Source organism: Carassius auratus, unplaced genomic scaffold (assembly GCF_003368295.1).
Source record: "Carassius auratus strain Wakin unplaced genomic scaffold, ASM336829v1 scaf_tig00214851, whole genome shotgun sequence".
Lineage (NCBI taxonomy): Eukaryota > Metazoa > Chordata > Actinopteri > Cypriniformes > Cyprinidae > Carassius > Carassius auratus.
Window position 1 is genome coordinate 1 of NW_020527828.1, and position 54,460 is coordinate 54,460.

Sequence of the window (54,460 nt, forward strand, 5' to 3'; positions counted from 1 at the left end):
TGTAAGTTATCTCTTCAGAATTATTCTGAAACTGATATTTCAAGGTAAAAAAAAAAAGTATACAGTTGCTTTAACCACCATGCTGTTTAAGTGGCAACTGTATCTAAAGTCTAACCTTAACCTTAAAATTTGAATGGAAGATAGTTATGTTGTACAACAGGAATGTTGATTCAACTGAATGTTGATGCATTTAATTATACAGTGTACACACACACACACACACACACCACACACACACATATAACATATATACATATATATATATATATATATATATAATATACATATATATATTATATATATATATTTATATGTACACTGTATAATATCATATTAATCATATTGATAACCACAGTAATTGGCTTCTAAGCGCCACCTAATGGTCCTTATAAGCAACTGCCTGCAGCTGATTTTTGCATACAAATTCCCTTATTGAAATGGAACACTTAATATTTTATATATTATGTATCTTAGATCCTAAGTGCTACTTCTCTCATTTACTATAAAATCACTGTAAACAAAGAACTGTAAACAAAGAACTGCTCAATAAATATTAAATACATTAAGAATAAAATTAAAATAACAACATACATAAGAAATGTTAATCGGAGAACACTGTCAAAATGGAGAATGACTTACAAAGGCTGGAACATTCATTCCAGCTTGTCAAACATTAAGGCAAGACAGGCATCATGGAGATGAGATGAGTGCTACTGGTGTCATATGATGCTGTTGATCACTGTTGTCTGTGTTTCAGGACTCTCAGTGCTCTAATGTACCAGTTGCAAAAGAAATACAGTTTGTCAAGGATCTCCACATTGGCCTGGTACAAGTTCCAGGCTGTGTTCAAAGGCGACAGGGAAGGGTAAACCAGTTCAGATGGTGCCGTCCCAATCTGTAAGAAAGTTTAGAAGATTTCTGTTTAACAAATTCTTACCTTTTTTCCCTTTAATTAAAAAAAATATATATATTAAAGAGATAAATTTTTTTTTCATACCTCATATTTTTTTTTACCAAAATTTTTATATATATTTTTAATCAATACATATATACTGTATACTGTACTTGTTTTTTTTTTTTTTTTTTGCATTTACCAAAAATATATTTAAAAAAAAAAATTTACTTTCATGCTATTTGAAGTACATTTTATGTTTTGGCATTTGAATGTTTAAATAACTTTTTAAATATCGTTTGATTTCCTCCTGTAGGTGTGTTGAATGGTTCTTAACCTGTTTGAGTGCCAATTGGGTGATGATTTGGATGCGATCATCAAGTTTGTTTGTCTGAAGATAATCAAGCCCCATTTCTTCTTGGTTTTGATGGATCCAGTCAAGATGGAACTTGAAGGATTTGATACCAGAGTACAGCTGTCCTAATGTACTGCTCACCTGTGGGTCAGACGGAGTCAGATGTTACACACAAATCATATCTATCTATCTATCTATCTATCTATCTATCTATCTATCTATCTATCTATCTATCTATCTATCTATCTATCTTTAAAAAAGGGATGTGAAAGGATGTGTGTTCTAACTGTCTGTCTGTCTGTCTTTCATAGACATGGAGAAAAAAAAAAACAGGCATATATGTGGATGTTCTACCTCGAGTGATTTCAGGTCTTCTGTTCTGTAGTTCAGCAAGGGTAGAGATGTGAGTGATTGTTCAAAGTCTGTCATCTCATTCTGTATAGAACAAACAATAAGCTTATTGAGCAAAAATATATTTTATTCTGACATTTAATCCTAAAATGTATTAGAAAAGCATTTACTTAAAGAACTGGTACTTACCCTATCCCTTTCTTGAGATACTAATTTCAGCAGCACGCTCATGTCTTGATACAGCATCTGCAGACCCTGTTTTCCTTGTGGTATATTAGTGGAATGGGCTGTGACGAAGGTGAAGAGCTCAGCACAAGTCATCAAGACGATGAGGGGAAAGGTGGAGTCAGGTGACACTGTCAGCATAAATAAAATAAAAAAATCAGGATTTCTTATTAATGTCATTTGAACAAGCTGCTCTGAGTCAGAAGTGATTCTGTGTAAGTTCCCAGACAGCTGTTTTTACTCCATAAAAACAGAGAGTTCTTCCTTGGTTTGTAATGGTTACACCTGATGGGATGACTTGGAGAAGAGAAAAATTCATCCCAACAGTTTCTAATGTATGACATGCATTTGTATCAGTTCCTGGGATTGTGATCAACTTCCCATTGACTGGACAAAATTAAGAGAGGACCTGTTTGGAGGTACGGCTGTGAGTCAGCATTTTTTTTCCGGATATAATGTTTATTGTGCATGATGACATGCCTAAAGCTTTTAACCCTTGTTAAGCCTGAGCTCATGAAACAAGATCCTAAAATCTCACCAAACCTGTAAAAACTGGTGGAAAATGAATCGCAACATTCAGGAATTTTCCAGTTCTGAGTTCTTTCAAGAATCTGTTTCCCTTAAACTCACATTTTAATGAATGAGACATGCATCCTCTTCTTATGACTAAGACCTTACTTATTTTTCAATTAAATATCCTAAAATGTTCAGTGTCAACCTGTTTTTTCCAGAATTACCTCTCTGATTAAAATCCACAGCAAGAATATATACACATTTACATAATTCTTTGAGGAGCATTTAATACATTTCATGAAAATGTATATAATAGGCCTAATGTAGTTCTTTTACCCACTAATAATTGGCCCCGTTTGATGTATGTGCCAGTCTTTAGTCACAGCAAACTCAAATGAGCCTTGACTGAAGTCTGTGTGAAGATTGTAGGCCTTCAAATACATGCAGCAGATGTGTGATAACAATGTGATTTAACAGTTTGATAAGCATTCAAAGGAAATGAATGCCTATTTACGCAATTAGCATCCTTTAAAATCTTTTTTACATGGAGAAATTGTTCATGTCAATGATAACCATTGCGTGCAACCCCTGCAGATTTGATGGCATGCTGGTGATCCCCATCAAAAAACCGTGGTAGGCATGCAAAGATCACATTGACTCAGTCAGCCTTGCGACCAGTTGTTGATTCACTTGCAGACATCATCTGTCTAAACTTTTTAGACTGATAGCACAATAAAAAAAGCTTTAGCTTTATTCTGTTGGAGTGTTCAGTAAAATGAGCTTATTGATGATGCACTAATTCAATATGTGTGCATATTTTAAAAGTGGAAGTTATCATGCAAAAGCAGTGTAAGAATGTTTAAAGACTGAGGTTACAACTGATCCTGCAGCGGCTTTACAAAACCCTGAAATCTTGACCATAAATCAGTATTATTTTAATATTACCCATTTAATACTTTAGTATATATTTTAATATCTGAATAACCTTTTTTTTTCAGGTTTTCGCTTTAATTTTAGTTTTGATTTCCATTTCAGTTTTGGTAATTTTAAGTTAAATGTAAGTTATATATATATATATATATATATATATATAATATACTATATATACTATATATATATAGTTTGAGGCAACCATTTCTTATTTTCCTTTGTTTAGTCAACAAATTTAGTCTTGAATTATATCATATTGCATCATATTTAATAAAATTAAATAAACTAGCTGATTTAAATGAGTAGTAAATGAGTCTTAGTAGGTTAAAAATCTTCAAAGACTTGATTAGGAGAAAATACCCTTGACCCTTGACCTTAATGTGACCTGTTATCAAGAATGCAGAACATGATTTGAAGACCCAACGTAACTAATAATTTAAGCATTGAAAAACCCATATCAGTGGAGAACTAATCGTAATATTAAGTGTCATGGTGGTTACAACCCTGACTATCATAATGATAATGAATTAAAATAACTTCTTAAAAGTGTTTAACACAATATGCTTTACATTTTTAAATATTGCATTTGTCATTTAAATGACACAGCACCCATCACTTACATCAACTGAAATTAGACTGAGGTTGACAAGCCAAGCTGCTTAACTAGATTGAGTGGTTATTTGGTACCTACTCTGAAAAGACATTTCATTCAGAATTTATTGATAGCTAAAACACCCACACACCATAGACCCACCCCTACAATTTCCATGTTTGCCCTCACTTAAACACATTCCCATCCATGTGCTGTAAAGTTAATGTAAAGAAAGATAAAATTACTTACATTTCATGGTAATCCCAAACCACGAGTAGTAAACACAGTGTACAAACTTTGTGCTATCACTCTACTAACATTAGACTAGTGAAAGGGTTCTCCTTTATAGTATGGGCCATGACACACAACTGTGAGTCACTCACATTCAGGGAAAAAAAAAAAAATAGTAGACCTACACACCCCCTCACTAAACATATCTTTTTTTTTTTCTGAAGAACTCGAGAGTTTTTGTTAATTCTGCCAACTCGATTCCTCCAGCCCCTTATGTTTCTAATTTTAATTTCTATTTTAGTGTATTTTGTGTGCCACATAAACCACCTTATATTAAGCATCTCTGGTAATGTATGTAAAAGACTCTACATCCAGAAGATGACGTTTTTTTCTTTTTATTTATCTCATAATCTGATACTTACTACTTTGTTTCCATGATTAGACAGGTTATCTTTCATATGCATGAGATATAAACACAGACAAGACTACAGTCATATCAAATTACAGTTTGCCATAGGGAAATGCCACAGAGATGAGATGCTTTAAAACAATTTGTTTAGACAAATTAGGTGCAATTCACGACAGAACACAGACATAATATACTCACAAACTAATCTAGGAGATCTGAATCCCCCCTACCTATGTCTACCCACTTGGCCTATGTCTACACACTTGGCCTCCTCTGACACATCACGCTGTTATTTCCACTCAGACATCCAGTATACACAAGAGGCCTCATGCCTGAATCTATATGTGCATTCATTCCTCATCGTTCTTTCATTTTCTCCACCACCCACTCATTCTTATGTCTTCCTTTTTTGTTTGGCCCATGACTGTGAGGAAAAGAGAGACTGGTATGATAAGAGAAATGACAAGGTCATATCCTGTACCTCTTCAGGAAGTGGTCAGAGTAGCCTAGAATCTTGTGGTCTGGTATCGTCTACTTAGTATGCAGTGATAGATTACGCATAGGGCTTTTCAAACTTGAAATAGCTATTCCTGCTGGGTCATTATTAGTCTTGCGTAGCCATACCTTCAGACTGACGGCTAAGGGTTTGGAATCCATTTCAGCTTTCATTGGCCTAGGCCCATCCATGAGGCCGTTTGACCGACATGTCAACCAATCACAGTTTGTTTCATTCAGCGTCAGGTTTCGGGGCGTGGAAATGTCGCCACAATAACAGACCGGTGTGTAAAACTCTCGGATGTATTTTAAAGATTCTATGCTGCGAACTTTAAATATTTCACATACTTTTGAAAACCCAACTTTTAGTTGATCCTGATATGTGCTCATCGTCACAGTTGATTCTTCTTTCATGAGGGTGAGTCTTGAATTCAACCTTTTGGAAGGCCAAACTAAGTAGTTTCACTTTCACAACAAAACACACAGCATCTCCACAACATGGCGGCGGCGGCAACAGCAATACTACAGTGAGAATAAAAGTTACACTTTTTATTAAAGTTACACTTATAGTTACGCATGAACATTTGGGCGGAGTTAAGCAATACATGCCACACAGTGATGTAGAAGTGTGGGGGTGTGTTTAAACGAGGTGTTTTTAGGAGGGCGTGGAGAAGCCTCAACTTTTAGAATATCCTTTTGAATTTAAGTCTTTGCAACTTTGCAAGAGCACACTCCAAAGAGAAAGGAAAAATTGAAATCGCATTATATGACCCCTTTAATATGAGGGTTTAGAACGATGATAACTCTTGGTTTAGTGTGAAAGCCCTATATGTATAAATATCCATTATTAGTATTTTCACAGCCCTTTGTTTTTTTTTTGTTTTTTTTTAATCTATCTATTTATTTATTTAGTAATGTTGTGTGATGTCATTGTAAAAGTGATTCATTTCCAGTGAAAGGGACATGTCCAATAATGGATAATTGTGATAAAATAGTATTGGATTTGGTTGATCCCATGATGATGATATCATCTTCTCAGATGCAACAGGTGGATGGAGAACACACCTTAGTACCCTTCCCAAAAAGAAAGTGGGAAAAATGTTACTCACCACAGAAAATTTGAATCTTTTGCTGGAGTCATGCACCTCATTGAACGTTTAGAAGTGCATGCTTTGTCCAGGCGAACCATTCTTCTGCTTCGGAAGTTGCATCATATTCATTGACACAGCAGTCTTTTCATAGCACTGGGGCGGGGAGGTGGATTGTTAATGCTCTGTAGGCAGAAGTTCATTGTTTCATATTGAGATGCGTTTACACCAGAAGGCAAGCTATTTTTAGTCCAAGTGGGTGGATCCTTTGAGATGTTAAAATTCCTAAAAGTATTGCATGATCAAGCTGAAACAACATCCTTTCCTTTGTTAATGAACCCCTTAACTGTCACTCACGTTTTTGAAGATAGACTTGAATGTGCATGATGCAAACCTAAATTTTTTTATAATTTATGATTGAAAAAGTTTTGTAACATGATATTGATGTACCATTTACATGGTAATGCAATGTCTGATTTTAAAATGGGTTTTAAAGGATCACTTGATATATAATTTCTGATGATTTCTAAAATGTGATAGAGAAAAAGGAAACAAGGACGTCTTTCTTTTTTTAAACAAAGGTCAAAACACCTGTTATAATGTAGATTTTTGAGGTTGCACTCTTGTCATAAATTAATCTATTACGTTTCCTAAATAATAATAAAAAAAATTGGTAAAATATATATTTGGGAGTCTTAGACCTTTCCAACGATATATAGTTTGTCAAGATTAGATTAGATTTGATTGTAATATAATGAAGTAAAGTAGGCGTCCCGTATTCAGGACGGGGTGACAATTAAAGTGTTAATGAACTTGATGCCATCTGATAAACTCCCCACTCTTATATATATATATATATATATATATATATATATATATATATATATATATATATATATATATATATATATATATATATATATATATATATATGTGTGTGTGTGTGTGTGTGTGTGTGTGTGTGTGTGTGTGTGTGTGTGTGTGTGTGTGTGTGTCAAAAAAGATGTGTATCAAAAAATAATCCATCATTTGTTTTCTGGATTGAAGCTGATTTTAATGTGTTGATTTACATCACCAGAATGTTGTTTCACTTGAAGATAAAATGATATTTTAATTAAATCATATAATGTATTATATTTTCAATGTATTCAATTTCAATGTATTATATTTTTGGTCACTATAGGATACTGTTACAACCATAAATATTTTTTGTTTTTTGTCTTTGTCTCTGTTTTGTTCTATTCTTTTGAACAAGGAAATATTATACGCAGGTAAAAGCATATCATTCCTACCAGGATGTGTTTCTTAGGCACTGAGCCAGGAGGAAGGTTTAAAATTACAGTCCAAAAAGTCCTAAATCTGTGAATGAAGGGGAATCCCAAAACAATTGCAAGGCGGTGGATTTCATAACTCGTTACTGACCCTAATCTCTTTTGTGGCCTACAATTGTAATGTTTAGCAAAACTACATTATTTCCAGTTGAGCAAAGTGAAATTGCGAAAACAGTGAATGACCGAAATGTCCAGCTACTACTTCTAATATTTTGAGTGATGTAGCCCAACATGCCCGGACAGGTAAGTTTTAGTCATTGCAGTCTACTATGACAGCATGTCTCACTATGGCTTCACAGAGACGGAATTGCTCTCTCACACACATTTTTCAAACATGATCCAAGCATCTGTCATCATCAGTGAGTCTGAATCAGGCTCTGGTCACCTGTGACAACATCACAGGACTTTTCTCGCAGCGTAAGCGCCATTGTTATTGTTCCATGACCCTTAACCCATTCACTGTTTTGTCTCTACTAAAAGTGTTACACCTCCATTCCTTTATCCCTTTCTAAGAATAAATGTTTGTGGTATAAAAGCTGTGATTCAGAGGTGTCAGCAGTGGCAAAAGTTTGCTATAGTAATCATCTATTTCAAATTATGAGTCCTTCTTCTTGTAGATGGAAATATACAAAGATGACTTCTTAAGTGCAATTCCCCCATCACTGTGTGTAAAACAAGGACTTTCTTGTGATGCACAAACACTCTGACATCATCACACAGAGGAAGGGAGTGTGACTTACGTTTTCATCACACTTCTGATGCGCTTGGCAATGACTGAACAGAATGTGAATAAGAGAAAGGAGTGACTGAAAGTGAGAGGAAACATCTTTATCTAATTTATCTTTATCTAATAAATTTATGAGTAGATGTCACATATCTTTAACCCATGTAAAATACACAAACATACATGATACACAAATACGAGGGACTCAAATTGTGGTGGTAAAAGAAGAAGATCGATTCTTCTGTACTAAACCAGGAAATTTTGTAACAATTTCAATGTCTACACACACACACACACACACACACACACACACACACATTTCACAATACATGAAACATCACTCAAAATATTTCCCAATATTGTTATTTTACTGTTATTTTGATCAAATAAATGCACCATTAGCACGAGACTTCTTTCCAATGTGTGTGTATACAGTATATATCAAAAATGGCTATGGAAAATGGCTGGAGACATGTAGGCCTCAGGAGAGATTGGAACCTGCATCTTCAACCTAAGCACCACATTATTGAGTATTTAGCTAGCTTCTAGGCCACAACTCCTACTTGGGATGAGGTTTACCAAGGTTTCTGTTTTCATAGTCGTCTTCACTTCTGCTGGCTCTTGTCTGCAGCAAAGAGGATACATTATATACACACATCACTCATTATAAAACACTTATACATTTGAAAAATATGCATTACAAATGCAAATATGCACACACACACACACACACACACACACATAATAAACTCAATGTATTTTGATAAGAAAAATGTATTTTTGATAAGAATATTTTTTTTACATATTTGAGGACAAAGGTTAAAATAACATCAGGATATGACAAATGATGACATTTTGGCATTGTGTCATCACAATTCGTATGAAATCAGGACAAATTTCCCCCCTCTATCTTGCAAGCACACACTCCAATGCGAATGTTTTCTTGCACATGCATCACGTCAGCAGAGAATAGTGATCAGCCTATCAGAGTTTAATATGCTTGCACAACTCTAGTTTTCTGAGAAATAATTATTATCTACTTCCTGTCTCAGGAAATTGATTACCAGTCAGCCAGTTGATTTAACGGTTGATCGAATTATGTCATGAAAAAAGCCCCATAGTGTCTAAATACAACTTACATGGAATATAACTGCTGTTTTTCAGAGAAATAAGAAGTTCAACTGTGTTCAATGCATCTTTCAAAGTACACTTGCATGCCAAGTTCAAATAGAAGTGTTCTTTTTCTGTGTGTAGTTTTAAAAAAAAAAAATCAACCTTTAAAATACTAAACTTTTGGAAAGGTATTTCTGCATATAGACTTAATATGTAATATGAACAGACTAAAAACATATATGAGAACACTGACCTGTATTACATTGTACACTGTGTCACTGGTCCCGTGGAGGGTGGCGTAAGTCATGGGTCCTCGCAAACTTTCAGACGCCTAACAGTACAAAAGACAAATACAACTGAAAATGACAAATGCTGTATTTGCTTCATGTCATCTTTTATATAAAAAACCCTGCAAACCCTAGTTTGTGTCTACGAATTTACTTGAAAGCAAAGTTTGTGCTATGATATTCTGTTTTAGTCAGGACCTCTTGAGTCAAAGACCATAGACAAACCTTTAACTTCACCTTTATTGGCATGCTTGCAAAGTTAGATTTGGCAGTATGGCTCTGTTCTAAATTCCCTTTCCTTTTTATAAACTCCATGAAAGCTAAGACAAGCGAAAGCAGAGCGTGACTATGAGGCCTGTCTGAACTAACACAGAATGCTTGATTTATCTTTTATCTGCTTAATTGATTTATGCTGATGTCATACTTACTTCAAGTCTGTTTAACAGGCTGAAAAAAAAGAAGAACAAAATTATAATTATAATAGGCATATATATTAAGTAGCAATTAAAACGTTTTGTTTGAAGGAAATAAACGTCTGTACATCGCAGCTGATCTTCTTACACTGAATTATGTATAAAAACAGGCTGAACTTCACAATATGAATTGCAAACATCTTGTTTTTTGTAAACACTTCACAAAACCCACCTTTTGTATTTAACCAAACCCACTGCAGTAATAAGAATTAGGAAAAGAGTCAGAAGTCCACATATAGTGTACAATGCAATGGAGCACTGGCAACCTAAATCAGACAAGAAACACAGAAAAAAAAGCTGTAGCTCATTTTATATCACTATATTATGACACATAGACACATATTATTAAATATACTTGCATAGCAGAATACCCAAGAAGATACATAACTCAAGTTCACATCAAACACATTGGTTTCCACAATGCAGTTACAAATGGTCTGAGAATGAACATTCTGAAGCTTAGCAAGTTTACACTAACTAATTGCCCACTGATACTCAAATGAATGTATTTTGTTGTGGTTTTTAAGTAGTTTCTGATTTAATTGCTTGTTTACACCAGGAACTGATGGTATGTCCAGTTACTGCTCCCTATGCAGCCACATCAACACAGCCACCAATTTTTCCAAAGAGTCTGTCAGCATGAATCACTTCCCCATTAGTCAAGCATAGATTAAATCACTGTACTAAAGTGATTATGGATCAATGACACATAAAGATGTCCAAGATGATGAAAAGAAAGCATACGGTAAGCTCCTGGACATGTGAACTAGAAAACAAAAAAGTTTGGATTTAACATCAAGGGGTGAATGCAAACAAACATTTTCTTACCCCTTGAACTGAATAAGCCCAAGTGTTGACACAGTAATCAATATTTTCAGTGGCAACTCACTGGAATTCTTCATTGTTCACATTATGGTTTGACATGTCGTTTCTTCTGTTTGATATTGAGTGAAGTTTTTTACAGCTATTTCTTACTATTGAAAAGCAGTTAACTGAAGCTGCTATCTCTATATATACAGAGAGAAGACAGAAGACATGCTACAATCTTTGCAAGGACTTAAATGAATTGTCATGAATAATTTTTTACAGCTTGAACTGGACATCCCATGGCTCGAATGAGAAAGAGATTACATACTATGTTAAGTATATTAAATTATTACTTGAGATTGCTCAGTTTTATCCAAGCGGCAACCTCCCGCTCTCTCTCATGAAGCCAACATGGAAGTGACTTAAACTGTAATTCATCGACTGGCCACTAGAGGCTGGCTGCAAAAGGGATTCAATCCCATAGACTCCCCATATTAAAATGCACAAATTTACAGCATAAAAAAGTTTTCAAGCAAAGAATGTATAAAAACATGGACGTAGAATCCTGAAGAGCATTTTTGAAGCCAAAAGTAGGCAGAGCAGGCCATTGCCATTTTGGCAGCGTGTCACCCCTGGATAATCAAAATTGGGCAAAAAGGCGGGAGCTGGTTGCTGAAACCACACCCACCTAGTTTGACCCCAGTGACAGCAGTGGCAATCCACTTTAAAGCTAAATATAATTTAAACAGATGAGTTATAAAAAATTCACCCCCCTCAAGGCTGTCATGAAGGGCAAAATCAGACCAAAACCACTTTTTGCACCAGGCTGTAAACATGTTTTTTTTTCTGCTGTATTTTTTGGGCATTTTAACATGCAAGTCTATGGGATTAACTCCCTTTTGCAGCCAGCCTCCAGCGCCCAGTCGATGAATTGCAGTTTTAGTCACTGTTTAGGCTTTACGAGAGAGTGGGAGGTTGCAGCTTGGTTTAAAGCCTGGTTCATAAAAAATATTTTGGTCTATATAGCTAATATTTCCCTTCATGACAACCGTGAGGAGGGTAAATCTTTTTTATGACACGTCCATTTGAAATTATATTTAGCCTGGGTGTGGCCACTTGAGTGACAGGTGGAATGCCACTGCTGACACTGCTGTCGAGCTAGTTGGGCGTGGCTTCAGCAACCAGCTCCCGCCCATTTTCAATTATCCGGGAGTGACGCGTGATGACGTGTTGCCAAGATGGTGATGGACACTCCACCCACTTTGCACTTCAAAAATGCTCTTCCAAAAACTACGGGTGACATCTCGGACACTACGTCCATGTTTTTATACAGTCCATACTATTGTTTTATCACTCTATGCTACTACTCACTGGAAAAAGTTAAAAAAGAGCTAGCTTCAAAGAAGTGTAAGGCAAGTATATGCAAACAGAAAGATATTTACTATTTATGCCCACAGCGACAGGTCTTGATCGGTCGGTCCCGTGGATGTTGTAGACCCTACAGACATACAGACCCTGAACGGTACTTTTGGCTATCAATGTTAGAGTCTGTCCTTGATTCTGTAACTCTAGCTTTCCAGATCCACTGTCTTTGTACCACTCATAGCGCTGAACTGCAGGGTTGGCATCACTATGACAGCTCAGCACCACCATACTGCCTTCAGACACTGGATCCGATGGACTGACCAGGGCTATGGTGTTTCTGGGAGCATCTGAAAGAGAAGTTTGACCAGTTTTCTTTAATGGTACATAAAACGTGCTCATATAATTAAAATATATTTTTGATTACAAACCCAATTCAAAAAAAGTGGGAACACTGTACAAATTGTGAGTAAAAAAGGAATGGAATAATTGACAAATCTCCTAAACTTAGATTTTATTCACAATAGAATATAGATAACATATTAAATGTTGAAAGTGAGAATTTTGAAGTGTCATGCCAAATAATTGGCTCATTTTGGATTTCATGAGAGCTATAAATTCCCAAAAAAGTTGGGACAGGTAGCAATAAGAGGCCAGAAAAGTTAAATGTGCATATAAGGAACAGCTGGAGGACCAATTTGCATTTTATTAGGTCAATTGGCAACATGATTGGGTATAAAAAGAGCCTCTCAGAGTGGCAGTGTATCTCAGAAGTCAAGATGGGCAGAGGATCACCAAATCCCCCAATGCTGCAGTGAAAAATAGTGGAGCAATATCATAAAGGAGTTTCTCAGAGAAAAATTGCAAAGAGTTTGAAGTTATCATCATCTACAGTGCATAATATCATCCAAAAATTCAGAGAATCTGGAACAATCTCTGTGTGTAAGGGTCAAGGCCGGAAAACCATGGATGCCCATGATCTTCGGGCCCTTAGACGGCGCTGCATCACATACAGAAATGCTACTGTAATGGAAATCACAACATTGGCTCAGGAATACTTCTAGAAAACATTGTTGGTGAATACAATCCACCGTACCATTCGCCGTTGCCGGCTAAAACGCCATAGATCAAAAAAGAAGTCATATCTTAACATGATCCAGAAGCACAGGCATTTTCTCTGGGCCAAGGCTCATTTAAAATGGACTGTGGCAAAGTGTAAAACTGTTCTGTGGTCAGATGAATGAAAATTTGAAGTCCTTTTTGGAAAACTGGGATGCCATGTCATCCAGACTAAAGAGGACAAGGACAACCAAAAGTTGTTATCAGTGCTCAGTTCAGAAGCCTGCATCTCTGATGGTATGGGGTTGCATGAGTGCATGTGGCATGGGCAGCTTTCACATCCGGAAAGGCGCCATCAATGCTGAAAGGTATAGCCTATCCAAGATCTAGAACGACATATGCTCCCATCCAGACGTCTTCTCTTTCAGGGAAGATCTTGCATTTTCCATCATGACACTTCCACATCATTGCATTCTGTTTTTGTTCACAATATGTAGTGTCCCAACTTTTTTGGAATCAGGGTTGTAAATTTAACTGAATTAAAATGAATACAAAAAGCTGAAGCTTATTGTATGTACTTTTGGACACCATCATTTGTCAAAATGGTAAAAAACAAAATGCATTTTTGTTTGTGAGTAATCATTACTCATAATAAAATTCATTCAGAAATAAGAGATTTTATGCTTTATGATTGCTTTTTTTGTCTGTTTTACATACACAACACTCTAAGTGTAATGCTGGTTTCAGCTGGTCTTTTGGCGCCCTGATAGTACAAAACAGAGCAGGAGATTTTCAGCTGGTCATTTAGAGGAGTCACATTGAACATCTGAGAGGAGGCCAATAGTGTCTGTCCAAATTCATCCTCCTTAAGAAAAATACAAGGATTGTATTACATTTCAGGAAACAGAACTGTGTCATTTACATTACTCATTCTCCATTTCACCTGTAGGGCTGGTGTGAGCTTTTCTCCTAGCTGTGGGTTCCACTGCAACTGAGGTTGGACTGAGGGACATGAGATCACAGTGGAGCAGGTCAGTGTCAACCTGGTGCCCTCTAGAACTTCCATCACCTGAACATATGGGCTCAAGATAGGCGGGGGAACATCTTATAATTGAGAAGAGAGTAAACACATTAGTGTGTCCAACAGACCCATGCAGCAATAAATAAATGCATTTCCAGTCTTAAAATTTGGGATAAATATTAAATATTTGCTGCAATATATTTTGTCAATATTATATTCTGATATACATATATTCAAAATATCCTACATACACACACACACACACACACACACATATATTATATATATATATATATATATATATATATATATATATATATATATATATATATATATATATATATATATATATATATATACGGTATATATTTTGCATATTGGAACCTGTGACTGAATGATGTTCATGCTGCAGTCTTTTCACACTGACAACTGAGGGAGTCATATGCAATTATTACAAACGTTTCAAACATTCACTTATGGTTCAGAAGGAAACACAGAGCTGGGGGGGGGGGGGATTTCAGAGATCTTCAAAGATCAGGGTCAATTTTACTTATTTACTTTCCTCATAGGAAACATGCAATTATGTCCTGTAGCTTCAGAAGATCAGTACTAAGTGAAAAAAATATATAAATTTAAACAAATAAGTAAAACTGCATCATGTTTGAACCTGAACATCTCTTATGTAAAATTTGCTATTCAAGACAGTACTAAATATGAAATAACATGCATTTTCGATCCCTCTCATTTTGGTAAAATAATTCATATTTTGCATATTCTGCAAGATATTTATTCTTTTGACCACTATATCACAACATACAGTATACATATATATATATATATATATATATATATATATATATATATATATATATATATATATATATATATATATATATATATATATATATATATATATATATATATAAGATTTTTGGCTTTTTTTTTTGTATATTTTGAAAATAAGCATTCCTACCTTTATGGACTGTGATGTTTATTCCTTGCTGAAATGTGTACAAGAGAGTTTCAGGACCCTGAAGTCTGAAGAAAAATGTTTCACTGTATCCATCAGGAAAGCTGTAGAACACAGTGGTGCAATTTTTGTCCGAGATGTTGCCAGTCACATTTCCTTTTAGAAGAGACACTTTCATTTTTGAACTAAGTACGTTTGGCCCCTCTGCGCTTATTTTTTTCCAAATTCCTTCAACAAGATTGTTTAGGGACTGTTTGAATGAGTCGGGGATCTCAAACTGACATGGAATTTGAACACATAAGCCACTTATCGCGTCTATTTTCTTAGGCATCTTAATTTCCCATTTGTTGCTGGCAGCACCTGCATAAATCAAAACACACAGGGCACATTCTACATTCCTTATGCCATCCGAGAAACTCATATATTCAGTATTTGTTAATTGATTACATTTAGCACTAATATTTCAAACCTAACAGATTAACAAAAACAAGTCTCTCACCTCTCAACATCCAGATTATGACAACCAGGACTTTAAGTCCACTCATACTGCTGAGAAATGATCACTTTTAGTTATGTAAACAGATGTTGCTTTGAATGTTATATCCTCTGTTGGCATTGTGTTTGCTAATAATCAGTTGCTATATAACTGCAAAATTATATTTGTACATTTGTATTGATTTTTTTATGTACAGAAAAAGACATGTAGACATGTAGCACACATAGACTGTAGAGTAACACAGAATATAAAAAACGAATTAAATGATTAAATTAATACTAGGCTACTGAATATTTAGTTTATAATCATAAATAACTGTAAACTCTTACCTGATGCGGAGCTGTCAGACGTTCACTTCAAAATTTAACAAATGAAATAAAAGAGGAACACTGGAAATACTGGAGTTTCATCAGTAGTTATGTAAAAAAAGAAATGAAAACTACTGGATTACAAAATGCATTTCTTCTTCTTAAGGTCAAACGTGATTTTTATGTATAATATGGTTGGGAGACTTTTTAAGGCAAGACACCACAAGTGAATATCGTTTAAAAAACTATGAATTTCACCACACTTCTTTGGTTGATTAAGCACAGCACATTTATTTTTGCACATTACATGTTTCCTCAAAAGTTATGTTGAAGTATGAAAATGATCTAATTAGGTATGTGTAAGTTTACATACATTTTTATATAACATAGCCTAAATCTGAACATTGGACATAGGTTCAGTACTATTTTTTCTTTTTATTGATATATTAGATTTATATTGGAGATTTTGTATATAACTTTTTTTTTGTCACGCTATAAATCAGAAAATACTGTCTACAAATCAGGCGAATGATACACAAACAAACCTTCCTGTAAAGAAACATAGAATATAGATAGGAATCAAACTGGAAGTTTTGGTATGTAGGTGCTAATGATATGGAGATATCTGGCTCATTTTGATGGCTTTTAAAGATATTAATTGATTCAAGTAGAATGAAGTATTCTATAGAGCTGTATAATGTACAGTTAAGTATTCACAAGTAAACAGCACATTTTATACACAATGCTTTTCTGCTTATAATCTTGTTGCTGTACTTTTACTTTAACATATCAAATGCATTTTTTGTTTTCTTTTTAAATGTTTTTTGTACCCATATTTACTTCAAATTTAGGTTAAACTGTAAAGACATCGTTTTTTCAAACTAATTTTCAAGCTTCACTGCAATAAAACAATTTCTTTTTTTATTATTATTATTTTATTACTAGTCTTAAGTTAACTTTCAGATTTACGTTATTATTTCTTGAATTTAGCATTGTGAAAATAAATAAATTAAAGACCTTAAACAATATAACTACCATATAGTTATATCTATCTATCTATTATCATCCACATTTTTCTGACTGTCTGACCTCAGATTTTTTTTCCTTTTTTTATTTTCTGTAGTATGTATCTCAGCGTTAGGTGGCAGCACAGACTCTTTTTAAATTAGTTAAAAACATGAAACCACACATACAGTCTAAGGAAACCACTTTCACCAAAAAAACAACTAAACGCCACAATTGTTTTTTAAGTTCCTGATACTAATGGTTCTAATGACATAACAAGTAGATTTTAGTGAATGTTAATAAGTATTAAATATAAACACAAGCAGCATTCAACCAATTACACCAATCAGTATGTATTTGGGGAGTGAAGGCTGGCCCGTGTGCTACTATAGCTCAGACTGCTCAGGAAGTTAATGCTGGTTCTGGTGGAAAGGTGTCAGAATACACAGTGCATCACAGTTTGTTGTGTATGAGGCTGCATAGCCGCAGACCAGTCAGGGTGCCCATGCTGACCCCTGTCCACAGCCGAAAGCACCAACAGTGGGCACGTGAGAATCAGAATCGAACCACACAGTAATGGAAGAAGGTGGCCTGGTCTGATTTATCACTTTTTCTTTTACATCACATGGAATACCAGAGTAACTCATGGCACCAGGATGCACTATGGGAAGAAGGCAAGCTGGAGGAGGCAGTGTGATGCTTTGGGTAAATGTTCCGCTGGGAAACCTTGTGTCCTACCATCCATGTGGATGACATGTACAACCTACCTAAGCATTACTGCAGACCTTTCATGGAAATGGTATTCCCTGGTGGCTGTGGCCTTTTTCAGCAGGATAATGTGCCCTGCCACAAAGCAAATATGGTTCAGGAATGGTTTGAGGAGCACAACAAGTTTGAGATGTTGACTTGGATCTCAATGTGATCGAGCATCTGTGGGATGTGCTGAACAAACAAGTCAGATCCATGGAGATCTTACCTCACAACTTACAGGACTTAAATGATCTGTTGCTAATAGCTTGGTGTCAGGTTGGAAACCACTTCAGAACATTTTCATTTTAACTGACTGAAAACAAAATACATGGGGAATTTGTAACAGGATGTAAGCAAAAACTAAATAAAATAAGGCACACTGAAAAAATGAACCAGACATGAAAATTATATGCAAATATTGGTGTATGCTAAATAGACCACAAGACCTTGAATAGATACTGTTGAAACATTATGCACACTTATAAGAATCATTATTATAGTATTACTATCAGTATAAGCATTTTATTAATTCTTTACTTTCAAAATTCAGAAAAGAAAATTATGTTAAGTCACTATGAAGCTTTATTGACAGGAATGTGATTATATACATCAAATGCTTTAAAGATACAGTCCTCTCAAAAATAGTTCCTGAAAATTTACTCACCCTCAGGCCATCCAAGATGTAGATGAGTTTGTTTCTTCATCGGAACAGATTTGTAGAAATTTAGCTCACCAATGGATACTTTAGATCCAGTAAACTAGATCCTACTAGTAATGTAAATAATCCACAATCTGTGTGTTTGTAATAAACAAGTTCATCATGGCTCCAGACTGTTGTTATTGGCTCAACTACGGCTTCTGCTTTCTCCAGAGAAAATGTTTTCTCGTCTGAATCATGAGAGGGTATTGGGTTTAGAGACAGGATAACAGGGAATGGACTTTTTCACTGAAGACAATGTTATTATGGATTATAGACTGGTATTTTGGTTTATTCCACAGGTTAAAGTTAAATCACTTTAATGATGCTTTTCTTTCGTACACATACATCCTTCTTTTTTTTTTTCTTTGTTCACAAGTCATTAATTGAAGCACTGGAGTTGTGTTGTGTTTTTTTAATCAGCTGTTTGTACTCTCATTCTGACGGCACCCATTCACTGCAGATTATCCATTGGTGAGCAAGTGATTTTAATGCCAAATCTGTTCCAATAAATAACTAATTCATTTACATCTTGGATGTAAGATGGATAAGACTTTTTTCTTTATTTTTATTTTCCCTTAAATTATTTCAGAGGCATAATAGAGTAAACACATTATGTATCTATGTTTCTGTGTTTGGTCATCTGTCTCCTCCCTCTTCCTGTTTGTCTTGTCTTCTTCTATAAAAGACACTTAATAATCACGTTCATGGGAGAAAAGGGTTAAGAGGGAAAAATAGCTGGAAGTGATGTCGATGAACCCATCCCTCTTTTATTTGCCTGCATGCTAAACATGCTCTAACACTCAGACTCGGTCTCTGCTGGACACATTCACAAATTACTTTGCAGTGGTTCATTGAGCAAACTTTCACTGAGGTAAGAACACCCACATCAATTCAGAATACAGTTTTTAATTATTCTTTTTTTTTAACTATAATTTTCACTGCAATCAGTGCTGTGTGATGGTTTTGTTGCATTTTAGTTTTTTTATGTACTACTCATTTAATGATCTTTTTCAAACATAAGCTGCTAAATTGCCCATCTCTGTCTTCAATTGTTATGCTTCATGAGTTTTTCTTATTCCTGTGTACTACTGCTTTCTATTTTAACAAGAAAGGAGAACCAAAACTCTGATGCAAAGCAAGTTTCAGACAGATATTTTGAAACAGACTCTGAGTAAAAGCTGGGTGGCTTCTTTCATGTGAGAGCCCCATATGACTAGTTTAAGTTAAATTTAAAATAAATATAAATATTTAAACTATAATGTCAATTGTACTTAAATAATATTTTAATAACCACTCCATAAATTTACAAGGAACGAGGTGAATTAATAGGAATAACTTGTAGATGCTCATATTCTTGTACTCATATTTACCAACTTCTTATAGTTTTTGGGAATTATTTAAACATATTTTACACATTTAAGGTATCATTTCATATGTACATGTATTTTCTGAGAATTGAACTGGTGGCTTTGGCTAATCTGGTTATTTAATCTGTGTATTAATTAAAATGCTTAATTTAAACAAAAATACTATATATAACTTTTATTTGTCTTTCAGAATGGCCTCCAATACAAGTCTTCCATCGCACGATACAGTGGACAATACTGCCATTATGAATAATATTACCATTATCCTCTACACCATTACCATTATCATCGGCATCACTGGGAACTCTTTGGTCATCTGGGTGGCTAGCAAGCATCTGAAGCCCAACGTCACTAACGTATGGCTGGTCAATCTCGCTGTAGCAGACCTGATCTTCTGCTTTACCCTTGTACCTTCACTCCTCAGAAAACTTTTTTTTGACCACTGGCCTTTTGGAGCCATTATCTGCAAGTTCAGTGGTTTCTTCAAGTACACCAACATGTTCTGCAGTGTTTTTTTTCTGGCTGTCATCAGTGTGGATCGAGTGCTCTGTATCTGGCGTCCATTGTTCACCAGAGAACGACGGACGTTATGTGCTGCTCGTGTGGTCAGTGTGGGAGTTTGGATCGTGGCGGTGATCTTTAGTTCACCATACTATGTTTACCGGCAGGTCTACCCTGATGACAAAAATTTGAGCAAGTGCTCAATGGAGGTCAGAACAACTTTGGAATTCTGTCTGAATTTAAAAATGGTTACCAATAAATATCCAAGATCCAAATATCCAAAAATAATATGGCATAAATCATAATATTGGATTCAATAATTGGTTGAATAATTTATTTATATGAGTAACATTCATTGTTAACAGACAAAACAGGAAACATATGAATTTGATTACATTCACACACATTTCGGTTATTTATTGGATTTACAGCCGCATTCTATAGGGGCGGTCACACTGCACTTTTCGTTCCATTGACTTCCATTCATACGCATGCGAATGCGTCAGACAGGAAACGCAGGCGCATGTGAAAAATTTTGCATTTCGCTGCGTTCGAAAATTCAAGTTGGGTGAACTCTGACCTGCGAATTCGCATCACGTGAAGTCGTGTGACCAGTAGATGATCGCTACGTCACTGCGTGACCTCTCTGTACAGAAATTAAAAACTGAAGTGCTAATTTTAGCCGTAGCGCAGCATCCTATTTTATATAATACATATTTAAAAGAAAATAAAAAAAGAAGCTGCATGGTTCGCAGTGTCAATGGAAACAAGAACAGATGGCACATTTGAATGAGGACATGTTCTATATTTTTTTATTGTTTAGTGTGTATTTATTTATAGAGAGAGAGAGCGAGACAGAGTACAATATAATAAGACGCTTTCGACGCAGTCGCCAAAGACACAGTAAAAGCACAGATTAACCCATGTTGTGATAACTGAGTGGAAACCATTATATCTTGCCCCCGCCCATATTTGCAGCGTTGAACGAAATAATTTTGCACGTTCAAAGGCTAGTGTGACCGCACCTTCATGCGAAAAGTTTCACATTTCGCTGCGTTCGAAAGTTCAAGTTTGGTGAACTCTGACCTGCGAATTCGCATTACATGAAGTCGTGTGACCAGTAGATGATCGATACTGCGTGACCTCTCTGTACAGAAACAAAAAAATGAAGGAAATGCTAATTTTAGCCGTAGCGCAGCATCCTATTTTATATGATACATATTTAAAAGATACTAAAAAAAGAAGCCGCATGGTTCGCAGTGTCAATGGAAACAGGAACAGATGGTACATTTGAATGAGGACACGTTCTATAATTTTTTATTGTTAAGTGTGTATATATTTATAGAGAGAGAAAGACAGAGAGTACAATATAATAAGACCCTTTCGACGCCGTTGTGATAACTGAGGGGAAACAGTTATATCTTGCTCCCGCCCATATTCGCAGCGGCGTCCGAAATAATTTTGCACGTTCAAAGTGTGGCCGCACCTTATAACTGAACTTTCACCAGTAAATTTTTAGGACTCAACTGTATTTTAGATAAAGCCAATGCTGTTTGAATGGAAGTACTGGACATCTAGGACTGAATGTCACATTAAACAGTGCAAAAGAGCACTGCTGGGAGTTCTCATGTTTGGTTCCTTAAAGAGACAGAGATATAAACAAAGACTATAGAATACCCAAGACGTGTCACTTGTATAGTTTTTAATGGGAAAAAATTCAATGCTTAATATAGCCCCCTCCCCACCCAAGAGCCAATCGCTAATCGGTAAAGTCAGTGAATCAGTGCAGCTGCTGTAAAGAATCCCTGTTGCTATTGAAACAGTGTTCTGAGACATGCACTAGTACTGAGCATGTGCACTTGCTGGTCCAGCCTTGAGTCCTGCATGCGGACAGGTACCCAACGGGTGAACCGCTAATATTTGATGTGACGGGTGGAATAATATTTATGTGTCAGATGCGGTCTGGGTCAGACGGGTGACAGGCATGGGGTCAAATAGCCAAAACTATTTAAACTATTTCATCCATTACTTTTAGACAGCTGCTTTTAAACGGTCCCATGCTTGTGTTCACACTCTGTCTGTGTTCACACTCTGCTTCTGATTAAACCGTGATTTACAGCTGTAGTGATTATACCCTGAACAAAATTATAAATGCAACATTTTTTTTTTTTTTTAAGTCGGCATGAAACAGAAGTTGTGATAGTCTTTTCTTCCCTATTGTGATGTATATCCAAGTGAAGCAGCTTCTGGAATGTAGGGCGGGACTTCACCCTTCACTAGGAGTTTGATTAAGATGCAGTCTGGCCAATCTGGCATTTTTTCTGACAGACAGGAGAGTAGGATTAATGTCAGTGGACTATGGTCAAAGCCCCTGGAAAGCAAGCCTGCAACCTTTAGCCAAAAGACATAAGGGTTAATGCTAATGCTGTGTATATAGATATGCATTGGCGGTACGCAGCGAAGGAGATCAGAGGCCTGTATGATTGGCTGAGGTGCCTCACATGATACAAGTTAGCCGTTACACTTTTTCCAATTATAAAAACATATTTTTTTAAAGAAATTCAAACGGGCCAAAATGTGAATCGATCACTTCCCAGATAGCACATGTACTGTATGTACGTCTGCAAGATGTCTGTTAAAGATCTCTTGATCTGGAAAGCACCCTGGTAACACACGTACATCATGGAGACGTCTATTTGACGTCATGCATTTACATCTGCAAGATGTATTTTTTAGAGTGTTTGCTCATGTGCAATATGTCGACGTTTCCTTTTAGATGTCAGATTGATTTCTATTAGATGTCATTAAGATGTTTATGATTCAGAATTTATGTAAAACTGACATCTGAAAGATTGCACATGAGCAAACACTCAAAAAAATGTTGTCTTGCAGATGAAAAAGCATACATCAAATAGACGTCTCCAAGATGTATGAATGCTATCAGTGTTCCTGCTAGTTATAGCATGAAATACACATGAATGAACATCAGAAGTTATGTTGTCTCAACTGTGGAAAGATGTCAAAACACTAATTTTAGGTTTGACTCTGCTGACATTATTCTATTAAATTTCCTGTGTGATTTGGAAGTTGGACAAAACTTGAAAAATGCCTGAAAAAGCATTATGATTGGTCAGATCGCCTATTAATTAAACTCCCATGGAAGGGTGCTAAAAGCCTGGTCATTGGATAATCAGTATAGTCCAACCACTTTTCCAAGTCTAAGGTCTTGAGAAAGATATCGTTGAGGGGAGGGGGGGGGGGGGTTAATGTTTTTGATTGAAGATAACAAGTTCAAATGAATTTTTTTTAAATAGTGATGTGCAGGGATAAATCATTTATAATTAATACTTCAACACTGTGTAATAATTTTTTAATTGTTTCAAAAATGCCCACCGAGTTAAATGACTTCATTAGTGCCCCACTTCACACTTCAGTGCACTTTGAATAGAACATACACATTCGCTTCAAACTGGAATCATGGCGGAATATCCTTTGATGTCCACTTTGCAGGACACTTACATTTGAATAGAACAAATGTCTGAAGCCATAAGAGAAACACAAAATGTGCAGAGCAGGCTGGACTGGAGTTAAGAATCGTTGCCTTAAAGGGACTTTGATATAAACTGTCATCTGTAGTAGATCCAGTTACTGTCCTTCACCAGAGCTGCTCCCGTCAGTTTGGCAGTCTACGCACAACTCAAATTGTCCGCTCTTTACAGAAGTATAGAAACTGCTGTCCAATAATTAAGATTTGAAAGAAGAAACTGCACCTCAGCTGAACTTCTGACATGTCAAATTTGATAAGATTTTGCTGTTTTGGACGTCATCATCTTTGATATTTATCTTCATATCTTCTTCTAACAGTCTTTTAAAATGGCACACACTGTATAAAATTCAAGTGTAATTTTCAGAAGTCACGAATTTAAAAAGAGTTTGATGGAGTTTTTGTCTACTGAAATTAATTTTTAGTTTTTTCAGAATAACATCAGCTGAACAATCGTTATTGATGTTAAGAAACAGTACAATCATTTCCAGGCTCAGACCTAAGTAATTGCGGTTGTCAATCCAGAAAACTGACAGTGTGAATGTATCTTATTCATTCTTATTTACATACAGCTGAATGTGACTAATCAGATGAATAAATAATGTCAGTTCTCATTTTTGTGTGAACCATCTCTTTACACATGTACTTTCTTTTAGCATAAATGTGAAATTGTTCGCCATATATTAAAAATCTGATTTACGTTTTGCAGGAGAAAGAAGCATCAAAGAGTGACAATTCACCAGAGAAAGCTTTGTACATCATTCGCTTCTTATGTGGATTCCTGTTGCCCTTCCTGGTCATCCTGTGCTGCTACATTCTAGCTGGCTTTGGTATACGCAGAACAAGGTTTTCTGGTAAAACGAGGCCTCTCCGTATTCTTGCTGGACTTGTCTTTGCCTTTTTCATATGTTGGGGTCCCTACCACTGCCTACTGCTTGCCAAGATGGTATACAAGAAGAGCCAAGCTGTTAAAGTGGGCCTGTCTATTACTAAGGGCTTTGCGTTTTTCAACAGCTGTGTCAACCCAGTGCTGTACTTCTGCATGGGACTGGATGTTAGGCAACGCTTCAGACAAAGTATATCAGGGATTTTACGCAGAGCACTTACGGAAGAAGGCCACACTTTGCACCCCCAGGAAGGCATCGGGGAAGAAAGCTGTAATTCATTTCCAAAGACTGCAGAGATTGTTCGAGACAGACTGTAGGGCATGACTAAATTTTAAAAAAGTTTCAGTGTAACGTAATGTAATTTTTGCTTTTTAGCAGTATCAGGGGAGGCCGTGTGAAGTGTGAATTTTTTCTTTTTCGACAATCATACTACAAGACTATCTCTGAAATAATTGAATTAAGAACGTTTTAATAGAAAACATAAAAAGAAAACATTCAATAAGAGTAGTCTTCATAATTAAGAACTTTTATTGCGAAAACCTAAAAATAATTATGAAATGAACATGTATGTTTGTAAGATTTTGACACTTGCAGAGCAAATTGATTCTTGCTTTTGATAAGCTTTAGATTTCGAAACAATGGTTTTCACAAGTCTGCTTCTGTGACGTCTTAGCATTAACATTTAAGCCACTGTTTAGCAGCTACCTGTACATTTCCTTCCTCCAAAGCTAATAAACTGTGAACAGGTTTCCTGAGAAAGTCTCTTGATTAAGTGTAGAGTAATTCACTTCATATTAAGACTGCCAAAACCATAGACCTGTGTTCCTCTTCTTTGATCAAGATGTCCTACACTTTTTTTTTATTCTCTGGACTTACTCAAAGTCCCTTTCAATGTTCATTCCACGGCCATACTTGCAAAGGCTCTGAGCAGATATTTTTATTTTTTATTATTTTTTTTATTATTTTTTTTTCCTGTAATACTGTGTCTCAGCATTAGTTGGCACCACAGACTCTTTTTAAATAAGTTGTAGTGGATGAAACCACTTTCACAGAAAACAAATGCTTAACAAAATGTCACAATCAATCCCTGGTAGCACACGTACATCTTGGAGACGTCAATTTGACGTCTGCAATTACATCTGCAAGACGTATTTTTTAGAGCGTTTGCTCATCTGCAATAAGTCTATAGGACGTTTCCTTTTAGATGTCAAATAGATGTCTATTTGATGTCTTTAAGATGTTTATGATTTAGAATGCATGTAAAACTGACATCTGAAAGACGTCTGACAGAGGTTTGTGGACAGCAGATGCTTTCCAGATCAAGAGATCTTTAACAGACATCTTGCAGACGTACAGTATGTGTGCTATCTGACACTACTGCTTTTAATGCCATAACAAATAGATTTTAGTGAATGTTAATAAACATTAAATATAAACACAAACAGCATTCAACCAATTACACCAATCAGTATGTACTTGGGGAGTGAAGGCTGGCCCGTGTGCTACTATAGCTCAGATTGCTCAGGAAGTTAATGCTGGTTCTGGTGGAAAGGTGTCAGAATACACAGTGCATCACAGTTTGTTGTGTATGAGACTGCATAGCACACAATAATGGAAGAAGGTGGCCTGGTCTGATTTATCACTTTTTCTTTTACATCACATGGAATACCAGAGTAACTCATGGCACCAGGATGCACTATGGGAAGAAGGCAAGCTGGAGGAGGCAGTGTGATGCTTTGGGTAAATGTTCCGCTGGGAAACCTTGTGTCCTACCATCCATGTGGATTGACATGTACAACCTACCTAAGCATTACTGCAGACCTTCCTTCATGGAAATGGTATTCCCTGGTGGCTGTGGCCTTTTTCAGCAGGATAATGTGCCCTGCCACAAACAAATATGGTTCAGGAATGGTTTGAGGAGCACAACAAGTTTGAGATGTTGACTTGGATCTCAATCTGATCGAGCATCTGTGGGATGTGCTGAACAAACAAGTCAGATCCATGGAGACCTTACCTCACAACTTACAGGACTTAAATGATCTGTTGCTAATATCTTGGTGCAAGACACCTCAGCACACCTTCAGGGGTCTAATGGAGTCCATGCCTCGACGGTTCAGCGCTGTTTTGGCAGCAAAATGGGGACTAACACAATATTAGGAAGGTGGTCATAATGTCATGCCTGATCGGTTTTACATCTGATGTGAGGTTGGAAACCACTTCAGACAATTTTCATTTTAACTGACTGAAAACAAAATCCATGGGGAATTTGAAACAGGATGGAAGCAAAAGCTTAATAAAATAAGGCACACTGAAAAAGTGAAACAGACATGGAAATTATATGCAAATATTGGGGTATGCTAAATAGACCATAAGTACTTGAATAGATACTGTTTGAAACATTATGCACACTTATAACAATCATTATTAGTAGTATTACTATCAGTATTAGCATTTTATTAATTTTTTACTTTCAAAATTCAGAAAAGAAAATTATGTTTTGAATTAAAGTCACTATGATGCTTTATTGAGAGTAATGTAATTATATACATCATATACTTTAAAGGTACAGTCCTCTCAAAAATGACAAATTTCCTGAAAATATACTCATCTTCGGGCCATCCAAGATCGGAACAGATTTGGAGAAATTTAGCATTACTTGCTCACCAATGGATACTTTAGAACCAATGGAATATCCTATAGATATTGTGATAAAAATGAACAAATAATGTAAGTAATCCACAATCTGTGTGTTTGTAATAAAAAAAGTTCATCGTGGCTCCAGACTGTTGTTATTGGCTCAACTACGGCTTCTGCTTTCTCCAGAGAAAACGTTTTCTCGTCTGAATCATGAGAGGGTATTGGGTTTAGGAATGGACTTTTTCACTGAAGACAATGTTATTATGGATTATAGACTGGTATTTTGGTTTATTCCACAGGTTAAAGTTAAATCACTTTAATGATGCTTTTCTTTTGTATACACACATCCTTTTTTTTCTTTGTTCACAAGTCATTAATTGAAGCACTGGAGTTGTATTTTTTTTTTTAATCAGCTGTCTGGACTCTGGACTCTGTTTGGATTCTGACGGCACCCATTCACTGCAGATTATCCATTGGTGAGCAAGTGATTTGAATGCTACATTTCTCCAAATCTGTTCCAAAGAAGAAACAAATTCACATTCATTTTTTATTGATTTATTTATTTTTAGCAAATTTTCCCTTGAATTCCTTCAGAGGCATAACAGAGTAAACACATTGTGTAACTATGTTTCTGTGTTTGCTCATCTGTCTCCTCCCTCTTCCTGTTTGTCTTCTCTTCATCTGTAAAAGACACTTAATAATCACGTTCACAGGAGAAAGGGTTTTAGAGAGAAGAAGAATATCTGGAAGTGATGTTGATGAACCCAACACTTATTTATTTGCACTCATACTCGGTCTCTGCTAGACACATTCACAAATTACTGTGCAGAAGTGTTTTTTCAAACACTGATTGTGCTAACTAGTTCTTTGAGCAAACTTACACTGAGGTAAGAACACCCACATCAATTGACTATCCAGTTATTAATTTTTTTTTTTTTTTTACTATGATTTCCAATGCAATCTATGCTGTGCAATGGTTTTGTTGCATTTTTTTTATACTACTCATTTAATGAGCTTTTTCAAACATACGCTGTTAAATTGCCCATCTCTGTCTTAAATTGTCATGCCTCATATGCGTTTTTCTTATCCGTTTTAAGATGAAAGGATATTTTGCAACAGACTCTGAGTAAGAGCTGGGTGACTTCTTTCATGTGAGAGCCCCATATGGCTAGTTTAAGCTATATTTAAAATAAATATAGATGTTTAAACTATAATGTCAATTGTACTTGAATAATATTTTTATAGACCCCACATAAATATACAAGGAAAAAGTATTGGGTGATTAAGAGAAATAAACTTTAGTTGCTCATAAACTCACATTTACTCATTTCTTGAATTGTAGTTCTTAGGAATTATTTAAACATATTTTCCAACTTAAAGGTATAATTTCACATATACATGCATTTCCTGAGAGTTTAACTGGTGAATCTGGCTAATCAGTTCATCTGTGAATTAATTCAAATGTTTAATTTAAACAGAAATACTATATATAACTTTTATTTGTCTCTCAGAATGGCCTCCAATACAAGTCTTCCATCGCACAATACAGTGGACAATAATGCCATTATGAATAATATTACCATTATCCTCTACACCATTACCATTATCATCGGCGTCACTGGGAACTCTTTGGTCATCTGGGTGGCTAGCAATCGTCTGAAGCCCAACGTCACTAATGTATGGCTGGTCAATCTCGCTGTAGCAGACCTGATCTTCTGCTTTACCCTTGTACCTTCACTCCTCAAAAAACTTTTCTATGAAGACTGGCCTTTTGGAGCCTTTTTCTGCAAGTTCAGTGGTTTCTTCAAGTACACCAACATGTTCTGCAGTGTTTTTCTTCTGGCTGTCATCAGTGTGGATCGAGTGCTCTGTATCTGGCGTCCAGTGTTCACCAGAGAACGACGGACGTTATGTGCTGCTCGTGTGGTCAGTGTGGGAGTTTGGATCGTGGCAGTGATCTTTAGTTCACCATACTATGTTTACCGGCAGGTCTACCCTGGTGTCAAAAATTTGAGCAAGTGCTCAATGGAGGTCAGAACAACTTTGGAATTCTGTCTGAATTAAAAAAAGGTTTTGAATAATTATCAAAGAAACTATATTGATATAAAATCATAATATTGGATTCAATAATTGGTTGAATAATTTAATTATATAAGTTACATTCATTGATAGCAGACAAAACAGGGAAAATATGAATGCAATTACATTCACACACATTTTGGTTATTTATTGGATTTACAGCCGCATTCTATAACCGAACTCTCACCAGTAAAATTTAAGGATACACAACTGTATTTTTCGATAAAGCTAATGCTGTTTGAATGGAACATACTGGAAATCTAGAACTGAATGTCACATTATACAGTGCAAAAGAGCATTGTTGGAAGTCCAATCCAAGAGTCCTGCATGCAGGCAGGTATTCCGATGGGTGAACCGCTAATATCTGAAGTAACATTAGAGGCTTCTGATTACAGCGCGATTTGCAGCACTGAGTATTGTAGTTAGTTGCCCTGCTACTGATTGACAGTTGTAGTGATTATATTAAAGTCAGCATGAAACAGAAGTTGCAATAGTCTAGTAGAAAGATATGCATTGGCTGTACTTAGGGAAGGAGACCAGAGGCCTTTGTATGATTGGCTGAGGTGCCTCACATGATCCAAGTAAGCCATTACGCGTTTTTTCCAATGATAATTAATATAGACCCTCTCATCTCCCAATAGTAAGAAAATCTTTGTTATGGTGTATTGATGACTTTCCATGGTTGAGACTTCAACTCTAATGTTCATTCATGTTTATTTCATGCTTTAACTAGTAGTAAAGTGCTGATCGGTTCACATGCCGCTTGAACTGAGGTGTTTGCATTCTCATGCCACACAGATGATGTGTGAAAAATATACTGCCACACAGTGAAAAATACATCACAGAGCAAAGAAGACAATGACAATGTGCTGTCAGACAAGACAGAGCAGGTAACCTTTTGGTGTGAAACAAAGTCTCAGCTTTCAAAGTTTGTCATATTTTTTTAATAATTTCAAACAGTAAATGTAATTTTGTTGCTCTTTAAAGTGACTTATCACTGTAGTACATCAGTACAAGCAGTTCAAAATGTGACTCAATCACTTCCTGCTAGTCATAGCATGAAATACACATGAATGAACATCAGAAGGTGTGTTGTCTCAACTGTGTGAAATACACTATTTTTTAAGTTTGACTCTACTGATGTTAATTTATTAACTTTCCTGTTTGGTTTGTTTGTCGGACAAAATGGCAGATTCAGCATTATGATTGGTCAGATTGCCTGTCAATCAAACTCCCGATGAAGGGTGCTAAAAGCCTGGTCACTGGATAGTCAGTATAGTCCAATCCCTTTTCCAAGTTTAACGTCATGAAAAGAAAGATGTCTTTGAGAGGGGGAGAGGAACATGGTGGAATATCCTGTGGTGTCCACTTCGCAGGGCACTTACGTTCGAATAGAACAAAGGTCTGAAGCATAGACTGTACAAAAACATGGACATAGTGTCTGTGATGTCACCCATAGGTTTCCGAAGAGTGTTTTTGAAGCCAAAAGTAGGCGGGGCCAGTTGTCACCATCTTGGAAGTGCATCACTGTGCATCACTCCTGGATAATTGAAATGGGCAAAAAGGCAGTAGCTGGTTGCTGAAACCACACCCACCTAGCTCGACGGCGGCGACAGCAGTGGCAATCCACCTGTCACTCAAGTGGCCATGTCCTTAATTATATACATTAAGACTTGAAATAATTTAAATGGATGAGAAAAAAATTCACCCCCTCACAGTTATCATGAAGGGCAAAATTAACTATATAGACCAAAATTATCTTTTGAAATAAACCTGTTTTTTTCTGCTGTAAAGTTGGGCATTTTAATATGGGGAGTCTATGGGATTGACTCCCTATTGCAGCCAGCCTCCAAAGACCAGTTGACAAATTACAGTTTAAGTCACTTCTGTATTGGCTTCACAATAGAGAGTGGGAGGTTGTCGCTTCGTCTGAAGCCATAATTGAAACATACAAAATGTGTAGAGCAGGGTGGCGCAAGGACTGGAATTGGTAACCACTGCCTTAAAGGGGCTTTGATATAAACTGTCATCTGTAGTAGATCCAGTTACTGTCCTCCACCGGAGCTACTCCCGTCAGTTTTGTAGTTTACACACAACTCAAATGCTCAGAACTTTACAGAAGTATAGAAACTGCTGTCCGACAATAAAGATTTGACAGAAGAAACTGCACCTCAACTGAACTTCTGTCGTGTCAAATGTGATAATATTTTGCCATTTTGGACATCATCATCTGTGATGAATTTAAAAACTGTTTGATGGAGTTTTTGTCTACTGAAAGTAATTTTTTTCCCCCCAGAAAAACATCAGCTGAATAATCGGTATTGATGTTAATCAACAGTGCAATCATTTCCAGGCTCAGACCTATAATTAATTGCGGTTGTCAATCCAGAAAACTGACAGTGTGAATGTATCTTATTTACATACAACTTTATTTAAAAACTGAATGTGAAACATCAGATGGATAAATAATGCTAGTTCTCATTTTTGTTTGAACTATCCCTTTAAATGTAATTTCAGTAACACTTTATTTCGGTAGTCCACTTTAGACATTTTACTAATAGTAAGTAACGTTGCAACTACATGTCAACTAGCAGTTAGTAGAGTATTAGTAGACTCTCAGACTATCAGCTTAATATCTTCTAACACTTTCTTTGTCAACTTATTCAAATAAACATAAACCTAACCTAACAGTCTACGCTGAGAGTTAGTAGACATGTGGTTGCAAATAATGACATTTAGTTGATATGTAGTTAACATGTAGTTGACATGTAGTTACAAAGTTACTTATAGTTAGTAGAATGTCTAAAGTGGACTATCAAAATAAAGTGTAATCGTACTTTCTTTTAGCATAGTAAATGTGAAATTGTTTGCCATATATTAGTAATCTGATTTACTTTGTGCAGGTGAAAGAAGCATCAAAGAGTGACAATTCAGCAGAGAATGCCTTGTACAGCATTCGCTTCTTATGTGGATTCCTGTTGCCCTTCCTGGTCATCCTGTGCTGCTACATTCTAGCTGGCTTTAGAATACGTAGAACAAGGTTTTATGGTAAAACACGGCCTCTCCGTATTCTTGCTGGACTTGTCTTTGCCTTTTTCATATGTTGGGGTCCCTACCACTGCCTACTGCTTGCCAAGATGGTATACAGGAAGAGCCAAGCTGTTAAAGTGGGCCTGTCTATTGCTAAAGTATTTGCGTATTTCAACAGCTGTGTCAACCCAGTGCTGTACTTCTGCATGGGACTGGATGTTAGGCAACGCTTCAGACAAAGTATATCAGGGATTTATCGCAGAGCACTTATGGAAGAAGGCCACACTTTGCAGCCCCAGGAAGGCACTAGGGAAGAAAGCTGTAATTCAATTCCAAAGACTGCAGAGGTTGTTCGAGACAGACTGTAGGGCATGACTAAAGTTGAAAAAAGTTTTAATGTAATGTAATGTAATTTTTGCTTTTTAGCAGTACCCGTCAATGAGGAAATTTTATGGGGAGGCCATGTGAAGTGTGAATTTTTTCTTTTTTTTTTTACAATCATACTACCAGACTATCTCTAAAATAATGAAATTAAGATTTTATTTATAGAAAACTAAAAAAGAAAACATACAATAAGAGTAGTCTTCATAATTAAGAACTTTTATTGCGAAAACCTAAAAATTATTATGAAATCAACATGTATGTTTGTGAGTACGATTTTGACACTTTTGCAGAGCAAACTGATTCTTGCTTTTGATAAACTTTGGATTTTGAAATGATGGTTTTCACAAGTCTGCTTCTGTGATGTCTTATTAACATGTAAGCCACTGTTTAGCAGCTACCTGTACATTTCCTTGCTCCAAAGCCAATAAACTGTGAACAGGTTTCCTGAGAAAGTCTCTTGATTTAGTGTCGAGTAATTCACTTCATATTAAGACTGCCAAAACCATAGACATTTGTTCCTCTTTTCTGATCAAGATGTCCTAAACTTTTTTTATTCTCTGGACTTACTCAAAGTCCCTTTCAATGAAAGCCTCTTCACTCAGCAGCCATATTTGCAATGGCTCTGAGAAGAAATTTCATGCATGCAAGTCCTACCTACTTGAATGGGGAAATCCTGAAATCTTTAAAAACTGCTTGCCAAATATAACATATTAAATCAGCAACATCTGACATGAACTGTCGCATAAAAGTTGTTTCTCATGCTAAAATAGTGAATAGTGAATAAAAAAACCTTATACAGTATTCTAAGCAGGACCAGCCAATGTGCATGTGCAGTAAGCACGTCTCAGAATTTAAAAGGGTTAGTTCACCCAGATAGCAAATTTATGCAATTAATAACTTACCCTCATGTTGTTTCAAAACCGTAAAACCTCGGGTTTGAAAAAACATAAGGGTAAGTTATTAATTACATAAATTTGCTATCTGGGTGAACTAACCCTTTAAGTAAAGTTTTATATTGTTTAGTTAATTATTGTTCTATTAATGTAACCATCTATGAATGAACTGAGCTGAGTCATTGCCAGACGTGGCCCAGACTCTACAGCCAGACTCGGGCCGGTTATGGTGAACAGGAATCGGGCCAGTGCTTTTCCAAACAGCAGATGACTCTGAGCCGGGTCTGTTTCCAAACTGGCAAACACGGATCAAGCCCGAGCGTGGTTTCAGTGGGTGGGAGCGGATCAGGGCTGCGTCCGTGGAAATGAGCGTGGTTTTTTTTTTTGGAGTTCAGAAGAGAAGACAAGAAGTCAAGATGGCCGAGACAGATACAGACTGATCGCTGTTATCCTCAAAAACCTCACCGAGGTATGACACACCGTGCCATCAAACTCTTCTACTAATAAATGTTTTTATTGATCCTTAGATCTATTTCAGACTGTAATGTTGGCGAACACTAAGGCCTAACTTATGTTATCAGAGGACTTGCTAACATGAAGAAAACGTCCAAGAGGTCTGTAATAATACGTAATTAACAAATTTTAAGATGGATTACTTTAATTACTTAATTTAAACTTTAGTAATTTTAACTGAGTCTATTAATTTTTGTTGTTTAAGATTGCTGCGTGATGATTATAGTGAGCTAGCAATGTTAACGTTAAAGTGCTAACTCTTGAAGGATGAGATCACTTCTGAATAACAATTTCCTTATTTTTGAGGAAAACATTCCAGGGTTTTTCTCTATATAGTGGACTTCAGTAGGGTTCACTGGGGGAAAGGTCCAAACTGCAGCTTCAGTGCAGTTTCAGAGGGCTCTACATGATCCCAGCCCATCCATGTTGGATGATTTGGAAATTGGAAGAGAACCTACCCTAACTGTTTCGAACAGAACTGCACAGAGTACGCATGGTAAGCTTTTGAGATTAAAAAGCTTGTCTTAAGGCAGCCACAAAACTTTTTTAAGTTGAAAGGTGTGAATATTTTTTACAGTGTATGATTCTTTAGGGTCTTGAAAAGTCTGTAACATAGTTTGGTTAAAATTTCTCAATGGTAATGTAAAAACATATTTTTACCCTGTCAAAAACAGCTCTATTGTCTAGGGATGCACCGAATCCAGGATTCGGATTCGGCCGAATACTGGCCATTTTGACGGGGTTCGGTTTCGGACGAACCTTAGTTTTTTTTTCACCGAACCGAACCCTAGGCTTGCGCTACGCTGGTCGACGTCACGCGGCCATTGATTGCGTGAAGGTGTTTATATGAGGAGGAACACGGCCCGACAGTTCGCTCTAAACTAAATGGTTCAGGAATCTTGAGCGGCTGGGACGATTTACCGTAGCAATACAGAGCCAGCCAGTCACATCGGGTGCTGACGTGGAGATAAGCGATTTTTCGGTGAGGCTTTTGATTCCTCTCAGAGAGGATCCTCTTCAGTGGTGGAAAACAAACCAGCAGGAATTTCCACTGCTGGCAAAAATGGCAAAAATCTACCTCTGTGCCCAGTGAAAGACTTTTCAGTACTGCTGGGGACATTAGTTCTCACACTCGCAACCGGCTATCACCTGTTAATGCAGAGCGTCTTTTTTTTTTTTTTTATTAACTCTAATTTCATGTGAAAGATTAGAGGTTTTACGTTAATTTAATTATGATGCAGGAGATGTGTGTGATCTTCCGTAATATTTTTCGTAATATTTAGCTACTGTTCTAATCGTAGCCTATACTGTTATAAACTAAAACTAAACAGACTACTATCCATGTTTATTGAGTTAATGTTCAATTACATTCATTTCAGTTAAGTCAACAAACATATTCTGATTTTTAAAAAGAAAAGAAAAACGCTAAGCTTGGTAATTGTCAAAAAAGTTTTTCTCACTTGTCATCCTGTCATAATGTTGCCTATTCTTTTTTTTCTTTCTTTTTTTACAGTTAAAATAAAAATGAAAAATACATTGCTGTGGACGTTGTTTACTTCATTAAGTGTTTTACTGTGTTATTTGAATAAGGATGCGAGTAGGATTCGGTATTCGGTTTCGGATTCGGCCGAATCTTAAACGGTTGATTCGGTATTCGGCCGAACCCCAAAAATCTGGATTCGGTGCATCCCTACAATTTTCAGAGCAAGCCGTTTTGTAGCATTTTCCTTTAAATGTTAATGAGCTCTGCTGACCCTGCCCCTCTCTTCAGGTCTGCTCTCTGAGGGACTGTTTATACTTTAGCTGCACATTTATAGTGAAACTTGCTAATTAATTAATAGGAAAAGCGATTTGCAAAGATTCTTTATAAAAAAAAAAAAAACGTACACACTTCTGTAGGTGAAGCTGGATCACAAATGATTTGCGGCAACATAGACACATTTATGTAGCTCGGGGGCGCATTCGCTTCAAAAACAAAACTAATCCACGGCGTCTTCAATGGCTCAGATGTCGGGAGTAAATGACAACTGCTTTGTTCATCATTACATCCAACAAAAGAACACCTCAATCACACACACTCTTGTCTACATCCGCTCCGCCGGTGAAACAATGGAGGACTGATGACAGCTCACTCAGGGCGGGTCTAAGGTTAGACACCAGTCCGGTCTGCTAAAACGCTTTTGTCAATCAAACTTTCATGGGAGGGGCCTATCTGTTTGATGTCACAAAGACAGGCATCTGAGATGGGCTCGATTTGAGAAAGGGGTAAAGATTTATGCAGAAAAAAAAAGAAAAAACCTGGGTGGATTTTTATCATTTTAGGGCAGTTGTGTAGCCTACACATGATGCCAACAAACATTTTAGTTCAAAAAACTTGTAAAAGTGCATGTAGCATCATATGACCCCTTTAACACAGCCTAATTCAATTTGGTTTCATATAGGCCACCAAAGGCTATATTTAAAAGAGTTGGTGGGTTTTTATTGAAATGTGATTTTGAGATTTCAAAATTGCCTGTTAAGCTTTCAAATTTCAAGCAGATATTGCAATACTGGAAAATGATAGCCTATTTACCCCCAAAACTTAATTTATCCACCATGTGGAATAATGGTATTATTACAATACATGAGGAACAATGTTAATGCCAAATGAAGATGGTCAGTTAATTCAGAATTATGCATTCATGGATAAATTTGCAATATAATGTTTCTTTAGAGAATATAACACTGTGTGTAGAGCCATCTGTCTTGTATTCAATATAAAATACTCATATTCATAACATTTTCTGATGTAAGACAGAACTATTTAGATCATGGACAGATGCATTATTTCCTAAATAATTAAAATATGGAGACCAAATATACCACCTGTTATGGAATACCACAGGAGGCTGAGGATAACAGAAATACAGTTTATTGAGGCACAAGCAGAGGAGCGGGTAGTGCTGGGTAAAGTGATATGGAGGATGGCTGTGATGAATCCGTAGTAGCAGGGTAGAGACGTCAAGGAGGGAGGTGTACCACACACATGCACGGAGACGGCTGGGAACTTCTGGAGATCACTGAAGAGAGGTAAGCAGAGATAGAGTTAGCCCTTAGAGTTAGCATACAGGTAAGACCTTGTTGCGAACGAGACCGGTTGCTGACTGGGTGTGTGTGTGTGGTATCTGTAGTGCAGAGGTGATTGGATGGTGATGAGGATCAGGGGGAAGTGCTCAGTACTCAGGTGAGAGCGTGAGTTGTGAATGAATGGAGGTGGAACCTGGCGTGTGTGTAACAGTATGCCCCTCCCTACGGCCCGCTCCTGAGTGCTGAGGACCCTGACGACGTGGTGGACATCCTCTTCCTTTGGGACCTGGCCTGTTAGGATGACTGGAGTGGAAGATGTTTAGTAAGTTCGGATCCAGGATGTCGTTGCGTGGGACCCATGAAAGTTCCTCTGGACCATATCCTTCCCAGACCACTAGGTATTCAAGTTGTCCACAACGCCACTGGGAGTCCAGGATGTCTCTTGCGTCGTAGGCAGCACAGTCTTCAAGGAGGAATGTGGGGGGGGGGGGCTTCGGCTTCATGAGGTTCTGTGGAGGGAGAAACAGAGGGATGGTGAGGCTTAAGGAGAGACACATGGAAAGTGGGGTGAATCCGGTACTCAGGTGGTAATTGGAGTTTGTAAGTGACCGGATTGATCTGCTCATGGATGGTGAATGGGCCAATGAATCTGGGACTTAGCTTGTGGCAGGGCAGGCACAGGCGGATGTCCCGGGTGGACAGCCAGACCTTCTGACCGGGTTGGTATGTAGGGGCCTCAGATTGGCGAAGTTCAGCTGTCTTTCTGCGCCTACGTAGGACCTGCTGGAGTTGGTGGTGGGCCACGTCCCAGACCTTCTCGCTCTCTATGGCAGAGAAATCCGTGGGTTCACCTGACCAGGGGAAGAGTGGAGGTTGGTAGCCGAGCACGCACTGGAATGGAGTGAATCCAGTGGTAGGTTGCCGCAGGGAGATCTATGCGTACTCGGCCCACCCTAGGAACTGGTTCCAGGAGTTCTGGTGGCCGTGAGAGAAGGTACGGAGGAAGCGTCCAATCTCCTGAACCTTCCTCTCCATCTGCCCATTAAATTGTGGATGGTATCTGGAGGACAGACTGATGGCCACACCTAGGAGTATACAGGTAAGACTTTGTTGTGAACGAGACCGGACGCTGACTGGGTGCGTGTGTGTGGTATTTGTAGTGCAAGGGTGATTGGATGGTGATGAGGATCAGGGACAACACTCCCAATAAATGTCCAAACAGCAATTCTTTCACAGGATTTATTGTGTTATATCTTACATTTAGCATGTGATGTTGGTTTCATAGGAAACATTATACTTGTTACCATGCCCATCTGCTCAGTGTCTGCCTGCATGTAGCCTATAAATAAGTTTAGACAATTTGCAAGAATGTTTAGCTTCTTTCTAGATTGGCCTTTGGAATTTCATACTGTCAGGAATTGATCAATGTGTATAGCCTTCAGCATGCTAAGGTCATGGTAATGCCAATGCCCTTATAAGGCACTTCAAGTTAGTTCATGGCCTTTGCCCAGGAAAAAGCGCTTTTGTCTACTAGAAAAAGAGGACTTTCAGACAGTGTTCAGTGAAGACAGTCCAAAGATGACAGTGTGAACTAAATAACTTAATGCTGAACATTGCCAGAGAATGCAGAGCAATCCCAGTCTGCCTTTTGTAATGGGAGTAAAAAAGTCTTGCCTTTTAAATTTGTAGCAATATTTCCACTCCACTGCAAATTTTCTTTTTTACTTTTAATATAATGTCTGTGAGTGTCTTATGTCATATTTAACTTACATAAGATTTTACAATATCTGCACTTTTTGAGGTGTTAATAGACAGTTTTAATGGACACATTTTACATTAATTTGTTATCTTATTTTTCGTGGTTAAACTGAATGTACGTTAGTTTCCTAAAGGAAACAATGTTATGTAACAAAGACTAGCATAATTATTTTGAGACTGTTTAAGTGGTAATTGTTAAAAGTAATGTTTTGCATGTAATATTTCAGACTTGTTGAGCTTTGTCTTCATTGTATCTGAGCTGGGAGTTAATTACACAGAAGCCTGCTTTTGTGTGGAGGAGGCGATTTTCTCAGCTTCTTCAGGAGAGAGACAGTTTTAAGGCAAGTAACTTCATAAATCAAAATGTATCTTTTTTTAAATATTTTTTTTTTTACTAAGACTAAAAGTTTTTGTCGATGTTGAATGCCAGAGACAAGATAACTTAATTCTTTTGAGACTGATGTGAGTAATTTTTAGAAATAAATACATGTTTCTGTTGCATCCTGTCTGTTTATATCACATTTTGATGTCCTTTTTTTCTGTGCAGAACTCAAACGAACTTTGGAGTTAAGGGCACAGAAGCCTGCTTGTGTGAGGAGGAGGCGATTTTCTCAGCTTCTTTGGAAGAAAGGGAAAGACCTTTTAAGGCAAGTAAACTTCAGAATTATCAATTATTTATTTATATTACTAAGGGTAAACTATTTATATTACTAAATTTTTTAGAAACTATATGTTTCTGTTGTCTCCTGCCTGTTTACTTAACATTTTGAAGCAACAGCAGTGCTTATGATTTACGTGCTTATTTCATGACACCATTGATGTCTGTGTTTTTCATTGCAGAACTCAAACCAAATTTGGAGTTGTCTGATTTGGAGAGTCATCATTCTTGGTCTTCCCTCTTAAGGAATAGTTCACACAAAAAATAATTGACTTGCCCTCATTCCATTCCAATATTTATATATGAATAAATCTTAAATTATATGATAATGAACATGTCTGTCAGAATAGTCTCCAAGACTTGCAATGGAGTACAAAAATTAAGAGAATATTAAATATATTTATTTGTGTTACAAAAATGAGCAGAGTTTGTATGGGTCTGGAACAACATGTGGAGAGTTTTCATTATTTGGTGAACTAAACCTTTGAAGAGCAGTCCTACACGTACAAAAATTTGTGATGTATGTGAATATCATGTCTGTTTTAATGTTTCAGTAAAGAAGTAGCTTTCTGAAAGCAATATACTGTATTTATTCAAACAATATCACATGACCTCAGACTAATGCTGCCATTATAGCCTTCTGGAGCGCTGCGGTAGACAGTGACATTAAACATTCACACAAGTGTTGAAATTATAAAACTGACTATTTACCTATTCTTACTGATGTGAATACACCTCTATCTGAAAATGGATAGAGTTTAATTAAATATTTTCTTTTTTCAGATATTTTTCTCTTTTTAGGCCACAGATGAGAACAGGTGGTGACTGGGATGAATGAGGGTCAAAGACTGCATGACTACATCTACTATGCTAAAGAGATCATGAAAATTGACAGTGATGCATGATCTGTATTCATGGACTATGAAACAAACCGTAAGTGTATAATTTGTAAAAACGTAATGTTAAATGCTTGTTCTGTGTTGTTTAGTAGGAATGGAGTTTACACTCCGTCATTCATACACATGCTCACATTCTTTCACACACACACACACACACTGTTAATGTTATAATATCAGTGTAAATGTTGTGGTTTATTTGTGTACTGTCATGCCAGAGTAGTTTGTAAAGAACTTAACTAATTGTACAAATATTGTATAATAGTGTTTTTGTATATTTTTTATACCAGTGGTTCCCAACATTTTTCAACTCGCAGCCCACACAACCAAACACATATGTTTGCGCGGCCCACTGCAAACAAAATTAACTCACCCTGCTATTGTTGGGGAAATAACTTACAGTAGTACTCAGAAGCTAGATTGTTAACTGTCTTTATTGAATGCACTGGCAATGAACAGAAAATAACTTGGGCTGGCACAGCTTGGCAAAACTGCTGTTGTTCTGTAGCATATGCAGCAAAAATATCTAAGATAAATTGGCAGTTTATTCTTCAACCAATCAGCAAGCTCGAATAGTGGAAGCATAGTTACAGTTTAATATTTAGTTTTTGTTATTTAATTATATGAAATAATGTTATGTTATGACTTTTACATATGAACAATATTATTTGAATAGTAATTGGCGGCCCACCAGTTGAAAACCACTGTTTTATACCACATATATAAAAAGTAGTGGTGGGCATAGATTATTTTTTTTAAAATCTAGATTGATCTCACTGTGATCTTGAAATTAATCTAGATTAATCTAGATTAAAATGGCTCATTCGAATTCTGCCGACGGCATTCAGAATATGTGTGTTACCCAAATAAAATTGACAAACATTATGTCTTTGAGAAGGGGTTTATCAAGCTAGGTGGTGCATTAGAAAAGGGGCTCATCTCCTGTTTCCAAAATGCATCACAAAGTGCTTGAAAAAGCTGTAAACTAATTCCACATTGCACAAGGTGCAAACAACATTACACCTGTTTCACGCCAATGTTTAATTTAATTTAATTTTTTCAAATTTGTAGGTATCAACGTACAGACACCAAATAATTAAATGTAAAATAGCACTGGATAATCTTTAATGTAAAAATGAAATATGCAATCAAACCTACATTTATTCAGACACCTTCAACATTTCTCACATTATTACAGTTTTGCTATATATATATAAAAATTATATCTGGTCTCTGAATAATTTTTGGTTTGAATGTTAAAACTACAAAGTAATTCAGTGAAAAGAGCAGTGAGTGATTTTCTTTCATTTTCTTGGATTAACATTACAGCAGCCAGTAGCTAAATTAGGCGTGGTCACTTTAAGAGACGATGAACGCATCCAATATAACACACATCCCAGTTTTTCCCTCAACTGTTTACTTTCACTTAAGAAATAACTGACAGTTTTTTCGAGCATAGTTTCCAAGGTGGATATTTTGACATATTTTGTATGTATTTGTCGTCACAAGAGCAAAAATGAGCAAATTCGATGTTCAAGTGTTTTGAGACACCTTTCTTTTCTTTTCGCTGTCCGTGATACGCAGCCCTCTCTCTCTCCCCACACCGAACACAGTGCACGAATAACCAGCTACTCCGTTCAGCTTTTCCGTGTCTTGTGTTTGGATGCTTTAATGAATTTAGTTAAGGCTTAAAAACATGTGAAAAAGATAAGCTTTCATGACGATGCGCAGCAGTGGCCCGTCAACTTTCCTGAGCATCTTTTTAGGCTGGCCTCAGCCAGTCGGTTAAATAAAATATCAAGGTGAAAGTCATCATAGCTAACTTAGTATAGACCCAGCTCCCAACCCAACTTTGAGAATAGATTAACGGCGATATTTTTTTTATCGGCCGATAAGAGTCTCGTAGCACGTTAATGCCGATAACGGCCCACCACTAATAAAAAGTCACATTTTATCTTAAAAGTTATATTCAAATGTTCAATACTTTGTTGATAAACTCAGTAGCTGTTAATGCCATACTTTTCTGAATTTCACGTTACTCTTTGACTGTTTTCTCTTGTTTTTAATACATATTTACCATTTGATTTGTAGGTATAATGCCTAGTTCGATTTGGGGTCATTTTAGCCTAGCAATGCAGTAATTTTAAACCATAAAAAATCAACCCAGCATGCTGGGTTAAGCATAATAACCCAACTTGTTGGGTTAAAATAACCTAGTGCTGGGTTCGTCCCCTTTTGACCCAGCACTGGGTTGCCAAAATAACCCAATTACATTTCTCTGTAACACAGGAGTTTTGGCTGATTATAACCTGCAGAATTTGATGCGTTCGTAGACAAAATTTGCACATCTCCTCCCACTTCCTCCCTGTCTTCCCTTGTTGCCAAAGAGCACACTTTAGAATGACTGGACAAAAAATGCAGTGAGAATAACCTGTTTATCATGAAAGAAAGGCAGCTGCAAGTGATGTCAGTGAAGTCGCTTGTATATTAATTTGTGCACTGATGATACAGTCACTATTTGACACTCAAACATAGCTGAACATATTGACAAAGGATCTTGTAATGCTGTTTATCCTGAGATCGAGAGTTTTGGCTGATTATTGCAAAAACGCTTTCTGACACTGTGTCCAGGTAAGAATTTAACAATTCATCACCAGATTTGTTGCATGAATTAATGTATTAAAGAAATATAAATAAAATAGTACTTAAATGAAAAAATATTAAATATTTTTTATAATACATTTAATTTGAGATAAAATATAATAAAATACATTGATTAAAGTGTGAATGATATCCTAAATATAATGAGAGATGAAAAGTCTTAACAGAAATTTTCTGTTAACCCATGATTTAGCAGGAAAATTAAAAATCTATATATGATCTCAGTAAAGGCTTTCAGTTTAATAATGTGTACCCTCTTGGTTGCCAGACAAGACTCATCATGTTTCTCTAACTGTGATGTGAAGCTTGTGAAACTTGCATGTTACCACATGCTTATGATGTGATTGTGTACAGACCTACAGAAGAAAAACGGAAAAACAATTTTAAAGGATTTATCTGTTTTGCTTGTAGAATGATCTCCAATCCAACTCTTTCCCCTCAATCCAACTCCAATACCTCAATGTCCTATGAGAAAACAACAGTAGACATTGTCTTCTATTCAATCATAGTTCTCTTTGGCACCACTGGGAACTCTTTGGTCATCTGGGTAGCTGGATTCCGAATGAAACCCACCGTCACAAATGTTTGGCTGGTCAATCTCGCTGTAGCAGACCTGATCTTCTCCCTGACACGAGTCACTTCTCTCATCTCAAGTCTGTTCTTTGACCACTGGCCTTTTGGGGTTTTTCTCTGCAAGTTTAACGGTTTCTTCAAGTATGCCAACATGTTCTGCAGTGTTTTTCTTCTGGCTGTCATCAGTGTGGATCGAGCGCTCTGTATCTGGCATCCAGTGTTCACCAGAAAACGCCGGACGTTATGTGCTGCTCGTGTGGTCAGTGTGGGAGTTTGGATTGTGGCAGTGATGTTAAGCTCACCGTACTTTTTGTACCGACAGGTCTTCCTTGAAAAGAACAACTTGAGCCACTGCTCATTCAAGGTAAGAATGGTGTTATAAATTACTGCATGTGTCACCCTTCATTAGCTTGCATAAATATTCATTTTATTATTATGTATTCATAATTGTATTTTCAGGAGAAAGGAGAAGAAGGAGATGGCAGTTCAGCAAAGTATGTCTACTATTTCACTCGTTTCATCTGTGGATTCTTGTTGCCCTTCCTGGTCATCCTAATCTGTTATATACTAGCTGCTGTTGGGATACGCAGAACACGGCTCTCTGGAAAATCAAGGCCTCTTCGGATTCTTGTCGTTTTGGTCTGTGCCTTTTTCTTATGCTGGGCTCCCCTATCACGTTCTAGGACTGGTCAAGTTGGTGAATAGAAACAACAAGGCAGTAAAAGAAGGATGGGCTATGGTTTCAAACTTAGCTTATTTCAACAGCTGCATTAACCCGGTTCTGTATTTCTGCATGGGATTGGATTTTAGTCGATGCTGCAACCAAAGTTTGTCTGGGATTTTTCGCAGAGCTCTTATGGAGGAAAGCCACAGTCTCTCACATCAAGGGACTAGAGAAGAAAACTGTAATTCCATTCCAAAGACTGCACATACTGAGTGTGAAACTAAATTTTAAGAGATTAATATCTAACATCAAGATTAATATCTAACAAAAATGAAAAGTTAATGCACCTCAGTGTCTTCTAGCTAGCTTGAATCAGTAGATTGAGACTTTATGTTGCAAAATGCTCAAATTAAGGTCATTTATATGTCATTTTTTTTTCAAACAAATGTTTATGTGACAATTGAACATTTTTATTTTTATGTTTGCCTACAGGTTTGTTTGTTAATTAACAGTCAGGAAGAGAAAGAGGAAATTATTTGTGACCTTAATATGGGGAAAAGGGCAACATTTTTAAACCAGGATTGCATTATGACTGGGGTTAATCTTAGTCCATTTTTTTATTATTCAATTTTATTGCTGTAATATTGTTTTGGAGTTTTTCTCTGCAAGTCCAATGGTTTCTTCAAATATGCCAACATGTTTTGCAGTGTCTTTTTTTATGGCTGTCATCAGTGTGGATCGAGCGCTCTGCATTTGCCGTCCAGTGTTCACCAGAAAATGCCTTTTGTACCGACAGGTCTTCCTTAGAAAAGGAAGATAACAATAAATGCACAGTGTTTGAAAAATGTGTCTAGTGCAATTACTCTTCATTAGAAATATCTGATAAAGACTTTCATTAGTTTATTTGTTCAAATTCTGATGTCAAATGTGGTAAAAATTGAAACAAAACCCCTAATCCATTAACTCTTAATGGCATTACTGAGCACACTTAAATAACTACTAACAACATCTGCAGTGACACTGCAACATTAAAGATTGAGCAGTTTTTAAAAATAACAAAGTGTACAAAAATGTCTGAAGACATTTGAATAATAAGTACTGCATTGCTCGTGAAGTAAAGAATAATTTTACAGAATATTGTGTATATTTTTGCCTAATCACTTATATGAGATGGAAAGTAAGATATTAGGATATGATTCCTCTGCAGTTTTGAAAGAGTAACTATTGAAATAGGCTACATCATAAAAAGCCATCTTGAAAGTAGAACATTTAATGACTTATGCATAGTACATAAGGAAACAGTTTATTAAATTAAAGGAGGGGGGGTGAAATGCTCGTTTTCACTCAATATCCTGTTAATCTTGAGTACCTATAGAGTAGTACTGCATCCTTCATAAATCCCAAAAGTCTTTAGTTTTATTATATTCATAAGAGAAAGATAGTCTGTACCGATTTTTCCCGGAAAAACACGAGCGCCTGGAGGCGTGGCGTGTGGGCGGAGCTAAAGAATCACAAGCGCGAATAGGCTTTTGCGTTGAGAGCATGTGGAAGCTGTGACATTACCGTGAGGGAAAACCCATCATCCAAAACAAACCATGGCTTACAGTCAGATTCAGCCGTTTATTTATGATCCAGAATCATATCCAGAGGCTGAAACTGAATGAGAGCAGCAGCAGCAACGACTCGCTCCGAGCGGGGCTCGAACCCGGGTCTCCGATGGGAGGTGGACGCACTATCAAGGAGGCAGAGATATTTTAAGCAGTTTTACTCACCGCCTGCGGTTCCAACACACGATCGTGACCCTTTTTCCTTGGGATTGCATTGTCCTTAAGAAATAAACGATGTGCAAATCCGTCGTCAAACTGGGCCTTGTGAACAAGCATCTTCGAAATGCAGGGAACAAACAAAAACACTTGCACAGCTCCTTTGATGCTCTGTAAAAATAAACTCCATCCACTGGTCCCTTAATGGTGTTTTTTTTGGTAATCTGTGCAGGGTTGTCTTGCCCTGGCAACCAAAACACACTCCTTTTGTGACTTTTTCCCGACGCTCTCGCTCTGATCAGTGAATCGCTCTGATCAGTGAATCGCTCTGATCAGTGAAATGTCTGTGGCTGTGCTGCTCAGCCTCGCTATACAGGAGCGCGCGCTTTTCCGGCAGAAGTGCCTTAGGACCCATATAAGGAAATTCCGCTCCATCTAACGTCACACAGAGCCATACTCGAAAAAAACTTTCCGAAATTTGTGACAAACCGGAAGGAGTATTTTGGGAACAAAAATACTCCTTCAAACGTACAACTTAATTTTTGAAACTTTGTCCATGTTTAGCATGGGAATCCTACTCTTTAACAGTGTAAAAAACTCAGTATGCATGAAATAGCATTTCACCCCCACTTTAATGATTCAGTTGCCAGAAATTTAGATGACAAGTTAGTAAACTGTGCTCAAAAGATGTGAGCAAATATAAATTGCATTCTGTATGGGAATCAGATGGTAGCTAGATCTACAGAACATAGCTGCTATAATTATCACTTTTTACAAATGAGCATACCGGTATTACAGTTGCATATTGTATACAAATATATACAGCTATATTTTGAAGCTGGTAAAAACATAGAGTTAGACTTACATTTGTAATATTTACATATATTTATTTATTTATATATATCATATTTACATTGCAAACTAATGAAAATAATCTTTACATATAAAAGTGTCCCTTAAAAGGCTGTATTTTTTTTTTATTAACCATTTAGCTGAACATTAAAGAGCCAGTAAGATGAAAATTCTAAGCTTCCTATCACTGTTTATAAGTCCTTTACAATAGGTTTGAATCCATCCAAGGTTAAAAAACATTGTCATTTTTGTCAAAATATCATTTTAAAATTACCTCAATTCTCAGAGATCCCCAAACGGTTCGCACGAAGATTCAGTTTCCTTAAACCCCACCCTTCGGTAGCATACTGTGTTCTGATTGGTCAACTAACATAGTCAGGTTTGATTGGTTGTTCCGCACACAACTTCATGGTAAACAATGCGTTAGCATCTTTTTGGGGTGAATTATGTCTTATTCCTCTCATCGCGAAGCAAACAGTAAAATAAAAACTTGAACAGTCTCGCTGCTTTTTCTTCTGTGTGGGGTGTATTCAAGCCGCGCGCTTCAGTTTGAATCTGAATAGCGCGTTCAGCGCGGGGCCGTGGTCACATTAGATATAACGAAGGGAGACATGAAAAACAGACATCGCGTTGTTTTCATATGGATTACTTTATCACAGAATATCTGTTAGCAGCACTTAATTAGTTTTAAAGTAGACATGTCAAGCTTTCTATAGATATCTCTCTCATGTCTCTTCGTTGAGTATTCACAGAGTTACACTTCATTTTAATGACGTGTTTGTACATGAGGATCAGCGCAGACAAAGGCTGCAGACAGCACACATACTGATAAGACACTCGGGAGAAAACAAACACATAACTTCATAATCATACTTCGCGTTGTGATTCGGAGATGCTTGTTGGTCTAAATAAAGTTGGTAATGAACCCTCTTTTATGGCCAAACGCTTTGAAAATCCCGCCTTGTACTCACCGAGATTAGAAAAGCAGTCATCAGTGAAATGTTGTGAACACAACAAGGATTTGTTGTACTGCTCTGGTATTGTGGTAAAAATGAATTTTAGCCATTGATTCTTCTGATCTTCATTCTTTGGTAGTGAAAATAAAACAAACTTGCCTTTACAATTAAAAACACACTGTCTCCTCGACATGATGCTATCACACCAAACAGAGCATCTGTGTGTGGGGGGGGGGGGGTCTCAGAGTTCTGTTTCTCTCAAGATGGTAGGCGGAGATTATTATGCAAAGTGTGCCTAGTGACGTACATAGAGATGGGCAAAAGATTTGAAATCTATAACGACTCGTTTCAGCGATTCAGAGTCGACTCCTTACTTTAGAAGCCAATAACTTTATAAATCGTGTACTTTTTGGTTTAATTACTTTGCACATTGTTTACACTGATGGACAGCTACATCATACACTGTAATACAGGTCATTTTTGATTTCCCATCTGTGTGGCTCTTTAACTTTTTAACTTTAGCTTTGGTCTTAGCTTTTAGCTTTTAGTTGTATTTATAACACATTTTATTTGTATCATAAAAATAGTTTCATGTCAAATAATAAATGGCAGACTGTACCTCCACACGCCCCTGAAATCACAAGACTCTTCCACGGTCTACCTTGTTGTTACATTTTTGTTGTTTAAGTACCAAACTTGAACATACAATATAAATATATTAATAATATATGAATGTGCCAAAGCCACACTTCACTTACACCATTTGTGTTTCCGTAAACAAGTAAAGATGTATACTTTTATGCATTTCTCCTCCCTCCCACTGAAAAGAGGAGAGGAGAGCAACTGAAAGTGATGTCAATGAACAAGCCACTGATTTATTAATGAACGTAGCAAAATTACATTTTAACAGTCAAACACAACTGTCAGTGTTTGAAGTCTGTTATAGTCACGTCTTTTCATGTCTCGTCAGGTCTGTTCAAGTCAAGCCTAGTCAAGTCTGATCAAGTCAAGTCTTTGGATGTTTATGTTTGGATCACTCTGTAAATAAACTGCACTTGGTTCTCACTACGCTTGCCTTCAGTTGACTGAATCAGTACAATTAACATAACTCCCTCACCGGATTGTCTACAGTTCTGTATAGTTTTACTATTGATTTGCTATGCAGTCAGTGCAATAAATGCTTACTAAAATTGTCAGGTTAAACATCTCTCACAGAGCAAAGGATTACCAAAGCCTCATCAAAAGTCTGACTAGGTGCATGAGCCGGGACTCAGAGTGTTCCAACTTGGCTATTTATGAGCCGTTTGTCTGCCCTGAAACTGTCTGTCTGTTCCACTATGACCACTGAGGTCGTTCCCCTTTCCCTAGCACTCCCAGCGCTGGGAGTTGCTATCTGATGTGTGTGGGCAGCACAAACCATCCCAAAACCCACTGTTAATCACAAATTTTGTGAGTCACATACTAGTCACATACTAGCTGCTGTTGGGATACGCAGAAAGCAGCTCTCTGGAAAATCAAGGCCTCTTTGGATTCTTGTCATATTGGTCTGTGCCTTTTTCTTATGCTGGGCCCCGTACCACTTTGTTGGATTTGGAAGAAGGCCAAAGTCTCTCACAGCACGTCACTAGAGAATAAAGCTGTGATTCCATTTTAAAGGCTGCAGACACTGTGTGAAACTAAAATTTAAGATAACTTTTTATAAGCAAGTTTTTAGATGAGACTGAAAGCATGAACATATTTCTTTTCTGCTTGCATTGTATCTTCTGTAGTTTCAAATAAGAAGCACATTTATAGTACCATTATTGTCTGATTATTTTCTGGTTTGAAATATTTTTAAAAGAAAATTTTGTCATACAGCTTTGAAAATGTCAGCCTTTCCCTATACAAATAAATAGAAGCTGTTCTTGTTTGCCTATTCAAAAATAAAGAATAGTAAAAAGTCAAAATATAGTAAAAAAAATTACAATAAAAAAATACAAGTTTAAAATTCAAGGAGATATAATGCATTTTCTCAAGTATTGTTGACGTAACTATTGTTACGAGTATTTTAACACGACAAGTAATAATAATGAACAGAATGAACAGAAGTTTAAGTGAACAACAAATAATGAGGAATGACAATTTCTATGAATATTGGAAGGAAAGCAAAAACATTCTGAAATGAATATTAGAAAGAGCTGGCATGATCAAACTAATCCCTGATCAAATTGAATAACTGCAAAATACACAAAAGTACTGGTATATAAAAAGGCAAGCCCTGCTTAAATCTTTTTTACTCATTTTTTCTCTCACAACTGTTTTAACACAGGATGTGCAAGACTTGCTGACTACATACTTGAGTTGATGTGAAACTGTGAAACGAGTCTGATACTCATCAACACATGGTGAAATAATTGCGCATGAACAGTTGCTAATAGACTGCAACACTAAAAGTTGAATGATATTTCAAAACAGTTCCATAGAACTACATGTACAAGCTCTAACTTACATAGAAAGACTCTAAAAACGTTAGTCATAATGTATTGCAATGATACAATATATCAAGAGAGATATTTCACAGGAAATGATTTAATGTGGTATTTTAATGAAGAAAATGATGAAAAGTGAAATTAACTTTTGTGAAGACTGGTCTATTTATCTGTGCAGAATTATACAGATATATTTGCATGTGTAAAAAAGTCCTTTAATGCTGTTTTAAACTATTAATTTGTCGGTGTATTTTTACATTTTAGAGTTTTGAGGTATAACATTAAGGTCTATGAGGTCCTGATGATTTCCGTGCCAACACTTTCTGTTTCTTGCAGTTTTATCTTATTTAGGTTAGCGACTTCTAACCACTCTCCTGGATTCATACAATCTGTGGGCACACATGTAGAATATTCCTGCAAAAGACAATTTTTAAGTCATAAACTTTTAAATAACTGTGAATATTTGTAAACTAAAAATAACATTAATACATGAAAGAATAATAAATAATATTTACTTATATTTACAGCTTGTCATAAAAATGGCTGTAAGGAGTGGATGTATTTTTATGTATTTTTATGAGTCTGCATGCACATCCTGGTTTTATTTTTTTTTTGTGAGAGTACTTTATCAAGACATCAATCAAAAGTCCTTTCAACCACATCCTTAGGCTTATTATTTCATCCTGCACCATGAGAACATTTCATGACTTTTTAACTTCTGTGAGTCAATGCAATCCTTAAAGCAACAGTATGTACATTTTCTACCTTGAATATCAGTTTCAAAATCATTTCTGATGGCACACTGACGTCTAATAAGATAAATGACTTGTTTATTTATCCACGATCCTTAAAACATCTGTTCAGGGAGTATGTTACATTTTTTGTGATTGGTAACGAAATTCTGTGAAAAAGGTGATTTTGTCACCTCATAAGATATGATACATGATTACTTAAGCTACTTTTAAAAATAGTTTCATGGGTGTTTTTTTTTTATGTGTTTTGTTGTTCATCAAAAGTGAGTTGTATGGGTTTAGAATAATTTTTTGAGTAAATTATTCCTCCAATGTTTGTTACGGAAGGTTCATACTGGAATAACTGAAAAATCTAAAAGAAATTCTGTTTGAGTAACATAAAAAAATCATCAGTACATTGTCAAGTTAGATGAAAAGCATTTAATGAAAGAGGAAACCCAGAAGATTAGACCAAACGTAGAGCTCCTCAAAGAAAGGATGGCACTGATAAAATGTTATCAGACAAAAGGAGAAGTTCAGGTGCATGATTGATGACTGAAGATGGCAGACTGAAAAAAGGGTACTTAAAATCATTACTGCTTAGATTTTCATTGTACCACTGACTGACACCCAACCTCTCTGCCTGAGATCATAAACTGTCTACATATATAAACCAGGACTTGCTCTTCTTTAAAAATGTACATATTTTCAAGCTTTCAAGCATTATTTATTTTGGTACAAAACAACAACTCCCATATACTGGATGATGTATAGGTATATTACCTGGCATGTCAGCACTCATTTTATTTGCTGCTGAAATAAATAAATTAAAAGGTTTTGAAAATGGGATGTATTTTGTTTCTCAGTAAGCTGTAGTTACAGGAATTTGAATCTTTAAAGCTGCAATTTGGTAAGAAATGAATAGTTATCATTTCATCTTAAGTAAAGTGTTAAGTTTAGAACCATATTGGCTAATAGTCTTATATGACACCTCTATTGGTTCTGTGTAAACACATTTGACAAATGTGTTAATTAAGCTTGTTATCTTTAAGAATATGTGCCAAAAGAAGTTCCCCTATGATAAAAACCCAGAGCATTGTTTTGACAAAAGTGCTAATTTTTACATATAGCATATATTTTCATCCATTCAGGATAAAAACGCAAAAAAACAACAACAACAGACATATAATCAATTTACATATTTCCAATAAGAGAAATATATATATATATATTATATTATTTATTAATCCTGTTGTTTAAAAAAAACTCTTGGCCTTATTAATTTGTGCATGTGCGTGTAGACCAGTTCTGTATTAGTGTTCTTTTTGCAGCTGTAAAAACAGCAAACAACATTATTTTTTTGTATAAGCTTATACAGAAGCAGTAATCATCATAAAGACATAAAACTTGGCTTAACCTTTTTAACGATACGATCTCCATACTCATTGGGAAGAAGGAGGCGGAACCGGCGCACAATCAAAACATTTTATATTCAAAATAAATAAAAAACAGCGCACCAGCCCCTCGCGGACGACTGGTGCGCACAAAATAAAAAGCAAACATAAAATAATGTCCCAGGCCTGGTCCTCTCTCGTCCTTCACTATAGTCGCTTCCAGTTTTATATCCTTCCATCTCTACGTGGGACTCGATACCGGCGGTGGGGCGCAGGTGCAACTCATCTTCAATCACTACACCTGGCCTCACTCCTCGTTCCCACGCCTCTCGGCCCCGCCCCCACTCGCCACAACCATATAATAAGTTTGTAGTAAAGAGGATAAAACAAAGTTTAAATGTGTCCACAGAATATTGACAATAGAACACTCCCAAAACATATGAAGAAAGGTACCTGATGACGCAGCATCACAGATATGTTGTAAGTTGGGTGTAGTTTCATTTGGAATATTTTGTAAGGAGTTATAAATGCCATTTGAATAACTTTGAGATGTATAAGATGATGAGCCAAGTTTTTAGGTTATACTGAGGTTAGACCACACACTCTCCCAGTCGACAGATAAATTAAGGTCAGATAGTGCCAAACGATTCCAAAATAGATTTGATAGAAAGAGGTTTTATAATAGTAATTTTACTATATATTAAGGAAACCAGAAAGGCTGCGGTTGGTCGACCAGAAGACTGTATAATCCAATCTCGCATAGGATGAGAGGAAATAGGAGCTACCCAAGGAACTCTAAATGCTTTGAAAGCAGAACGTAACTGAAAAAGACAAAATATGAGGATGCTGTTAAACTGAACTTAATTCTTAATGCCTGAAACGAACAAAGGCCTTGCTTATTATATAAATCAGAGCATGTGTTTGTGCCTAAAGAAGACCAAGATTGTTGGACAAATAGACGATTTCCACATGAAATGTCCTGCTGCTGCGCCCACACCATCTGTTCCCCGGGCTGCCACTGAGAAAAACCATCAACCGGAGCACCGCCTACCCGTTCCTGAGAGTTATGTAAGCAGAACTTCTGTAGAGCATTCCTTACCAGATGTTCCATGCATTTATCGTTGCAGCCTCACACCTTTGAGATGGAGGAGTCTAAGGTGGCCTTTATCCTTACCTTGCTTACTGGAAGGGCAGCTTTGTGGGAACGGCAGTGTTGTAGAAACCGGGACCAATGCTGCGCCTCGTTCCAGACTCTCGCGGTGGAAATGGAGAGGGCGTTCGATCTAGCGGTAGCTGGCAAGGAGGCTGCCAGAAGTCTCGCGGATCTTAAACAGGGGAACTTTCCGTTTCCAGAGATGTATAGTAACGAAGTAGAACTACTTCACTACTGTACTTAAGTACTAAAAGGCGGTATCTGTACTTTATTAGAGTATTATTTTTTTCTTCTACTTCCACTTTTACTTCGGTACATATTTTCGCTGAGTTTAATACTTTTACTCCGATATTTTTTTTATGTGCTGCATCGTTACTCGTTACAATTATAATATTGTTACGAATCATTCCATTACAAACCACTGCCAGAACTGTAGATGGCAGGTTTGATGAAGCTGGCACATCATTGAGCGAATCAAGCGAGACTGCGCGTGCTGACTGAACTGCTGGGAAGAGAGAGATGAACACCGAGCCGAGCCAATGATG

The 54,460-nt window shown here is 36.6% G+C and overlaps 5 protein-coding genes across 8 annotated transcripts; 3 read left to right on the forward strand and 2 right to left on the reverse strand.

Annotated features, from left to right (window-relative positions):
- Positions 1-543: 543 nt before the first annotated feature.
- Positions 544-4,179, reverse strand: LOC113093043 (interleukin-11-like). The gene is made up of 5 exons (XM_026258872.1): positions 4,108-4,179; positions 1,788-1,954; positions 1,602-1,682; positions 1,230-1,388; positions 544-895 (listed from the first exon to the last, which is right to left on the reverse strand). The coding sequence occupies exons 1-5, from the start codon at positions 4,112-4,114 to the stop codon at positions 737-739; spliced, it is 573 nt and encodes a 190-aa protein (XP_026114657.1). The 5' UTR covers positions 4,115-4,179; the 3' UTR covers positions 544-736.
- A 4,046-nt stretch (positions 4,180-8,225) lies between these two features.
- si:ch211-171h4.5 (sialoadhesin) lies at positions 8,226-16,123 on the reverse strand. Of its 4 annotated transcripts, none has more exons than XR_003287693.1 (10): positions 16,054-16,110; positions 15,728-15,777; positions 15,232-15,618; positions 14,181-14,341; positions 13,955-14,102; positions 12,272-12,528; positions 10,182-10,275; positions 9,965-9,983; positions 9,503-9,580; positions 8,226-8,761 (listed from the first exon to the last, which is right to left on the reverse strand). XR_003287693.1 is itself a non-coding variant. In XM_026258877.1 (10 exons), exons 2-10 carry the CDS (start codon positions 15,771-15,773, stop codon positions 8,696-8,698), a joined length of 1,239 nt encoding a protein of 412 aa, XP_026114662.1. In that variant the 5' UTR covers positions 15,774-15,777; positions 16,054-16,123; the 3' UTR covers positions 8,226-8,695. The 4 variants fall into 4 exon arrangements, 3 of the variants coding, with proteins under 3 accessions (XP_026114662.1, XP_026114663.1, XP_026114661.1); XM_026258877.1 differs by having other exon boundaries at positions 12,259-12,528; positions 15,232-15,588; positions 16,054-16,123; XM_026258878.1 differs by having other exon boundaries at positions 12,259-12,528; positions 15,232-15,588; positions 15,728-15,774; positions 16,054-16,109.
- Positions 16,124-19,128: 3,005 nt separating this feature from the next.
- On the forward strand, positions 19,129-25,548 carry LOC113093044 (C3a anaphylatoxin chemotactic receptor-like). Its single transcript, XM_026258874.1, has 3 exons — positions 19,129-19,358; positions 20,045-20,564; positions 24,609-25,548. The coding sequence occupies exons 2-3, from the start codon at positions 20,046-20,048 to the stop codon at positions 25,101-25,103; spliced, it is 1,014 nt and encodes a 337-aa protein (XP_026114659.1). The 5' UTR covers positions 19,129-19,358; position 20,045; the 3' UTR covers positions 25,104-25,548.
- A 2,570-nt stretch (positions 25,549-28,118) lies between these two features.
- Positions 28,119-33,361, forward strand: LOC113093045 (C3a anaphylatoxin chemotactic receptor-like). Its single transcript, XM_026258875.1, has 3 exons — positions 28,119-28,310; positions 28,935-29,454; positions 32,406-33,361. Exons 2-3 carry the CDS (start codon positions 28,936-28,938, stop codon positions 32,898-32,900), a joined length of 1,014 nt encoding a protein of 337 aa, XP_026114660.1. The 5' UTR covers positions 28,119-28,310; position 28,935; the 3' UTR covers positions 32,901-33,361.
- A 9,256-nt stretch (positions 33,362-42,617) lies between these two features.
- LOC113093042 (formyl peptide receptor-related sequence 1-like) lies at positions 42,618-44,617 on the forward strand. The gene is made up of 4 exons (XM_026258871.1): positions 42,618-43,331; positions 43,773-44,298; positions 44,394-44,428; positions 44,506-44,617. The coding sequence occupies exons 2-4, from the start codon at positions 43,774-43,776 to the stop codon at positions 44,615-44,617; spliced, it is 672 nt and encodes a 223-aa protein (XP_026114656.1). The 5' UTR covers positions 42,618-43,331; position 43,773.
- The last annotated feature ends 9,843 nt before the right edge of the window (positions 44,618-54,460 follow it).

Coding starts and splice junctions, on each gene's coding strand:
- LOC113093042 (XM_026258871.1), top strand. CDS start 43,774: ATGATCTCCAATCCAACTCTTTCCCCTCAATCCAACTCCAATACCTCA. Junction 44,299..44,393: donor TGAGCCACTGCTCATTCAAG/GTAAGAATGGTG, acceptor TTGTATTTTCAG/GAGAAAGGAGAAGAAGGAGA. Junction 44,429..44,505: donor GGAGATGGCAGTTCAGCAAA/GTATGTCTACTA, acceptor GTTATATACTAG/CTGCTGTTGGGATACGCAGA.
- si:ch211-171h4.5 (XM_026258876.1), bottom strand. CDS start 15,773: ATGAGTGGACTTAAAGTCCTGGTTGTCATAATCTGGATGTTGAGAG. Junction 14,103..14,180: donor AGCTCACACCAGCCCTACAG/GTGAAATGGAGA, acceptor ATTTTTCTTAAG/GAGGATGAATTTGGACAGAC. Junction 8,762..9,502: donor CAGTGTACAATGTAATACAG/GTCAGTGTTCTC, acceptor TCTTTGCTGCAG/ACAAGAGCCAGCAGAAGTGA.
- LOC113093045 (XM_026258875.1), top strand. CDS start 28,936: ATGGCCTCCAATACAAGTCTTCCATCGCACAATACAGTGGACAATAAT. Junction 29,455..32,405: donor TGAGCAAGTGCTCAATGGAG/GTCAGAACAACT, acceptor TACTTTGTGCAG/GTGAAAGAAGCATCAAAGAG.
- LOC113093043 (XM_026258872.1), bottom strand. Junction 1,389..1,601: donor AAGACCTGAAATCACTCGAG/GTAGAACATCCA, acceptor TCTGACCCACAG/GTGAGCAGTACATTAGGACA. Junction 896..1,229: donor CCCAATTGGCACTCAAACAG/GTTAAGAACCAT, acceptor ACTTTCTTACAG/ATTGGGACGGCACCATCTGA.
- LOC113093044 (XM_026258874.1), top strand. CDS start 20,046: ATGGCCTCCAATACAAGTCTTCCATCGCACGATACAGTGGACAATACT. Junction 20,565..24,608: donor TGAGCAAGTGCTCAATGGAG/GTCAGAACAACT, acceptor TACGTTTTGCAG/GAGAAAGAAGCATCAAAGAG.